Source organism: Trachurus japonicus, chromosome 7 (assembly GCF_045865225.1).
Source record: "Trachurus japonicus isolate A0001 chromosome 7, Traja_1.0".
NCBI classification, from domain to species: Eukaryota; Metazoa; Chordata; class Actinopteri; order Carangiformes; family Carangidae; genus Trachurus; species Trachurus japonicus.
Genome location: NC_140913.1, coordinates 32,906,232 through 32,977,656, shown reverse-complemented (window position 1 = coordinate 32,977,656; position 71,425 = coordinate 32,906,232). Strand labels below are relative to the sequence as shown.

Genomic DNA, 71,425 nt, shown 5'->3' with positions numbered 1-71,425 from the left:
GAAGAAAAGGGAAATAAAGTCTAAGTGAAGCGCTGGAGCGTTGGGTCCACACCGAGAGCCTCGAGGGCTATATCCTTCGTCTTGTGTTAGCTTTCTGCTACCATCTATGGTGTTCGGGTCAGTTTTCTCTTGGTTACATTACATTGTTAGGCTTCCTTATCCATGAAAATATTGGTTTCAATATTATATGTCATCAATTAAACCTTCCTTTTGTCAGCTTTCTGCTACCATCTACAGTGGTGTTAGAGTCGGTTCTGACCCGAGTCTTAAAGGGATAGTTCAACATTTTGGCAAATTGGCCCATTGCCATAATCGCTATAGTCATAGCAGTAGGTTCATTACCTTTAATTGTAGGTGTAAGCTATTTTCAGTATGGCGGAGCGCAGCAGCTGGCTGCTCAGAGCTACGCTATGGAGGCTAACGGAATTTCTTGGTTTCCCTCATTAAACTCATCAAATTCAACATCCCAAAACTCCACAGCGCTTTTGTAGACAAGTTGTGACCTGCACAACCACCACGCTATGAGATAATGACGGAACGATACGAAACGGAGCCGTTTTCGAGGTAAATTCATACAAAACCGCTGATGCGCGTTGCGTTCAGGGACAGTTTTTCAGCAAGCAGTCTCCGTATTTACCCTGTATTTACCTCGGAAACGGCTCCATTTCGTATCGTTCCGTCATTATCTCATAGCGTGGTGGTTGTGCAGGTCACAACTTGTCTACAAAAGCGCTGTGGAGTTTTGGGATGTTGAATTTGATGAGTTTAATGAGGGAAACCAAGAAATTCCGTTAGCCTCCATAGCGTAGCTCTGAGCAGCCAGCTGCTGCGCTCCGCCGTACTGAAAATATCTTACACCTACAATTAAAGGTAATGAACCTACTGCTATGACTATAGCGATTATGGCAATGGGCCAATTTGCCAAAATGTTGAACTATCCCTTTAAATCAGCTGTAAAACACACTGAAAACAATTATTTATCATCCTATTTGTTTCCTCTTGGTTACGTTGTTAAGTTTCCTTATTCATGAAGAGGTTGGTTTTGCACTTATGATTTCGGTTTTAACTCTCATTATTGTTCTTATCATTATAACCGGGTCAATATTGACCCTAACACCACAAATGTCATAATTTTAACCAGAGCATTTTAGATTTTTGTGAAAGTTTTTTTGGGGGTTTTTATTTTGTTTAAATAGAGGTTCAAAGTCAAAAAGCCTTGATGCTATAATCTATGTGGTACTTTTATGCATTTAAAACCTGAAAATGGGTCACTTCATGGTGACCCGAACACAAGAGAAGGGATATGCTGTGACGTGTATCCACTATTTCTCTCATTGGCTCGATGGCGTCCAATCTCTATCTTGGTGGCAGTTTTTCTACAAGTCCACGTTGTCACACGACCAACTTCACCTGCGCTCTGTCATTGGCTGAGGAGAAAACACACCGACTCTGCCCAGAAACGTCCCAACTACGCCAAAACATCAATATACAGTCACCACCACACACGAGTTTGAGTTTAAATTTCATAATTCAGGTTCAGGGTTTGATTTTGTAGTGTTTTTTGTGTGTTTGCACAGATTTATATATGGTTCTGTTTTCTGACACGTCTCTTACTCATGCTTTTTTTTTTTGGCTCGTCTTGAAACCTCCCTTTGGCATTGCCAGACTAAGTTATGTGGATTGCCTGTGAAGACGTGATATCTTGGAAGCACTCAGACTGACTGCCCCCAGAGAATTGGCCTGTAAACCATCATTAGCAGGCGGAGAAGTGTAAGTCTTTAAAAACGTTAGATCCAGTTGACGTGCCATATAACCCTTTTTATTCCCAGTGACAAACCAAACCGTCTAAAATCATGTATAATTATGGCGAGGTAAATCCAATTTACCCCTCTGAATGAATCTGAATGTAAGGTTTTCTTTAAAACATAAATTATATAGACACAGAAACATAAGGCAACTGCAGCCTCTCACACAAAAAAATACATACTGTATGTCTGGATGGATTTTCCCACTTTCAATCGCACTGATGACAAGCAAATAAAAGATTGAAATTCAAAGTGATTAATTGATTTATTTCCATGATTTTAGATGCGATGGATGACAGAGGAGTGGGATCAGTGCTGTGCGTCTGATCTTATGGACTTCAAAAAAAAAAAAAAAATGCAATGACTTCTGATGCAGTGATGGCAAGAAGGAATTTCATATTTAGCTTTGACATCTTGACAATTGGGGAGAGAGAGAGAGAGAGAGGGGCAACCTTCACAACTTTCAAGCGCACATAAAACTTAGATCAGTTGTATTTTTTAAAGGTGCAAAGGGAAGTCGCCCATACTCAACCGAATCAACATTTCAAAGTCTTCATGGAGCCCTTGACTTTTGTGGCAGATCACAGAGAAGTGGATTGGCAAGACTCATTTACATTGTTCAGAAATCTGCAGCTGGTCTTGTCTTGAAAAGAAAGAGAGACAGAGAGAGAGAGACAGAGAGGGAGAGATAACCCCTTTACAAGGCTTTAATATAACCTTTTGTTTCGCGCTTCCTCCGCCGAGGGAGAGAAAGTTAAAAAATACATCATCTGGAGGAGCTGATATAAAATAAATAAGCGACTTTGTTATACATACATGCATGTGTGCACTAGTGCGATGGAACAAGAGGAGCACAGATGCTGCTGTTAATGTTCTTTAATCTTTCCTCATTTTCATGTTGTAAAAAAAAAAAAAAAAAAAGCAGTGTTTGAGGGCTTAAAATAAAGAGAAGTTTGAGTGACTCCTTCAAGCGAGCCAGATCTGTGGACCTGTCAGTTGATTAGTCCTCTTGATTACCATTTATAAGAGGCCCCCGCGCTCTATTATTTGCATTCCTATTTAGCCATGATTTTGCAGAGGGCACACCGTGATTAAACTTGTCAAGAGGCTGATTGACAGGGTCAAATCTTCACATTCCTTTCTGCTGAAATGAGAGGAGGAGGAGGAGGAGGAGGAGGAAAGGAAGAAAAAACAGAAAGTAAAATAGACACTGGATGTGTCAGCTTCCCTTTCCTTTCCCTTTTCCTCTCTCTCTCTCTCTCCCAAGCTCAGCAGACTCCCTCCTCCCTCTTTCTCTCTTTCTCTCCCTCCCTCCCCTCTTCTTTCCCTCTTACAATCTCGGTCAGGAATGTTTTAATTTTAGGGATAGATTCTGCCTGTCAAGCGAGGAGGCTGGATGGCCCCGTAGTTCAGACGATGAGATGTGATGGGTGTAAAACAATAAAAAAAAAAAAAAAAGAGAGCAGGAGATGGGAGAGAACAAAGAGGAAAAGAGCTCACTTTATTGGACAGATTTAATTACACTGAATAGAGATTAAGGCAGGCAATCCACTGAGGTGTGAAATTAACCCTTGATTACTGATGAAGCTCTGAACACAGGCTGAAAACAGTTTAAAAAAAAAGATTGACCATGCACTCAGTCAGTGGTAGTGGTGGTAATTATTTCAGATATCAGTTATAAAAAAATAAAAAGAAAGAGGTAATGCATAAATGGACTAAGAGAGACTAAGGTAACTACATTATTAACTAGGCTGAAAAACGCTAACAGAGGAAGACTTGACATGATCTGAAATCCAGCAGCTTGCTTGCATCAGAGATTACGAACCTTTTCTGTTCGACTGGGCTCTTTCCCTGAAGGGGGGAACGAGGGCACAGAAGAAGGAGAAGACGGAAAAAGAAGAAGTAGAAGAAACAATTAAAAATGCAGAAATGAGTTGATGCAATCTGCTCAGGCTAAATGATGCTGCAGACTTGATTTTCATTAAGTCTGAAAATCCTGTTAGAAATCGGACAGTTAGTCGTGAACTGCAGATATAATGTAAGGCTACCGGAAAGACGAGATTTTTATGTTTTTAAAATCAATTTAGATCCTGAGAAAGCTTCTTCTTCTTTTTCTTCTGATAAATAATTTGGTGCAATTTAATTCACAGATAACAAACTTTATTCATACAAGGTTGCTTCACAAAAACATGAGTCGACTCGTCACATAAAAGAACAACAACCAGGAAAAGAATAAAACATACACAGAGGTTAAAGCTTGTTAAAAAAAAAAGATAAAAAGGTAATTTATGAATGAAAAGCCAGCGATGTTTATTCACCTTATCGTTCTCATCCAGTGGCAGTGGGACGGACCCGATGATGATGATGATGATGTTCCCGATGTTGGTGCAGACCCCGGCCCCTGCACCAACGAGGCTACGGCTGCTCGTATAATTAGCAGTAATTAATGAACAGGAAGCGAAGACTCGTTTGTATTTTTAAATGATCTTAAATGATCCCATTAGCACTTGTCATAGTCCTGTACACTAAACAGCGTGAGTTCAATTAGGAGGTTTTTTTTTGTCATTTTTAAGTGCTTTTTAAGATGCCACATTTGAAGTTTTTCTTTTTTTTTCTTTTAATTTCTATCATTTAATGTTTTTTTTTCTTTTAAGATGATCTCCAAGATGGCTGCTGCTACTGCTACTGCTGCTGCTGCTGCAAATCCTTCCTGTGATAGCCTATAATGTTTTTCCGGCCTGTGGAGCTCAAAGCACAGATATGGTGCTGGCTGTTTTCTCTTATGAGCAAAGTGTTTAGTGGAGTGTATTATATGGGCAGCTGGACTACACTATACCACCACCACCACCACCACTAGCACTGCCTCTTATACCTCTTATCCCTAACTGTGCGTGCATGACAGCGTGCATACAATAAAATATGTACCCTGTCTTGTACATTTCATTCCCCGGTGCTGAACGGACAAGGGAGGAGGAGGAGGAGGAGGAGGAGGACGGAGAGGAGAAATAAAGTGCCATAATGAATCTAAAAGGCATAATTCATTCTGATCAAACGCACTCAGGGATGAGTCATGCTCCGGTGAACCCTCCTGACCACTGATGGCTCTACAGCAGAGAGAGAAGAGAGAGAGAGAGAGCAGGATGAGGCGGGATTGACGAGCACACATAAATTCTAATTATTCCCAATATATGCGATCCTGCAAATGGCCGTCCTCACAGTGGTGGTGGTGGTGGTGGCCGATGACGGTTCTCTCTAACAAAGCCACCACCCTCCTCCTCCTCTCTTCTTCAAAATGTCCCCTCAGACTTTTTTTTATTTTTTATGAAGAGCTCTGGCTGTAAAAAACCTGGGACAGGAAAGAAAAGAAAACAAAACAAAAGGAAAGAAAGAAAGAAAGAAAAGAAAGCAGCGGATTGTGTAGTTAGTTGGTAACAGAGAGAAAGAGAGAGAGAGAAAACACAGCAGCTCCAGCTCTGGTGCTGCTGTGAAAAGGAAAAAAGGTACGATGATCAATTAATCCAGGCAGTAATTGGATGAGTGTGTGTATGTAATGCGGTAATGCCGTAATGAAAGTCATCCATTGTGCACATTCTCTCCCTGGCCGGTGAACCATCCCCCTCATCATCCTCTGGATCTCAGGTGCTTAGCCATGCAAATCTGTCTGACAGCCCAGTACATCTCTGTCTGCCTAATTGGACAGTATAGAGTTGTTTATGGATATTGCAGACATTTAGGACTCAGTTGGGGGCTGCTCAAAAATCATTAGCAAACGGCCCCTGTTACTGTGGACTGTCAACTTCACTTCACCGACGTCAAAGCGCCACGATAAAAAAAAGAAAAAGAAAAAAAGAGAAGAAATAAAAAATGTTTGTCTCTGTCAACAACAGTGGAACGGCTCCGCTTTAAAAAATGGAGCAGGATACTTGCTGAACATTCAAACATGTTATGAAATGAGAGTATGTGGACACAGGCAGCTTGTTATATCACCGCCGCCGCTAGTTTTTTTGATGTGTAAGCGAGGTGGTGTTTTTGTTAATTAGAAGAGCGCTCCATCTGTAGGAGTTACAGAGCTGCGTATTTACATGCACCGCAGATGAAAGGCAGAGAAAGAAGAATACACTGTACCACTGTTACTCCTACTGTTGGGTTTCACTGCTTATAATCATCGTTGTGGTCGTCTGAAGACTTAAAGCTGCTTTAATCAATATTTTTTTTGTTAAATATATCAACGGACTTAAATGGGAATTTCCGTTTTTTACAATCTGGACCTTATTATTTAGCATAAAATACAATAATTTCCTCACCCAGATAACTTTGGTGTCATTACAAGTCGTTCTGATGAAATGAGCTCCAGCCGAGAGCCGCGTATATCCGTATAATGGAGTCTACAGGGCAGCAGAATGCAGCCTCTAAATAACACATTATCTGCAGAGAAACTCCTTCATTTCACCAATATTTAGTTATGATAGGCTAGTGCTATTCCCCTCTGAGTCCGGGGTTAGCTGTTATCAACATCCGGGGTCTGTAGGTTGACCTACTGACCTCTGACCTGGATGATGTCATCTCTGAGCGCTGCCCGGCTCATTCTGATAATAATCATTCTGCTTCGGCATTCGGGTCCATTTTTATCTCAACTAACCGGAGCTTTAGTGAGTCCAGGTTGAGGAGAGGAAGCCTGTGGAAGCTGAACTTCATCCAGCTGCTCATTTTGTTCTGACAAGTCGGAAACACGCAGAAACGAACCGTAGCATTAGCGGTAGCAACAAGCCGCACCGCGCGGCGCTCAGAGATGACATCATCCAGGTCAAATTTTAATGTCAATGTTTTGACGCCAGTTTGTTTCTGCCGCCCCCGAGAGGTAAAAGAGTTTTAGTGCGTTTAAATAACTTTTATTTCGTGTATTTCATGTCAAGATCAGACATTTTATGGATTTAACTGATGAAAATGATGAGAGAAATTGACAAAGTGACAGTGACTGATTTGACAAAGTGACAGTGACGTGTGTGAGCTGTTCTATATTAAATAAACAATAACAAGTTGTAGGGGTTGAATAATTGGTGAATTGATCCCATAATAGATCAACTAATAATACATCATTTAAATCATTCATGAAGAATAATGCCAAGTATTTCTTGGTCCCAGCCAATTTTCGGTTTTATTTCATCATAAAGTGAACATTGGACTGAACAAAACAACACAAATGATGGTTTATTGATTTTCTGAAAAACTAATCAGCAGATTAATGGTCATTAAAATGATAATTATTAGTTTCAGCATCACATCACAGAACAAAGGTTACAGTACTAGCAGCTTTGTGAGGTGAACTTGAGCTACTAACAATGCTAACATAGACTTTTAAAATGCTATCATTTAATACCATTAAACATAATGAATAGTTAACGATGACAAGACTGTCGGGAACATATCAAATCTGAGCTGATGGAAGTTGCTACGGGAAATGCAGTTTATCCTCTGGGGACTGTGAATAAGAGAAGTAAAACAACCAATAGTTGTCAACGTATTTCACTCCAAACAAAAGTGACAACATCATTGTGTTGCCAGGTCGAAGGTCAGGGGATTATGATGCATAAATAATCATTAAGGCTGATCCTCTGGAGACCACAAATGTTTGTATTTATGATGATTTGTCCATCCAGTATCTGTTGAGGTTTTCCAGTCTGGACTGGAGAGATTGCCAGATTAGCCCCGAGTGTGAGTAAATGAAATAAACACATTCAGTAGGTAAACATGTTTTTTATTCAATTCTCATTTGGTTTCACTGCAAACAAAGAATTTCTCCACCTCACGCTTCACTCACTCACTCACTCACTGTCCTTCCACCGGTTTGTGGACGTTGCGATGCTGCATGTGACTGCTGCGACGGCTGCGAGCTCCCACCGGCTCCAAACACAGGCTGCAGGTTCGGCTTATGAATGTTCAAAATTGAAGGCACTCTGATTTGCATGGCTGAACATGGTGAGGCAGGGGAACAGGTCAGAGCGACTCCGGGCCGGAGCTTTTAGAGGGGATGAGGCCGTGCCAAGCTGCACGACGGAGGAGGAGGAGGAGGAGGAGGAGGAGGAGGAAGAGGAGGAGGTGATGTGTGCTCATTCTTTCTGATGTGACCTCGTGCACAGTGTGAACAGAAAAAGCTCTGCTCAGACTTACACCTCGCACACACACATACACACGTACAGACACACAGCTGGGGCGTTGTCTTGCCTACAGTATATACTGTAAACATTACAGAGATTATTAATCATCAAAGTTATTTATTAACGTTCATTATCAAAGACAAACCCCTGCAAAAAAAAAAAGAAAGAAAAAAAAGGCCGGGTCGGTGTCATCAAGCGGTCGTCTGAGTAGGAACTGTTTCATCATTGCACTTATGGCTGTCAGGATGCAAATGTAGCTGACGATTGATTGGAGGGAAGGGAGGAAGACTTTTCTCTTTTTTTTTTAACGCAATGCACAAAAAGCTGGTGATGAGACACAAGGGTAAATTCAAAAAGGTAGGCTATACCACTCTCTCTCTCTTTCTTTCTGTCTCCCCACTCTTTTCCCTCTTTAAACCATTTCATCTTTATAGCCGAGGCCAATCAATGGCAAACCAGTGTCTATTGTCTGTTCTGTGCTCAGGCCGCTGCCCCTCCTGCAGCAACCCCCCCATTACAGAAATGTTTCTTCCCATCAGTGCCTTTACTTATCACTTCCCGGGTGACATTGAACTTCCTATGCCCCGGCCGCCGAGACACATCTCTGAACTCACACAATTACTCTTCATCCCCACTAACAATTTAGTAATGAAGTATTGATTTCCAGATTCCTCTCTTATGGATGATATTAGATTTTGTTTGATAAACTGTGCCCGGGCCTCTAATCTGCACTGTCCCTTTTCCCACTGTCTGTAAAACAAAGTGCCACTGGAGAGATAATGACCAGAGAACATCGATGAACTCATTTCATCAATTTGTAACACTTGACAATGAAAAAGGGCAGGCATTTTTCAAGCAGCAATGTCAAAGTTTATTGCTCTGGGTACGGTCTTATTGGAAGCCAGACATCTTGAGCAGCGTTCAGCTCTAATTTATGGGCCCCAGTGTGCCAGTTACTTTTAAAGGAAATGTTTGGATACTGGGAGGATATTAGTGTTGCACCTGGGTTGTCTGATTTCCAGGGCCACCGGGGATTCATGTGTCATGTTAGAAAATACAAAAAACAGCAGAGGAGAGGCTGAGACCCTGGCTGTTTTACAATGCAAGAAAATGCTGCTCGGGGACATAAATCACAGCCGAGATGCTACATGAGAGTCACATGTGCTCAGATTCAAGAGTTAAATTCCAATGTCGTTGCTTAAACCGTGATCTCAGATTACTGAATGCATCATTACTAACAAAAACAAATAGGTTTAAGGTCAGAAGTTAATCTGTATTAATTTGTATTTTTTGCATTTTTCATTATCTCCACCCCCCTAAAAAAGAAGAAAAAAAAGAAAAAGTCATGTTTAAAACACAGTGAAATCCCTTTTTATGATTGAATAAATCTGTTTTGTGCTTGTGGTCTTTACGAAGTGGAGGTATAAATAACAGCAGTTAGCCTTCAGCTGAAATGTGCTCCAAAAAGGCCCGAGATTACCAGTTAAACCAGTTATTACCATACATCAGTAAATCAGGTTTATTTCCCCTGAAGCGCGTTAAAATAAGTCCGGGCTGAGTTACCATGGAAACGGCTCTCGGCTCAGACTGTCATGTGGTCTGGTCGGTGGGCGAAACAGGTCAGGAAGGCTTTCAACGCCACGGTCGCGTCATCAGCCCAACTTAAAATCTGAGCTCATACTGTATGTTTCTCCACAATATTTCAACCAAATTTATGTGTTTTTTAATGTATTTTCTATTAAAATAATCCAATAAACAACTTTGATATATGGCTTTAGTGTTAAAGAAAGTAAGAAATTCACTTTTTAGGACGTTCACCCCATGGGCTTTTTGTTAGTTACCAAAAAACAACCTGATATTGTGAATTAATGTTTGGAAAGCATTTAAAATTTGTTCTATTTTTCATTTAGCTTTACAAACGTTGCTCCACAGCGCCTTTAGTGGTCAAAACCTGCACAGACACAAACACCAATGTATTAAACAGAGCTTTTATATTGGGTCTGATTTGAACTTGTACATTTATTTTCAATATTTAGAAAGCTAACACAAGTAAAATTCATTACTCACACAGGGTTTTTGAATCCAATGTGACATCTTCAACAGTTCAGCTGCACTCACTTCATCTAAGTCGACATCGCGCTGCCAAAATCACCTGTTTACTTTGGTAATCGCTGCGTTTTTTTTGTTGTTTTTCTTTCATTTTCTTATTCTTTATGATATATATTTAATACGTGTTGCCTTTTTTGGCTGCAGTCGTGGCAGCTTGATTCATGCTCATTGTCTTGGCTCCGTGTTTCAGAGTCATGAACGATTGATCGCCCTGAGGTTTTCGTGCAGATATTCGTGGTCCCCGGAGGATGACATCACTTTTCATGTAGCTACAGCAACGTCATCAAGTCAAACTACACTTTATCTGATTGTCTGGCTCAGTCTCAGTTGTTCCTTGTGCTAATAAGCCAATGTTAGCTACTTGTTTATAATGTATTTGTATTATGCTTGATATTTGTTTTGTTTTTGTTTTACTGTAATTTTATCTGTGGGCCATGATGGGACTTTATTGGCTCCAGAGCTATATCTCGTGTATTTAACCTACAACAAATTATTTTGTATCTTCACATATGAGTCCCATTACAAATGAATGAATAAATGAAAATTTAAACCAACACTAAGGAACTTTTCAACCTTCATAAAATATTTTCATAACTTTTGTGATGATACATCGACTTACAACAAGTTGAATGACACCTCTGTCATGGCCTGAGGGGGTCTGTATCTCTTTCTCTGGCACTATAAGCAGCTTTGAGGAGCATGGTAGGAACCCTGCTCTCACTTAAGTTTCACTTTCACTTTTGCGAGTTACAACAAGGAGGGAACAGGCAAAACGGCACTTTAGCAATGGATTATGTTTGTGTTTTCACTTTGAAATGATCCACTGGAAACAGAAACTTAGTTTTGATGTCTTCTGTTAATTTTAATGCAGGATATTTACAGGGCTTCACGCTAGTGTTCATGGGAAATGGAGTCTTCCTTCAGGCAAAACACTACCGCTTTGGTCCACAGGCACCGCCAAACTCAACCAAAACTGAAAGTTCTTTAGTACTGCTTTAGAGCTCCAGAGAACTAGTAGAACTGGCTAACCATTGGTAACAACAGTTTTTTTTTTTATCAGTGGCCCTTCTTCCCCCCCATAAATGTGTTTGTTTTGTTTTTTTGTCAGTCAGATTATGTTGTTTTTTCTTTCATTTTGTTTTGTCTTTTGTACTCTCTAAAAGGACAATTCCAGGCAAATTCAACTCGGGGGTGTATTTTCCTAACCTTTTAGGTCTAAAAGAAGGAATCTGAAGATTTTCAGTTTAATTGCTCCTGTTTTGCGGTAGTTGTGTCTGTCCCATCTCACGCTGTCTGTAGAAAAGAAATGCGGCTTTGAGGGATGTAAACAGCCTAAGCAGTGGAACTTGCATCCACTCCCATTCATTGTTGCCGTGGCGATGCGGGGACAGACACAACTACCGCAAAACAGGAGCAATTAAACTGAAAATCTTCAGATTCCTTCTTTTAGATCTAAAATGTTAGGAAAATACAGCCCCGAGTTGAATTTACCCGGAATTGTCCTTTAAAGGTCCAGAGTGTAAAATAGCAGGAAAACCGTGCCATGACTTGGACGACTGGGAGTATTTCAGGAGCATCGAGCGACGAGGTGAAGATCTAAACCCCATCACGATATGTTACAGGTTATCTCTCTTTACGTTACTCAGGAAAGGAGCTCTGGCTGGCTGGATTGCCGTACAAACATGGCAAGATGGCGACACTCTCTAAAGCAAGACCATTGTTATCCTAAAAGAAGAATTATAAGGCTACAAAAACCAAATGAATTTTATTTTATAGCGATTATACACTTAAACAAATATATTAATGGGTAGTATTCAGATTTTGCCAATAAACCGTGACAAATATTAGCCTACACTCTGGACCTTTAATGTATGTCAGTTTCTAAAGTTGATGTAAAAATATCTCAGATTTGCTCAAGTTATATTATCCATACTGAACTGAAATTAAAAAGAATGTTAAAAAAAAAAAATAAACAACAACTTATATTGTACCCTAGGAGCATCAGTGTGTTAGCATCTTGCATGTAGCATTTAAGTCCTGTTGATAATCTTCAGAGAACTAGCTAACATGATTGTAGATCGCATCAAAGTGAAAACAAACTAGGTTCTGTTGCTTCTAGATTACAGTAGATGAGAACAACTTCACATGAATCATTCATCAATATTACAGATTTTTAAACATGGATTCTTGTATTAAATCTACATGTGTTGCCCATTTCTGTAGGTTCAATAACCCCAGTATTGTTTTTTGTTTGTTTTTGTTTTTTAACCTACTGTATTCCTACGGTGCAGAGTAGACGATCTATCTGGTGCAAAGTCAAATTATTTATTTCCCCTCATTCATCCTGATAAAATGAGAGACCTGAGGAACAACAGCCAATTTAGACCGAAAATCCCAGTTCAGCTCAGGGTAATCTGATTTCTCTGCTCCCCAGAAATCTACATGTATAGTGCTTATCAACTGGATTACTGGCAGGTAGGAAGAATAACCCAATTTGAGGTTACTTGTTTCTCTGTGTGTAGTATTCAGTGTCACATTGCATTAGAGGAGGGCGGCTATTGCTTTGCGGGATGGATGCGTAACTTCCTCGCTCCATCTTTCCCATAGATCTGGCTGCTCATTCATTCCCATGTTGTGTGTGCATGTTTTTTTTGTTTTTTTTTCCCTTCTCTTCCTTCTTTTGCATTGCACGACCACAGGGAATAACAAAATTATCAAATGTAAATGTTCTGCAATCAGATAATGGCTTTAAGTGATGCATTTAAAAGAAAAAAGAAAAAAAAAACACATGGGCCTGAGCATCTGCACTTCTTACTTTCTTAAGGTTTTTTTTAGGTTTAGGTTTATTTGTTTAGCACAAAAAAAATGCGTATAACGCTGCGCAAGGAGGGAACGAAGTCCTTGCGAACTTGTACAAGGTTCCATCTCTGTCAATAATACAAAACAAGAGACAAGCAGACAACATACATGAGCTAAACAAAAACAACAGACAAAAGATCAATAGCAGCAGGAATCAAGGTAGGACTTGAAGCAAATAACAGCAAAAAAAAAAAAAACGTGACAAAAGCAGAACAATGACAATAATATAGTTAAAGACCGAGTAGGGAAAGTAAATTAGGTTCCTGTGGAAAGTAAAAATTCCTTCAGATTCTTTTTAAAAATGCAATGGGAGGAGATGGACCCTTAATGATAAGTTTAATTCAGTCCAAAGCTTGGAGTTTCTATAAGTAATGTTTAATTGATGACTTGATGTTCGGGAAGACGGTAAAAATAAGCTGTTATTGCTAAGCCTCGTTTGATAGGAATGAATACCTGTGGTCGGAATAAAGACCTTTATTTTTCTTTCTTTGTGCAGGGCGACGCCGGGTGTTTGTCTTCCTCTTCACTATACCAAGCATGTGGTGGAAGTGACAGAGCTGAGATGGGTTTTCTGGAGTGGTCACGGGGGCTAGCGGCCAAGCAGCCAGGCGGCCACCTACTACTGTATGTGTGTTACTGCTATACGACAATGATAGGGGCTGCTCCCGGCGACCTCCCCCACCCTCCATTTGCAGACATTACCCGGGGTCGAGTATGGGGCTGTGGTAACGGATGATCGCCGTCCACGTAGCCTCATCACCGCAGAGGTCAATCCTACTTGAACAAGACCAGCGCTCCCTTCCTCGAGGTGATTATTGATAAAGGATGACACGGCGACGTAGACACGGGTAGAAATTATACTCTGGGGCCAATCAGCACTCCTCTCTTGTTTCTACAGAGGGGGAGACCTTGCCTAATGTATAAATACTGTGGTGGGACACTATTCCCCTACCTATTGAGTGACTATAAAAGAAACGGAGTGGAAACCATCAGGGATGCAGGGAGCCATGTCAGCTTCCTTTAGATACAGTCCTCCTAATATCTTTTAAAGGAAACAATCATCTTTCCTGATGAACCAAAATGTCCTGTAGCAGCCAAGGTCAAATACACCGAGTCCACCCACCCACCCACACACACACACACAGAGACAGATACAGTAAATGCATCATGTGTTCAACTGTGCATTGTGTCTCTCATTTCACCCTCTGGTCCAATACAGGGTACGCTGCCATCTCAAGGTGGCGAGAGGCAGACGCTTCAAACAGATAGAGATATATCACATTAACATATAATATTGCAAGGATGTTACGGAATAATAATGTTATATGGCATTCAGGCATTTCTATTTAAACCTGGAACCAGACTGTTTGTCCTTGTTATCATATAGATAGCAGCCTGTCTGGCCAATTCTCCATTCATTCAGAGTATATTAATGTTTTATAACACAGTGTAATGTAGCTGTAAACACATAAAAGGACATTTTAAGTGATTATTGATGCCTTTGTTATCAACTGTAACTCATTATGGGTGTTTTTATTTGATTTATAAACCCTCTTATCAGTGCAAATGTCAGACAACATATCAATATATGAAATATTAGAGGTTGATATAGCAAAACACAGAAAACAACGTAGAATACAATGTTAAATGATGACTTTAGGTAGGAACTACAACAGATGGGGCCAAAATTAAAGGCACAATTTCAGTCGTGACATAATGAATATACGAAAAGATGATAGTTTATATACTATAATCATATATCTTCAGTAGCTCTAAACACACTTACATAGGAGTTTCTGTTCTGCTGATATCACAACTTTAACATCTGATCAACAAGTTATTTATAGTGAAACATTTTATAGTTCATAATTCAGAGAGTCCCAGGTTTTTCTCAGCAAAGTTGCACAAACGCCCAGTGAACGTGCTGCATGGAGCCGGAGCCCTACTTCTCTGCTGCTGTAGGCTGCTGATCAGAGGGAAATACACACTGATGTTGTTGCATAAATAATCAATGTCCAACCACAGCACACTCTTGGAGAGTAATTCATAGTTACAGCATGTACAGCCGGTTTAAACTAAATGCACCACTGAGGATATTATATCATTATATATACGATTACAACTCTGCGATTTGCATCTATACTCCCTGAATCCCCAACACCAATTATGAATGTTACACAATTATCATAAGGCTTGATTTTTATAAATGCACAGACAGAGATGTAGATGATTTAATGAGATGTAAAACAAGAATTTTCTATAGATAATCTAATGAATACTGAAAACATTACTAAAGACACTGTAGTGCATAGCCTATATGATCAAAGCTGCAAAAAAAAATAAGAAAAAGTACGTATATCTCCGATGACATTGCATGCATATTTACAGCACCAGAGCCGGTTGATGAGAAGTGTAACATGGGGAAAACTCAGGAAAAAAACAGTTGCTTAGGAGGTGCCATGTCCTACCAATCACTCTCCCCTTCTAAAGGAGCTCCAATGGCACCTGAGGGGGAATCTCATGGCTGTCATCCCAGAAAGCCTGCTGCACCGATGCCTGCTTACCATCTGCTCCCCATATGAGCAAAAACAGGCAATTGTCTTGGAGAAGGCACCTCAATCACACTGTCATTGAACTAATACACTTTAACATGTTGTTTGTTTCCTTTTTGGTTCTCGCTTCGGACATACAGTAACATCTCTGTAGAAATCTGCAGCGTTCAAAGTCTCCGTTTTGGTGTTGTGTGGCGATAACGGTGAAATGATTGCACGCCGTGTAGGTCGAGCGCGTTTGAAATGTAGGCTATATCATCGCCTTGCCCCTGTCTCAGCATGGACTTGGCATCTGACAGTGAAAAAGGCAGAACAGTGGGACCCTGTCAGTGTTACACTTCCTGTAAATAACCCCTCCATGCCTTTGGTTTTATCATTCCCTGCAAATGATTCCAGGCCCCTCCAGAGTCGACAAGAAATAGCATTATTTTATGGCATGGAAAAAAAAGAGGAGATAAAAAGAGGAGCCAGGGAGAGAAAAAGGGAGATGGGGCTAAAAAAGGTCCTTCAGGGAACATGGTGTAAATGAAGTTCCAGGAATGACACAGGCGAGCAATGAGGCGTGGATGGAAAATATACGCTGCACATCATCGGATAGAGATGCCAGTGGAAATGGCTTCATTGAAGTGTCAGCCCTCATCCATCAATCAATCATCCGCAAGAAACAATAACGCTGCGGCGATGGGGCAGCTTTTATGGGGCTTACTCATGGGTATCGGAAACAGCACTTAAGTGTAGTTCTGACACTGGGAGAAAAACAGAGGTGAGCTGCTCGGCTTATTCCACATGCAGGTAGAAGAACAGATAGGGAGGTGGGGGGGGGGGGGGGACTAAGTACACTGACTGTGCCCCCCCTGGCAGAAGACGAGCTCTGGACAGAGGAGGTGTTATTTCCACCATCTTTTCTATCTCTCTTTTTCCTGGACACATAACGTTGATATTTTGGTTTTCCATTTATGCTGTGTTAATACAGTAGGCCTGTAATAGCCTACTGGTCAGTCTAATGGGTATACTGCTTTTTAGGTGGCTACACTGTTCATATCTGTATCACATAGACTATAGTTAGATAGTTTTGTTAGGTATACTGAAATATTAATGCATTTTCAGTGCGTATACATCACATAGACCACACCACTGGTGCTCTGAGTTCACCATTAATATCAACATGCGAACACAGGCTAACATAACAACATGATGGTGTTTAATTGTAATAATTATGCTCACTATTCTAGTTTTCTGTGTTCATATAGTGCATGCTCATATAGTTTAGTGCAAAACACAGAATGGAGGAGAGGCCTATGGGAATGCAATGCTACTAAAATCAACAGGCTCACAATAACAGTATGGTGCTTATTATGTTCACTTTACTAATTCACTGTGTTTTCATGCTGCTCACATTAGGGTGTGAACGGAGGAGAGGCCTAATGCCGAATTTAATGTTAATCATCATGTTCACTATCCCTGAGTGTTTGCTGTGTTAGCATGCTAACACAAAACAAAGTGGTTGTTGTATTACACAAACATAAATGCTAAAATAGCAAGTTAACATGCTCTCAATGATCAATATGCTGATGTTTAGCAGAAATTTTAAACATTTTAAGCAACTTAGTTCACTGTGGTTGCATTCTAACATTTGCTAATAAAAAAACAAAAGTAGAGTTGAGGTCAAAGGCCATGTCTTAAAGGGATAGTTCAACAATAGTTCGCAAATTAGCCCATTGCCATTATCCCTATAGGTTTGTTACCTTTAATTGTCGGTGCAAGCTGTTTTTAGAACGGCGGAGCAGAGCCGTGAGCTGCTCAGAGCTACGCTACGGAGGCTTTTCATGCAAAACTGCTGATGCACGTTCCCGTTGGGAGCAGTTTTTTGGCAAGCAGTCTCTGAATTTACCCCTAAAACAACTCTGTCTGGTAACGTTCTGTTATTATCTCATAGCGTGGTGAATGTGCAGGTCACAACTTGTCCACCAGAGCGTTATGGAGTTGTTGGATTGTGTATTTGATGAGTTTGATGAGGGAAACCAAGAAATCCCATTAGCCTCTGTAGCGTAGCTCTGAGCAGCTCACGGCTCTGCTCCGCCGTTCTAAAAACAGCTTGCACCGACAATTAAAGGTAACAAACCTACTGCTATGACTATAGGGATTATGGCAATGGGCCGATTTGCCAAAATGTTGAACTATCCCTTTAAGCTTTGGTGTCTGCAGTGTATGTAAACATAAATACTGACCTCAGCATGCTAACAAACTCTAATTCTGATGCTTAACATTTGATAATTTATATTAAAAGAAAGTGCAGTTGAGGCCTTGGTCACTGTATGCACTGTGCTAATACTCAGTCAGAGATAAATATTATCATGCTAACATGCTCTTGAGTTATATCGCCATCCCAGTTTGCTGTGTTAGCATTCTAATATTTGTGGAAAAACAAAGCAGAAACTTATGTAGGCTATTCAGAGGTCTGTAAATAAATGAGGTGAAGTTGTTGAGATGTTTTTCTCTGGGTCAAAGTTTTTAATCCACCAACATCTCATCCATAGTGTGCTGAAAACAGATTGAAACAGATATGAAACAGATTGGCATCGATTAGTAGAATACTATTTTTTCCCCCATACATTGAAATGTTATTTACTTTTTCCTTTATTGTAATAAAAAATCTCTTGAGTTTAAATAAACATGTCTTTGAGTCTGCTTAGTGAAGCAGCTGCTGTAACCACATAGTAACCAGAATCCTTTGTGTTTACTTAAACATAACCTCAATTGACCAAGGGCAGTGAAAACTACACATCCTTTAAGCATATATATATATACACACACACACACACTCATGCAGCACTCTCCCACCATAAAATACACTAACACACACAAAAAAAAATGCTAAATGGCCCAACAGTCGCTTTTGCTGTATGTGAGCCTTTTGATTTCCCCAAACCAAGTCTCTTGATGGCTTCTCGGCAACATGAAACATGACACGTCATCCATTATTCTGTACATGTGCCTTGCTATCTCAGCCTGCTCCATATGGCCCCTGTTGTCTCCAGACACCCAAATCCCTTTCCTTAGGCCAGGGGCTGTTTTTGTGGGAAACATTACATTGCTCCTCTTCCTCAGAGGAATGGGGTGATGATGATGAGCAATCACAGCCAGAGCAGCAGACTTTCTGCCTCGAATTCTGACAGGATATTCAACAATTGACCGTATCCGCTTTGTTGGCCCAATTGCTAATTCATGCAAGTTGACAATCTGGAGGCAACAATTATGACTGACGAAAAGGGCTGAAAATAAGAGGAGAGAGCACTTAAGGGGAAGGAGGAGGGAAAAAACACAAAGTTTACTGCACAATGAAGGAGGGAGGTGGGAGATTTGATATTCACACGACTAGAGACAAAGCGAGTGGAACAAACAAATCCTCATCTGCAGATCCACAACAAGTCTTAAGCAACATAACCTACATAACCACACATACACTGAACAGGTGAGTGGAGAGCAATGCATGCATGAAATAAACGCCGTCTGTGTATTGAATTGTGCACTAAGATGTCCATTGTATGAATCCTTATCAACACGCAAAACCTAATGTGATGAAAGAAACTTGATAAGGAAACAGTGTGAAGGCCTCAGGTGTTTTGTGGTGTTTTGAGAGTAAAAGAAATTCCCATGTGAATCTGCTGAATGAAACTGTGCGTAGATGGCAATGAAGCATGATGATGACGAGAGATGAGATGGAGGATGTGGTCAAATAAGATAAATAAATAAAGTTGTAATCATCAGATCAATGATGAAATCTGTTTTCTGTAAATTTTATAGGAGGGGAAATGGCATTACTGTATTAATCTGAGATCATTTTGTGCTTCCAGACCATATGAAGGCCCAGAGATGAAGCTTTAGTGAAGTGAAGGCCTGCAGTGCCATTCATCTGCAGGGTTTTTACAAATCTAAGTAAAAGATTTCTGTCAGAAATGCACAAATTACACCTAAAAACCACGCAGAACATGAAGTAAACAGGAAAATAAAACATCCAAAGTGTATCTTTGCCCATTAAAGGAGATTTTGACATGCAGACCCTGCAGCAGTCTGGACACGGGGATCGAGAGTATAACAGGACGCATGTCATAAGCTGTTGTCGGCTTTGCGCTCTCTGCCATGCGTTTGCACTAAGTTTGCCACAGTGTGGGGGGAATGTGAGGGTGATGCTAAGTGAAATGCTCATTTTGCGTTTGTGATTACCAAGGCCCATGGGCGATATGCACTAATGTGAGCTAATGCAATAGATTACACAGTGCTGGCCCAGGGGAACAGACAGCAAACAGATGTGGTATACTCAAAAAGGGAGGAGGGGAGAAGACAGAAAGGAGAAGAAAGGAAAAAAAAAAAAAAATCAAAGTTTAAAGTGTTCAATGTTGCTGAAGATTGTCTCTTGCAATTTATTGTTTACAGAATGCACAGCTGTGATAGGCTGCGTCAGTCTTCTCCTTTTATAGAGATGATGAACGTCAACAGCAGTGAGCTCATGTCTAGAGATGTAGGAGCGATAATAAAAAGCAAACTTCTCTCTCTACGTGTTCATAACTAACCCCCGCTGCTCGGCTCTGCTCGGTTGGAAACGCTCAGTCATGACGAGTGAGGTCACGGCAGGTGTGTCGGCTTTCACAGCTCGACAACAACACCTGTATGACATCAGCAATTAAGGAGGGGTCACCGGTGGAGCGTACTATTACTGACTTTAAAGGATCAGTGCAGTAATCCTGAGCTGGGAGTTTCTAAAACGTAGACATGTGTGTTTGTATTCTTAAGCTCTAATCACTATCCTGGTTAATAACCACTACTTTATCTATTACTTCATCTCAGTAATTCCAGTTTCAACCTGGACACAGCTAGTGCACAGTTTTATCAAAGCTCAGCAGCTCACTACACACTGTGCATCTGCTCCTCAGAGTTGAACCTAGTATAAAAGACAAGCTGTGATCTATTCTAGACTTTGTAAATACTGCCCTCTAGTGTTCAATATCACTCATTGACAGGACAGGAAGTACTGTGTGTGTGAATATATATTTATATATAGTATAGTATACCATACATTCTTCAGCCTAATGTCTAGTCACATGATCACTAATGACAAAAGTCTCCTGCTGCCAAACCCCGTTATTAAAACACTCGTCTTTCTTCTGTTCGTGGTGCGATGGAGATGATGGGATGTAAAGGTGAAAGACAACGATCTGGTTCTGAACGCGTCAAAGTCTCTGCTTGTAAATCTGTCACCAGTCATATTATTAGTTCCACTTTGAACCACTAATTCTTTCTCTCATCTTATAACCGACTCCAACTGACTTTAAACAGTGCTTTCTAGTTTAGACGGATCTTTTTCAGCCGTTAATCTTTCACCAATGAAAAATGGAATAAAGGTCCAATCTCAAAAAGTTTCAAACAACAGTTTGAGTATCTTGATTTGGTGAGTCTAGCTTTTTGGACCATGTAATAATCTCAGTTTTGTTTCAACCCAGCCTTTATGAAATTATTTCATTTTTGAGCTTGTTCTTTATAAATTTCTTTACTTTGACAAAGAATAATCCATATATCTTGTTCCATATAGTTTCCTATGTACTTGCCAGTTGCCATCTTTAAAAACAGATTAAAAACCTTTTTCTTTTTTTTTTAAATAGCATTCTGTTGAACTGTGTGTGCATGTGTGCATGTGTGGTTGTGTGGGTGCACATTTATGAGTTTAAGTGTGTATGTGGTGAAGATGGCATACATATGACTGTTTACTTGCACTCCTTCAATTGATTTCTAGTTGACTTTTATATAACTGTTTTTACTGTAACTATGTATACCTGTTGTGAAGCACATTGAGTCTGCCTTGTGCATGGAATGCGCTTTATAAATAAAGTTGAATTGAATTGAATACAGTGATACCTGGGAACATCAACAAGACATTTGATCTGCCAGGTGTGTGATTCACCTTATAATCCCTGAGTTGTTTGACGCCTCGGCTGCAGGTGTATGTGACCTATAGATGTTTAAATTACAGTCTGTCATATGAAAGTACAACAATCAGCCCTAAAGCTGCAGCTGAACCTGTTTTCTGTCTCTATAAACCTTTAGTCGTGCAGCATGTAGGTCACCGACTGGAAAACACACACACATCGCGCTTCGCATCTCACTTTATTATGTAAATGTGTCAAATACAAATCTCAAACAATATTTTCAATATTTTTACATAAGTACACATGTAATGTGAATATCAAACAAAAACAAATAACTTAACCAAAGCCTTTCAAAGTGGCAAAAATACTAAATTACACAATAGACTAAACTGCTTGTAAATATGAGTTAACCTGAGACTTTTTTTTTTTTGTTCACAGTGTTTAATTAATTGAGCCGTCAATCAACGTAGCTGCTTCTGTGTTGTTGTTGCTTTTTTCTTTTCTCTTTCTCGTGCCGCACAGTCATACGACATGTAAAAAAGGCCACTTGATGATCAGCTGGGACTGACTGCTGTCTCTTGAAACAAAACAACACTTTCAAGACTCTGCATAGTGAAAAGCAACAGCGACTTAATAATAATATTGTGCAGGCTGAAAAAGAAAAATACAGCATGACCATTTTAACACTCAAAAACAGACATCACTGAAATTTGGTACGTTTTTTTTTTTTTACTTTTACAGCCTGTGGATTTTTTTTTTTTAAGCACCACACTAAAGCAAGACAGTCGCCCCTTTCCAAAAAAAAAGGGATAAACATTAACCATCAGATCTGTTCTGTGTTTAAAACTCGGCTTGTAAACACCGAGCGTATCAGAAATAAATCCACAGCCCCAAAATATTGTTACAGTTAATCATGAGCCACGACGGGCGGACGACGCAGCCTCAGTAGTAGCTGCTCTTCGTCATCATCAGACGAGCTCCTGTTTTTTTTTGTTTTTGTTTTTTAACGTGGCGTTTTGACGAAAAACTCAGAAGCCCCCGCTCCGACAAACACAACACACGTCCATCTAGTTATATACTCAAAAAAAAACAAAAAAAAAACAAAACACAAACACGTCTCTAGTCGACTAGACAACTAGACAGAGTTTTCAGCTGACATGATAGCTACAGCAGCTTATCAAGAATAATGGCGTCTGGAGCACAACATGAGGTAGACCACTTCAACAAACACACGACTTGTTACTGTGGCCTGTTTGTAAACCACTGGGCCGAAGTCGAAGTTATTCGACAGAAAATCCCCAACACACACACACACACTCGCACACACACACACACACACTCACACAGACACACCCACCCTCCAGTGCTTTGGAAAAAGAAGGAAAATAACAGAACAGTGCTTAATTACCGCCCCGGACATCGACTTGTCTGTGAACAACAGCAGCAATTTCTCACACAAATTAATCTTCTTCTCTTTTTTCTTTTTTTTCTCTTTTTTACTTAATACAATTTTTATGTACTGAAAGTTTACAGATATATTTATGTTGTCCCACATACAAACATGTTTTTTACTGTTATGTCATAGACACTTACAGGTATTTGAGCGATTAGTGTGGGTCAAAAGTGGATCGAACGACAGTACTGAGTGGAAAATGTAATAATAATAATTAATAATAACATCACAGTGCACACCAGTGGAGTCATATCTACAGAGAGAGAGACACGCTGCACTCTTTCATTCAAAATAAGAAAAAAAAAAGGAAACGCCACTGAAAGCCTGAGCCCTGAAATGTCTACGCAACGTAAATGTTCCTCTATTGAAAACATATTAATTTAGGAGGCGATTGGGGGGGAAGGGGGAGTGGGGGCTGGACACTTTCTTTCTCTCTTCTTAAACCTGTACATTGAACACATTTTTCTCCAAAATAAGGTAGCAGCACAGTTCAATCCAGAGAGAGAGGGAGGGAGGAGGGGGGAGGAATGGGCTTTTCACATATGACTTCATTCATATATTTCATGGAAAAGGTCAAAGATTTTTGTCAGAGTTTGAAAAAAAAAAAAGGGAAGTCCTGCTTTTATCCATATCTAAACATCTGTCAACCTTTTTTTTTTTTCATTTAATTTTTTTACCTGGGTGCCACTCTAGGTAGTTTTGTCAGTAGCGCCGTAGCGGTGGTGGTGGTTAGGGAACGGGCCCGAGGCGTCTCGTCTCTGCAGGTTGGGCAGAGTGGGTAAGTGTTGGTACAGCACCGTTCTGCCACCTGAGGAGAAAACGACTTCATGTTAACGCTACAAACTCTGACAATATGCACATTATAGAGAGCTGAAGCAGAAGCAGGAAGTAACGGTCGCCATGGGTCCTCAATTCGGAAAAAAGTCTCCATGCAAGTGAATGGGAGTCAAAGTTTTATTTCGTGATCCGTGATCCTGTTTAAAACATCACGTTTCATGCCGAGAAATCAGCAGTTTGTTGTAAAACTTGATCTGTTTATTTTTGCTTTTTCTTATATTAATGTATATTTTTTGCACTTTTGTGCAATTGTTTACATTCAGATACAATATTGAATTATTTAGTCTACTGTTTTTAATATTTTTTGCCCTGTGCGCCTTATGTGCATATTGTTAATGTATGTAGAGGAGACTAATTTTTTCGTGAGGAGGTCGACTGACTGAAGAATGTTTCACACCTGTGGTAATCAGCCTGATGGTACTTATCTCTCACTTCAGTCACCTGTGATCTCACATTGAGAAAGACTGCGGCTGAAACGTCTGTGCTTGCCTGTCCTACAATAAAAATCATCAAAGGGATATTGAGAGTCGTGCTGGCTTTTTCTCCCCTCTCTTAAACAGGTAGAGGTCATATTTTTCGGATCACAAAATAAAATTTTGACTCCCGTTCACTACGCAGAGCCTTTTTCAGAACTGAGGTCCCATGGCGACTGTTACTTCCTGCTTCTGCTTAGGCTCTCCATAACAATAATGTATATGCATCTGTCCCAGCCTAACACATACCTGTTCTGGGGTTGGGCAGTCCTGCGTGGCCGGCGTTGGGCGGCGTGCTGTGATAGAGCGACGCCAGGTCGTTGGCCGTGTATCGGTGCAGCAGGTTCATCATGCTCCAGTCGCTGTCCAGACTTCCTCCCATCATCGCGCTGGGCGGCGGCACCGCCGTCGTTTTAAGCGGCTCGGGAACGGCGATGGCGGCGGCTGCGGACGGACCCGACGACGACGACCCCCCCTGTGACGTGGTCGTTTTCACGCTTCTTCCTGAGATGATCATCCTGGTGGAGCCGGGCTTCTCGCCAACGCCGACGCCGCCGTCGCCCCCGGCTTCCCGGACCGACGGCACCGTGAACTTCAGTCTCTTTCCAGAAGGTTCGCCGAAGTCCATCTGCGGGAGGCTGCCGAAGCGGCTGGACAGACAGAGCCGGGCGGCGTCCGAGTGCCAGATGACGCCGCTCCGCACCGGGTAGCTCCGCTCGCCGATGCCGACCCGTTCCGGCAGGGCGATGGCGGCGGCGGCTCGGTCCATTGCGAACTTGTTGTTGGCCGTGTTGGACTTCCTCATGAGCTCCGTGAACCGGGGCGATTCCTGACTGGGCTGCGAGTCACCGCTCTGCCTGAAGCGCGGCGGCGGCGGTGGAGGCTCCTGCGCGGCGGCGGTGGCGTCCTGCTGCGGTTGGGGTTGCGGCGTGTGAACAGGAGAGCGTTTGGGAGGAGGAGGCGGATTGGGATTCGCAGCCGGCTTCTCCTGCGGTTTGGCAGACTGCTGCTGCTGCTGCTGCTGCTGCTGCTGCTGCTGCAGTAGCGGTAGCGGCGGCGGGGATTTGGTCCTACGGGGGTGCCGGCGCCGGTCAACGGCGGGAAGCGGGCTGACGTCTTTCCCGTCGAGCGCGGGGGGGCAGCCCGTGAAGCGCTTCTGCTTCCAGCCGCCGCCAGCGAGTCCGTTCTTTTTGGCTCCGCCGCTCAGCGACTCCGACTTGTCTTTGTGCATCAGCTTCTTGTGCATCATCAGAACCTCGGGGTAAAAGGTTTTATACGCGCAGGACGAACAGGCGACTGGACTTAACGCGTTTCTGGGTTCTGCAGCGGCGGCGATGGACAGAGACACTTTTAAGGACAGATTTAACGGCGCCTCCGAGTTCTCCTCTTTTATCTCCTCCCGCTCCATCTTCAGGTTAACAGGCTTTATGAGCACATCATCATCATCCGTCGGAGAGTTGGTGATTAATTTCTCATATTCAGTGTTTGTGTGAGCGAGTGGTTTGCCAAGGTTGCTGCTACAAACGCCGTCCAACCTGACGGCCGGCGCTCCGTTGGCTCCGTTGGGTCTGGCTGCAGGAACCCAGAGTTTGGATCGATTCGGGTTGGCCCGGGTTTCGTCGTTCGTAGGAGAGGGCGCCGATGACGACGGCGACGGCGACGACCCGGGTCTGCTGGGGATCTCCACGTACGGTTTGTTCTTGTGGCGCCGATCCAGGTGGTATTTGAGCGACGTCTTCTGGGCCGCGGCGTAGTCGCAGTACGCACACTTGAACGGCTTTTCACCTGAGAGAAAACAGTGAAGAAGAGGCAGCGTGATTACAAACATCACTCGCAAACAATTAGATCTAATTTTATTGTATGAATGTCATTCCTGGTATGTTTGCCTCATGCACTATTCCATTGTTAACTGTAAAGTAGGAGAGTGCCAAAAAATCGATTCATACAAGAATCGCAATTCTCATTTAATACGATTCAGAATCAATATTAAATGTCCCAAAATCAATTTTATAAAATTAAAAAAATTAAACCTGCTGGCTGTCGGCCTCCATTTCCTTAGCATTTAAAATGTTTAACACACTATTGTTTTTAATAAAGAGGCACTTTTAATTTTGTTACTTAAGCAATATGTGATATTGCTTTTATGCAACAGTTTCAACAATTCCATCTAAGCATGGATAAATGTTTAAAACTCAATAAATGTGAAAAAGACACTTCAAGTCATTCTATCTTGCAAAGCAGACTGGAGTAGATCATGAGGATCCGTTGCACACCGATAGACTGAAGCAGAAAAATCTGAATCGAATCGAATTGTGAGATAGTAAAAATTACACCTAGATCTACACCTTAAAGAGATACTTCACCCAAAAATCGATAATTCAGCAATCATCTACTCACCGTCATGCCACAAAGGAAAGGTTTGGAGAACTTTCAGAGTCATCAAAACACTTTAGGAGTTCCAGGGGGGGTCCGGCTGGCAACGGGTTTTCATATAATGGCGGCGGATAGAGTTCACTTTTGAATCGTCCAAAACACACACACTATGAAACATCCAGATACCTCCATACTGCTCGTCCTACTGACCCCCCCTGGAACTCCAAAAGCGTTTTGATGACTCTGAAAGTTCTTCAAACCGTTCCTTGGCATGACGGTGAGTAGAAAATTGGTGAATTATCGATTTTGGGTGAAGTATCCCTTTAAATAAAGATTGATTGATTGATAATAGACACAATAAGTAAAGTTTCCAAACAGCAGTGTGTGTACCTGTGTGAGTCCTCAGGTGAACTGTGAGGTAGTAGCTCGACCGGAACGACTTGCCACAGTAGCTGCATTGTTTCGATCGGACTTTTGAACCATCTTCACCTTTAAAAAAAACACAAACACACGTCAATGCACTTTGTTTCTCCTCAGGATTTATATTTAAATATCTATTGTGTTGGCTTTTCTTTCTTTTCTTTTTTTAACATATTCGGGTTCATTATTTATTTGGGATTGTAACTTTATGACTATGAAATGCTGTGAATGCTCCAACGTTATCTCCTTGCTTTATAACAATGACAATAAACTATTGCACTGCAAAAACTCAAAATCTTACCAAGAATATTTGTCTTATTTCTAGTCAAAACAAATCTCATTATACTTAAAATGAGACTCATCACATTAAAAAGTAGCTTGTTTGTAGACACTTTTTACTTCTTTCAAGCATATTTTCACTTGAAATAAGTAGAAAAATCTGATAGTGGGGCAAGTTTTTCTTTCTTATTACAAGAACTTAAAACTTGCTTTCACTGGCAGGTTTTTCTACTTATTTTAAGTAAAAATGTGTTTGAAACAAGTGAAAATGATATAAACACAGCAAGTAAATTTTTAGGTGATGAGTCTCATTTTAAATGGAAAGAGATTAGTTTTGACTAGAAATTAGACATTTTGACAAGAACTAAGACAAATATTCTTGGAAAGATTTTGAGTTTTTGCAGTGTGAATTGAATTGAATGAGAAGGAAAAAGCACACATGATGCATTTTCACCCCTCCCCAGCAGAGGGAGCAACTTGGTAACAGAGTCTATTGTGTAAAACTATTCCCACGTCAGTATGAATGAATGAAGTGTGTGGGTGTAAATTAATACCTGGTCCGAGGTTTTCCGTCAGCGCTGCCTCCTCCAGTCCTTCCTCTGAGCCGTCCTCGGGCTGCTCCAGCGACCCGGCCCTCGACAGCTTCCCCTCCAGAGAGGAAGTTGGGCTCTCCTCGCCTCCCCTCTCGCGCTTGTGCACCCTGGAGTGAAGGACCAGCTGGTGGTACGTCCTGAAGGTCCTCCGACAGTCCTCGCAGGTGGTCGGCCGCTCTTTGTCCTTATCCTTCTGCATCAGAGACCTGCGCCGCGGTGCGGGGTTTTCTGCCGCCTGCTGAGACCGCTGCTCCCGCCCGAGGCCGTCTTTCTTGTCTCCTTGGCCTTCAGACCAGATGTTATTCAACTCCTCCTTATCGGAGTTGCAGTCCTCGTTGTCTGTGCTGGCTTCCTGGCCGATATCTTTAGTATTATTGGGGCCGACTGCTATCTTTCCTTTGGTGGCGAGCTGCCAGGCCTGATACGTGTTGAAGGGATCTAACTGAGGAATCCATCTGGATGATCTCTCGTGTTGCGAACCGTTGCCTTCCGAGCGAGGCGCGAGGTTCAGACCGTGGAGAAATGTTTCCTGTTTTGTTTCGAGGGACTCAGTAGTGGCGTCCACGTTCTCCCCGTCTCTACCTTTGCCCGGCGGCTCCGCCTCTCTGTTGTGTACTTTACTGTGTTCGGCCAAACTGTCGTGGTCGGGGAAGAAAAACCCGCACACCATGCACATTTTGTAAACGGTGACCACCGGCTCGGCGACGGGCTCCTGGACGACGCCGTTGACCGTGGCCGGCGTCTCCAGGTCCTGCTGCGCCTTGCTCTTCGCTCCCGGCTTCACGTGCATCTTCATGTGGTTCTTGAGGAACCACGGCTCTCTGAAGCGCCGTCCGCACACGTTGCAGCAGTACGTAAAGTAGTCCTTGTGCTTCCTCATGTGGGTCTCCAGCTCGCCGGCATCTTGCGATACCTGGCCGCACACGATGCAGCTGTGAACCTCCTCTTTCTCGACGGTGGGGAGGAGGCCGCCGCCGCTCGGTTTGGGTCGAGGTCTCTCTCCGGGGATCCTGAATTCTGCCTCGACTCGGAGCACCGCGGGTTCGAAGAAAGTGGTGGGGTGCTGCGATAACACGTGAGGTCCCAGCTCCTCCTGATGAGAAAAAGTCTCATCGCAGAACATACAAGATAGCGGTGCACTTCCTCCTCCTCCTCCTCCAGATTGCGACACAGCCTTCTCTGGGCTGGTGGCGGTGGCGGTGTGTGGCGTCATGCTGGAGCCGGGCCCTGGGATGCTTGCATTGTTACTAATCAGCATGTCTTGGGCAAGTCCATCTGGGCTCTCCACAAACGGCAGCAACGAGTGAGTTGGCATTGTCCTGTGAAGGTGGAGCAACAATACTGTATACAAAGCGTCCAGACTGTTGGGAACCTGGGAAAATAATGGGAAAAGTTTAGTCTTTAGTCACTTCTCAGTATCAAAATAAAAAAAACAGGTAACTAGTGCTACCTAACTGGAGATAAACATCTGTTTAAAATACACCAGTGAGAGAGAATTGCCTTCTCTCATACTGAAACAGGAAATGTATCTTTTTAGAAATCAACTGCTCAGACAAGTCATTTCCTCTATATGCAGGCCACTGATAAAACACATGAAAACAATGTTTTAGTATCTTTATGACCTTTATTATGTGAGCAGTCAGCTACAAACTTTAACAATCATACAACTTGATATCAATCTTGAAGTTTAGACACTGGCATTCCTGTTCATGAATACAAAGATTTTATAAAAGGAACTGCTTTAAACTGAGAGTAAATGGTGATCATTAGTAATATAAACTAATATATGAATCCATTTAAGTAATATAAAACGTGTTTTCCCCTGATACAAATAACATTGCTGTTTGTTTGTTGTCAGAGGCACACCCGAAATCCAAGTGTCATCAATGGACCTAGTTTGAGTGGAATTAACTAACCTTTTTAAAAAAACACACACTTGTGAAATCAAAAACCTTTCTTAATAATCCTCTTTATCAGTTCTGCTGACTCACACACACAGAGACATTTGTACACCTCATGAGTAAGATTTTCTCTTTTCCTTTTGTTTTGTGACCACACTGGGACCACTGACTTCCTGTAAAAGTCCCTCAGCAGGTATAATGCACCGCTTATGTATATATTTGTAGCCTTATATCTATATATAGGAAGATAAAATAAAAGATTACGAAATTCAAAAATCTCACTGTTACTCTGATTGACTGGAGGGTGGAATAACTGGACCTGCAAGTCTCATGCAAATTAAGACTGTGACAACAATAAAAGCACATAGTAGCAGCCAGTTTTACCATATAGATATAGATGTGTTTGTTTGTTTTTTGGAATTAGCCAATTGTCATTAGGGGAAACGTATCAATAACAGTGTGAAATGTAAACTGGTAATGCCTGTAACTGAGCCTTATCCTCCTCAAAGGCACAAGCGTTGTATGATACTAATCATATGGAGGCTGTTACTATACTCACCGGTGACCGATGGTGTAATCAAAACTTTTCTTTAAAAACAAAAAAAAAACACAATCCAGGTGATAATAATAAAAGGGAACTATCGATAATGACAGTGGTGTTTTATTAAAACACACACACTCACACACGCTTTGTGTTAGCCACCTTGTTATGCCATCGAGCTACACACACATTCACCTAACTCACCAGTCGATGAGGAGCAACAGTTTTTAAACTCACCGGAGTGTCGATGCTTTAAAGTTTAAACCGGAGGAGCAGTTATTATTACGTTACTAACGTTACCACGAGCACGAGGAACTGGGAAAGGGCGACGCGGATCAATAATATACCAATCATGTAGCTGATTGAAGAGAAGGGGTGAGGAGGAGGAGGAGGAGGTGAAGGGAGGGAGGGAGGAGGAGGAGGGGGGAAGCTTCAATTCATTAAAAAAAAAAGCTTGGTTTGAGCTAATGCTAACTTTATTAGCATCGAACGTTACGTTACTGTCATGGCAACAATAGTTCAAACCGAACCTTACTGTGCTCGTGCTCATTGATCTGTGGTTTTTAAAAACGACAACACCACCACCAACACAACCCCCCCTTTAAAAAACTTTTACATAATAATGATGATGAGGAGAAACTATCTGCACGCTATCTATCAAACTATCTCACCAACTAACTAACTAACTAAACTTCTGCACCTTCGTTAGTTAATGAGCTCGTACGCTTCGCTTTCTTTCTTTCTTTCTTTTCACCCCAACGACATTTTTTAACGTTAACGGCAGAAAGTGAGTGAGCGACGTGACGTGTTGTTTCTGCTGTTTCTGTTTCTGCCTCGACTGCTGCTTCTTGTTCTCCGACCGACTTGTAAGTTAGCTTTTTACTAGTAAAGAAACTCACCGAACAACAACAATACCTACCAACGGTGAATTTCCGGATTTAATAATGATGATACTACTGATGTGATAGCTACTACTTCAGATGAGAGAGAGAGAGAAGTGAGCCGAGCTTGCTTTAAACAAACAACAAAAACGAGTGCTCCTTCATGTGGTGCTGCTACTGCTGCTGCTGCTGCTGGAGGTGAAGGAGGAGGAGGAGGACAGCTCACCTAGTAGTCAATTGTCTGGATGTGAATCATATTTGTTCAACTTGGCGAGTTCAGTTCAGTTCAGTTCAGTTGACTCCTCACTGTGTGCAGCTGTTGAGTCCTCCAGGCGCGTTCCCGCATCCACACTCACTCTCTACTATTCTCATTCTCAGGCAAAGCGCGTTCACGACACAAGCACGACAGCCCCCAAAACCAAACCAAACCAAACCCAACAAAACCCACACACACATACATACATAGCCATTAGGGCGTCATTAGTTCATCACGTGGTCCTCTCGAGTAACAGAAAAGGATTAGTGCATGTATGGTGCAGAGGAAAAATATTCACGAGCAACACAAACTTAAAAAAAAAAACATGAACGTGCATCGGTGTGTGATGTACGGCAGGTAGCTACAGGTAGCCTATAATGTCACTCCTCGGCCATTTAAAAACAGTTGTCACGCTGCATTAGTGTTTTCTTTTTATATATATATATATATATAAAGGTCAGTATCTATCACCCAGGTTGCACTTCCATTTGTATCCAGTGATATTGAAATGATGTGTTCACTGACCCTGGGTTACCTACACCTCAATGGTTGCTGCAAACTGCACTAAAGTTGGTTAATACCGCTGTTTACAATAACAGCAGCATTGTTTTATATGTAATATAATATAATGCAACACTGAGCCTACCTACAAGTGTTGTCTCCCCCTCTTCTTCTCCTTCTTCTACTTCTTCTTCCACGTTCTCACGTCATGCATCAGCTACCATGTGGAGATGGGGGAGGGGTGCCTCTAACTTCACAGATACATGAGGTTTTTTTTGTTTTTTTTGCAGAAGCTGCTTGGTTGAGTCATATTAAATTTCAGGTTCTTCCTATTTCCTACAATACACAAAGAAGAAAGAATAAAAACAGAGTAGCCTATGCTATAATAGATCCATTTTATATCCAGCTGTTACTTTTTATATCAACTTTTATAGTTGAAGTTGATGCGTGTAAAAATGTGTATAGGCAGCTTTCTATAGAAAATAATAGTGAATGTACTGACAGAACAGGTAACAAAGTGAAGTCTCTATTGTTTTGTATAAAAAACAACATAAAACATAAAGCTACTTCACTTCTATAAGTTGTCACTTACAGTAGCAACCACATGTTAAAGTTAAATAACAGCTCCTCCTCCACTGCAGAGAAACACCAGGCAGTGTTGGTTACAAGCCATAGTGTACACAGATTATTGAGACACACACACATACACACACACACAACTCCCCCTGAATGCCAGCAATGTCTAAAAGAAAGAGAGAAAAAACACAACTTTATCAGTAACCACTCCCAGTTAGGGAACAGTGAACAAAGACTGGGGAGAGACTCCATTTGCCAAAAAACTATCTCTCACATTTTTAGGCTGGGCTGTTGTTGCCTGACCCCTCCCTCCCTCTCTCACTCTCTTTCTCTTCCTCTCTCTCTCTTTGTATAATTTGTGGTTATATTAAAAGTTGTTTTTTAATCATTCTCCTTGTTGTTGATGTTGTTGTTGTTACTGGGCAGGTCAGGCAAATGTAGCTGTTCATTGCATGTCATGGAAAACACAAGCAGATCTGCAGGTTTGGCAGGAAGACGTCATCTAAACGCAGTAATGCATTTGATTATTGGATCCATGCCAGATCACATTGCACTTATAATTGCACATATTCTATTCCTTAAAGCTTTTTCTTATATAGGCTATTGATCGTATACCAGATCCTGTAAAGCAGCAGGTAGGTATAGATAACTGTCTATGTGTGTTTTCCATTAGTATGACTCAGTCACTGTAGATTGAAACATTTTTTCTACCCCACCCTGTGATTCTCTGATTTAGTTTTTTTGGTATTCTCTCTCCTCACCCCGAGATCCTGTTACACAAACAAGTCTAGTATGTTAATCAAAGGCACCACATGTGACACATCGAGGCCTCCCGCTCATTTCCCATTGTTCTGTGGCCACAAAGGCTGTGTGAAGGGCTATCAATCTGGAGCAGCAGTGTGATGATGATGCCTCTGCATGGATGGATGATGAAACTGCCCAGAGATGTTCAGCTGCTGATGATGATGATGATATAAAAAAAATAAAAAAAATATGGATGCAAGGTGATGTTTAAATATTTCTCCAACTCGATGACAGTCCTATCACAGTTACATCATTAGCATTCATCATCTGCAAGAAGAAACAAGTGGGCAAACATTGTTTACTTTTGAACTGATTTAATTAACTTTGTCCTATTGTTTGACTTTATGCTAATGTAATTTTAAAAATCGTCCAAACTCATTGTCTGAGATTGTTTCTTCTTCACAAAACATATATGTCTGCATTCATCATTAAGAACCCAAAGCAAAGTAAATTCTAATTAAAGATAAAGCTTTTTTTTTTTCAAAAGGAAGAGGAGAAGAAGGAAAAAAAAAAAAAACAGATTCTTGAATGAATAATGGTGCATTCAGTTCAGACAGACAGGCTGATAGGAACTGGATCAACGGATGGGAAAAGGCTGTGCTGGCTTGTTTTTGTCTTGACGTGTCAGGAGCAGCTGACTGCATTGTTCTCCTCCAGATTCACAGCCCGGCTTCTTTCATAATCCTGGTGTCGCTCCTGAAAGACACTGATAATATATAATCTCCTCCTCTCTCTCACTCCCATTGCCATTGCAATGTTTATTCAATACAACCAGCTGTTGTTGTTGTTGGGTTGTGGCTGATCATCAGAGAAATTTGTATCAGTCACCAAAAGCATTCCTAGGTGCAGCCTCCTTCTGCACATGTTTCAAATAGTTTTGATTCTTTCCTGAGGATAAATTGAGAAAAAAACACAGAGGAGTCTCTTTGTTGTGCTGCTGCTGCTGCTGCTGCTGCTGCTGCTGGTGTCATGCTGTTTCTATGAGCTTTAAGTGAAACCTTTTATCTCCCCCACAACTCTTGAATGGGCAGCAACAAATACAGCCACCGATCAAAGAGTCAATAGATAATTTGCTTTTATTTCTTTTGTTCCTAATTTGATCCCTAAACTATTTTCCTGTTTGACTGAACTCTTTGTAAATAACTATACTCTTGAAATACTTCGGCACATAACTGTACATAATGTCTCTCTTTCTCTCTTTTGTTTTATATCGTTTTTATATTTGCATATTTTTCTACTCACAACCAAATTTCCCATGTGTGGAATGATGAATAAACTTTGTCTTATGTCTCGTGTTTATCTTGGAAAAACAGTTTTTGAGACGTATATGTTTTCCTTGATTGATTGTGTGCAGATTATCAGAGATTTGGCTCTGTACTCGGAGATAAATAAGTATTTTTTCAGAAACAATATCAGTCTTTAAAAAGGCCTCACAGCCTCAACGTGTCAGTCCTGAAGTTCCAGTCTGACGTTTAGATGAACCTCCTTTGTTAAGAATGTTTTTTTTTTGACTCATCTTTAGTTTCTGTAACAAACTAAACACTTGATATGATGATCTTATTACGGCCACAGATAATCTATCATACTCATTTTTTGACAATTCGGTCCAATTTGTAGAACTTGCAGCCAATCTTCAGGAGCCAAACCAAGCAAGTTTAACAATTGTTACCATTTGATTTGTGAGGGTGTTTTTCAGCACATAGCTGACCATGTTATTTCATCATTTTGCGGTCAAGCAGACGTTTGCATCCCACTTCACTGGTTCAGTCTTTCTAATGGTTCAATAGGTCTAGACTTGTTTTCTCTCAGGCAGGGTGTAAAATCACTACAGAGCATCTGCACTATAGGAGCTAACACACACACTAAAACATAAACATGCATGTATAGCACCTTGCAGGAACCCGACGGTTACAGCCGAGTTCCACCGCTGGTTGAAGCTGCTGAAGTGGATGAGACTCGGCCACATCATCTCTAGTATAATTTGTTATCGGATCAGAAGATGAGAATCGAGCAGAACAGACCTGTTACTAATGAGCGGTGCTGTGATGCACATTGGTCCTGACAGCAGGCCTCCTGTCAGGCCTCCCTGCCCACTGTTCCCTCTTGTTCCACCCCCTCCGAGCTTTAGTGCATTCACACAGTCACATGCATTGTCCTGGGATGAACCGCAGCAACACGGTGCTGCAACTGTGATCCGGTCGCTGCACAGTTAGTTGTTACAGTTAAATCGACACCCATAGGACAGACGGTGTTTCCCCAACTTTAAACTTTAAACAGTATACAGCCGGCCGGTTCTCAGGTTCGTTAATGTGCAGAAGGGGATCGTCAGATTTGGTTGTTTTTTTGTAATCATTTAAAGGGATAGTTCAACATTTAGTCAGATTCTCCTCTCACCATAATCCCTATAGTCGTAGCAGTACTTTTAATTATCGGTGCATGTTGTTTTGAGATCGGCGGGGCAGAGACGTGAACGGTACAGGTCCCTGTCCCTCATCAAACTCATCAAATACACAATCCAACAACTCCACAATGCTCTGGTGGACAAGTTGTGACCTGCACATTCACCACGCTATGAAATACTCATGTAACATTATGAGACAGAATTGTTTTAGAGGCAAATGCAGCCGGAACTACATTCCAGACACGGCTGCTGGGCAGAGGGATTTCAAAAGCGCAAATAGTAGTTAATAGAGTATTTGCTTCATGTGTCGTAACTTTCATGATTTTTGATGAGACGTTGTGGAGTTGTTGGATTGTGTATTTGATGAGTTTGATGAAGGACAGGGGACCTGCACCGTTCATCTCCATTGTGTTCACTGAGCAGCTCGCGGCTCTGCTCCGCCGTTCTAAAAATAGCTTGCACCGATAATTAAAGGTAATGAACCTACTGCTATGACTTTAGGGATTATGGTGATAGGTGAATTTGCCAAAATGTTGAACTATCCCTTTAAGCTCACAAGTACTGGCACAGTGCATGATGGGAGAAGCAGCAGGACATAAATGAGAATAAATGAGATATTTTTGAATGACAACGTAAGAAAGTGACGTCACCAGGAACTGATAGTGAGGTTCAGCTGGAGTTCAGTTCAGATTTCCATTTAAAGATAACGTAGATACATAGATCTGTGTCTGTAACACTTGTTCAACTATCGCTATGTTTACAGGACATTTCAATTAACTTGACAAGTGTAGAATTGTTTGTTTGTTTTTTTCACAAAAGCTCAACGCTGCTGTGACCCTTCAGTCTGTCAGTGTGTTTCTTTCCTCCACTCCCATCAGCTGCACCAGCTTGTATTTCATGTTTAGTCATGAACATGAGCTTTTTCACTCATAGCAGCAGCAGCAGCAGCAGCAGCAGCAGCACTCGAGGCCAAACCGATCCCATGCACTGCATCTTAATTTGAAACAATCCTGCAGGGAAGAAGAAGAAAACGAAGCCCAGACAATGGACCACATGCCTTTACTGTGCAAGCAGTACCTCACTTTTTCACCCTCGGTGCCACGGCAATTACTTAAATGCACAATTTAAAATGATCACACCTATTATAGAGGGTAATACAAGAAGAGTGTGCCTCATTGATAACAAAGGAGCAGTGTGAGTTATGCCTTGAGGGGGCTGCGACTCATCACTTAATGGCGGGTGAATGGTGGGTCTCAGACATTGCCATCTAAAACACATCCTTCCAGAGACTGCACACTGGGCCATCAATCACAGAAATTACACCATAAAAGCTGAAAGATTTGAGCTGCTGAAATATACAATTCCTTAGATCTTGTTTTACATCTTTTATCCGTAAGGCGTGCCTCATCGACTCTAAAAATGTAAATTAGTATTAAATATTGATGTCCAGCCCCGTCATCATCTCTCCGTCTGTCAGAGTTACACAGTCAATTTTCTTTTTTCTTTTTTTTTCTTTCTTTCTCTGTGTGTGTGTGTCTGTCAGATAACTGTCACCTGTCTGTCAGTGAACGCACCAGGTGAGTAAAGCCACAGCTATGAGCCCGTACACCCAACAACATAGCAAAGTGTGACTCACGTGTGTCACACCTCGGCAGCTCATGTGTTTAGTTCACTGCACTAATTTAAACACATTATATGTCACATTTACTGTTATTTTGCCAAACTTGCTGAGCCACATTTTTTTAAATTTCTTTACAGTCGCTGCGACGCCCCACTTCTTCTTACGCTGATGATGGACAAGAACCAAGGCCGTAATTACCATATACACTGGGGGGGACACACCCCCCCCCCCCAATATTCAGATATGCTAAAAAATTAAAATTAAAAAATTAAAAAGTATCCCATGCATGTGTTAGCGAATTTACCGTACTTTCCGGACTATAGAGCGCACCTGAATGTAAGCCGCACCAGCTAAATTTTAAAAAGAAAATACATATATCGGCCGCACTTCATGTTGTAACTTGAGACATTTACACAGAAAGACAGTAGGGAACTGTGCAAGTCTGCTTGCTTTTCCGCTGTTTTGGTTACGCTCCTCTTGCGCATGTGCATTTGTTTACAACGAAGCCGGCGAAAAATCAATAAATGGAGCGACCGGATAACGTTACATAACATATACGATGTTATGGTGCGTGTGTTTGTGTAACCGTCATAAACAAAAGATTGAGACGGGTTACGGAGCGCGTTTGTGTTGCAGTGTGCAGAGACGAGAGCTGGGACACCGGGGCGGGGAAAAAAGTAGCGGCTTATAGTCCAGAAAGTACGGTATATAGGCTATACAGTATATATATATAGAAACAGAGAGATTTGGTCCCCCCCAATGTTGACTCCATGGTTACGCCCTTGACAAGAACGGATTAATAAATGGTTGAACATATTTATTGTCTTCAAGATAACTGAAGTTACACAACAAGACACGCGTACACATAAGGCAAAACACAAGCAGGATATCAACTGCACACATGGCCAAAAAAAACAAAACAAAAAAACAATCAAAACGAAACAAAAGACTCTAAACACCATTAGACGTCAATTAAACGACTCGACACAAAGTGCTGCTGCTGTCAAATTAAAAGCTACGATGCACAGAAATGACACAGTGTGTGTTTTTTTGTTTCACCATCTCAGATGTATTTGTTAACATGAATACTTTACAATATAGAAGAGTACTAAAGATTGTGATTTCTTGTATGGCCCAATATAATATGACGTATACAGTATGTATAAGTTAAAAATCTGTAAGTGCAGTTTGAACGCGCTCCTCTACTTTTGTCAATGTTATTTCTGCATTCCTACAACTGCATGATGATTTTCCTGTAGAAAATAGAGACTATGTGACACTATGTGTGTGTGTTGGAAGATTTTTTTTTTTTTTTAATTAATTGCCCAAAGCAAAAAAAAGCGTGGTACTGTATGTTGCATAAGCCCAGCGGGGTTAGGATGCATGATTAGATTAGAGAGAAGTCACATCAAATGTCTGTAGAAAAGGTTCCACACTCACATTGTGACACTCGTCAAGACATTTATATGACCAGATTTATGTACAGTATATTTGTATATTATATTATATATATATAAATATGTGTGTGTATGTGTGTGTATCTCAACGACCTCACCATCACGTCGGCCATTTCTAATCACCTCCAGTTCATCATCTACTTGCTCGCTTCTCCTTCTCACTTGCTTTTACCATTTCATCCACTAACCTTTCCTCCTCATATTGTAACTTCTAAACAGTAACAAAAACAGAAAAATAAAGTGGTTAAAGTAATTCAAGGGTGTTGACATTGTGATAAAGACAGAGAGAGAGAAAGATAAAGACTGAGTAACAGAGAGAGAGATAGAGTCTGTACAAGGAGACTTCAGTGTTGTTTTTGGTTTCATTTGGCCTTCTCTGCTGCTGGAGCGACAACAACCGGCTCCGTCTGGACTCCGGCGTCTGTGGAGTGACGTTTCTGACCCTGAAATTAAAATAAAATCAAGATAATGGAGATCATGTTTTTATTATAATTTACAGTACTTTTTACTACTCTGCTGCTCTGACTCTGAACCTTTAAGAGCCGAAGTGAAATCTGATCGAAAACCCGTCCTTCGTGGTGGATTTTTAGTTTTAATTCTGACTTTACTTTACTTCTTTGTTTTGCCCCCTTTTTCTCATTTATAATGAATCTGTATTAATATTTAAACTTTATCACTTGCTGCACTGCGCATAATATGTGTGTGTGTGTGTGTGTGTGTGTCCTCTGAACGAGGCTGCACTTGGGACAAAGTCAAATTTATGTATAAGTTATTAAAATCAAACTATGCACAGTTAGTTGTCAGGAAGCGTAACATGATGAAGAGGCCTTTAACACCTTTTCTCTGCTCAGTGAGTTGCTGCTGCCATCTGGTGGACAGGAACGTGTATAACATATAGGATACAGCATGTGCAGCAGTTTTTAACCCTCCTGTTGTCTTTCTGGGTTCCCTTCCTCCATCCTTCCTTCTTTCCTTCCTTTCTCCCTCCCTTCTTTACCCAATCCTTTTTTCCTTACTTCCTTTCCTCCTTACTTATTCGTCCTTCCTCTTTTGATCCAATTGACCCTCCATCTTTCTTTCCTTCCTTTTCCCTCCCTTCTTTCCCTTTGTCCTTTCTTCCTTCCTTCCCTTTGTCCTTACTTCTTCTTCCTTCCTCCTTTGATCCAATTGACCCTCCATCTTTCTTTCCCTCCTTTTCCCTTCCTTCCTTCCTTCCTTCCTTCCTTCCTTCCTTCCCTTTGTCCTTACTTCTTCTTCCTTCCTCTTTTGATCCAATTGACCCTCCGTCTTTCTTTCCCTCCTTTCCCCTTCCTTCTTCCGTCCTTCTTCCTTCCTTGAACAAATCTGTTCCCTCCCTCCATCTATCTTTCCTTCCTTTTCCTCTTCCTTTCTTTCCTCCCATCTTTCCCTTTGTCCTTCCTTCCTTCCGTCCTTCCTACTTTTCCTTTGTCTTTCCTTCCTTCCTTCCTTCCTTCCTTCCTTCCTTCCTTCCTTCCTTCCTTCCCTCCTTCCTTCCTTCCTTCCTACCTTCCTTCCTTCCTACTTTTCCTTTGTCCTTCCTTCCTTCCTTCCTTCCTTCCCACTTTTCCTTTGTCTTTCCTTCCCTCCTCCTTCCTTCCTTCCTTCCTTCCTTCCTTCCCTCCCTCCTTCCTTCTTTCCTTCCTTCCTTCCTACTTTTCCTTTGTCTTTCCTTCCTGCCTTCCTGCCTTCCTTTCTTCCTTCCTTGGCCCAGGTGGACAACAGGAGGGTTAAAATAAACTTTGGGTGTTGTCTGAGTTTAAAGATGTAATCATTAACACTTGGGAGAGTGATGCTTTTACGCTTACCAGGTTTTTAAAGAACAGATGGATGGAGTTCCTCTTCTCCAGTTTTTTGGGAACATTAGCTGCATCGTCTCCGGCTTGAGAGGCCGCTGAAGCTTGTTTATTATCTACACCAGCAGCAGCCGCTGCTTTGGGCTCCTCCTTGGCCTCGGCTGCTCCTGACGCTCCTGCAGCTCCGGGGGCAGAGGTCGCCTTCTTGGGCTCAGCAGCCTGAGAGAAGAAGAAGCTAAATTACTCCGGTTCTTCCTGGAGCAACAACAGAGAATAACACCAGCTCTTGTGCTGCTGCAGACAAGTTCATTAGGTGCAGATGAGAGACTCTGGGATGACATTTGAATAGGCATTAAGATGTTCATCTGCTGTTAGCGCCCAGCCTGTCTTAGTGGTTGTCATAACATTATGAGAAGCATTGATATAAGTTGTTATGATTCTCACTAGGGGTGGGCAAAAATATCGATACGGCAATATATCGCGATATTTTGTATCGCGATACGATATCAATACATCGATATATCGATTTTTTTCAAATAATAAACCATGTTTCAGACGTAAATCCAGTACAACTTCTGCACCTCTGCTCCGCGAGGTGTCACTGTACTGCTGCCTCAGACAGTGTGTTGTTCATGCAAATATGTTGTTGTAACTTGCGCTTGTATAGTTACAATAAAATGGCATGGATAATTTGAATTACATTGTTTTGACTCAGTTTGTCCCATGAATTATCACTATCATCTATACAACTCGGATTTTAAGATGCATAATGCCTTTCACATTTTTCAGTGAACTATGTAGAATATCGCAATATATCGCAAAATTTGGATATCGCAATATCATATCGTATCGTGACTCAAGTATCGTGATGCGTATTGTATCGTGAGGTCCTTGGCAATGCCCACCCCTAGTTCTCACATATAAGAACAAACAGGTTTTAATACCAGGTGTAATTAATAGAATCACTCTGGTTAATGATGCAGCTTTTTTTTTCCAGAGGTAATTTGACTGTATTTACCAGACCAGTGGTTCTCCTGAGGAGCCGAACTCCACTTGTGGAGGCCGCCTGGACCTTTGTGGTCATGTGGTCTAACAGTTCCTCAAATTCACATCAATCTGTTACTTTTCTGTTTTTATTTACTTTTTTCTTTAAAAAGTAGTAATTCCAGCACAATTCATACTCTGAGATGTTTCAGATATTTTCAAAGGGTGCTTACTTTGGGCTTGAAGAGAGAGAGGAAGGATGATTTGGAGGCTGTTTTCTTCTCCTCCTGAGCAGGCGGCGGCGGCTCTGGCTTCGCCGCAGCCTCCAGGGTGCCAGCTTTTGAGGGATCCGCTTTCTTTTATCAAAATGGCAGGGAAGAGGGAAAAATACCATATCATGAGCTATTTACAAATTAAAGGCATGGCCATCATTGAAGCTGACAGATCTGCCACCTGCAAGTCAAAGAAGAGGTAAAAAGGGGGGAAAATATCCAAGATCACAGAGAGAGAGAGGAGGCAGAAAAAAAAGCAGATCCCCCGCACCATCAGCCACAGGAAAGGAGAAAAAAACAAAAAACAAGTTATTTTCTGTGAAAGAAAAAAGAGATTGTCTTTCTTTAAAGGAATAGTTTGACATTTGGGGGAATACTCATATTTGCTCTCCTTCAAAGAGTAAGATAAGAAGATTGGTACCACCCTCATATCTGCCCATTAAAAATGAAGCTACACAGCCAGGAGATGGTTAGCTTAGCTTAGCTTAGCTTAGCTTCACTTAGTTTAGCTTAGCATGAAGACGAAGAGGAAGCAAGGGGCAAACAAGCTGGCCTGGGTCTGGTAACAAAATCTTAACTTGCTATTTGTTCAGATCTGTATTTAAAGTGTAAAAAAAAATGCAAATAAGCATATTTCCCAAAAAATGTCAAACTCCTTTAATTTTTTTTTTTTACCTCGGCCTCCACCTGTAGCTGTGGAGCCCCATCGACTCCATCCATCTGCAGGGAGGGAAAAGTTATAATTTGCTTTCCCATCAGTTCAAACACTGACTCATCATCTGTCATGTTGGAAAAACAGTGGAGCTCAATGTGAAAGATTCAATTAATCAAACCAATTAAAAATAGCCTCATTTAATTATTTTTTTTTTACTGAAATGCATGAAAGATTGTTTCTGTTTCAGCGTAATATTTGGTACATCTGTAATGACATCATGTCAGAGTGAAGAGAAATGAAGACTTAATATTCCCCAGCACTTCTCTCTGATTTACCTGCTCTCCTACAACAGGCTGTGTCGCCTCCTCGGCTGTCTCCTGAGGTTCAACCTCATTTTCAGTCTGAGTGAATGCAAATGAATGAGAACACGTCAAAAAAATAAATAAATAGTCCTCCTGAATTTAGAACAGGGTGATGTGATGTAATCAGACGATGAGGTTATAATCTAACAACAACAAAAAACCCAATTGTTGACAACTCTGTTTTGATTTACCTGGAGTTGTACAACTGTGTCTGGTGCCTCCACTGGTGCCTCCTGCAGATTGATTATTCTGCTTGATTATTCTGAGCACATGCTAATTTAAATAAGCGAGCAAAAAAATGTTTGTAATCTTCCCCTACAAGCATTTGTCTGTTATAGCCTAACACAGATGCTTGGTAAATACACTTAATAATTCAGTTCAAAGCAGAAAAAAAAAATCAACTGCTCCAGTGAGACACCTGAAAGAAACCCCTGCAGGTTGATTTAAACACACACACACAAACACACAAACGCACACACACAGAGCAGAATTTATTATTACAACAGTCCCTGAATGCAGCTCGGCAGATGCTGGTTTACCTGCACTTTTACAGCTGGTGCGTCCTTGGTTGTCTGTGGGACAGGTGAACGAGTTCTTATTGTTAGCAAAAAATAAAAAAAGTCAACAAAGAAACGCAGTGTCGCAAATGCAAATGTCCCCAGAGCCTCAAAAAAATGCATAGAAAGCTTAATGGCAGTGAATGATAACGGACATGAGCTGGTTAAATGAACATGTTGACATTTTGGGAATCATTTGATGAGAAAATGAATGCCACTGTCATATCAACACCGATTAACGGAGCTTTTTGTTAGTTTTCTCTGCCACGACATGTGGTTTCTTTACGGTGTTTTTTTCTTAACAAGAGCTTTAGACTCAATAGGGGCGAGGTATCGCTACAAGTCTGGTGTCTCCTCCTCTGTGTCTCTAACCCTCCTCCTCCATGTGCATTTGTTTTCAAAGAAGCCGGTGAGAAATAAATCCATGGAGCGGTGGATAACGTTATTTATCATCTACCATGTTACCATTTTGTGTTGATTTTGGCGACCCCTGTGGACAAAAGTGGTAGTGTTTTGCCAGAATGAAGACTGCATGAGCTCTAGTGTGAAGGCTACTGTCATAAAGACGCTGATCTGGCTCACGTGCCATCTCCAGTCTGAGTGCTGTTTCGTCTGGTGGAGAACAGGAATGAGAGACTTTTGCATATCCAGTTAAAAGTTCTTTGTAGTTGCTTTAACGAAAAAAAGAAAAATCCTGCATAGTTCTTCTTTAAATCCCATGTTTCCATTATGTGGTACCTGCCCATCATTTATGATGATTACAGGAGAAGCTGGTTGTCATAGTGACGCTGACAGTGCAAAAAACTAAATGCGTTTTCACTACGTAGTTTTCTCTGAACAGCTTGGAGCTACAGTCAGAAAGTAACAAGATGGGCTGATGCTAGCTGGTTAGCATGCAAGCAGGTAGGCTAAAGTAAGAGACAAGAGATAACATTAGCATTAGCATTACTTTCTATCGCTATGGGTGAGTAAATAAAATCTGGTTCTGAACTCGCAACTTAGACTGGTAATTATTCTGCTCATGCTAACATTAGCTACGTAGCAGAACTTCAACTATTGAAATGTTTTGTCCTGTTTCCAGTCTCTTGTCTATAGCAAGAGATGTTTGGTCCTGTTTCCAGTCTTTATACCAAGAGATAAGATGATAAGATAAGATAAGATAAGCAAAGCTAAGTTGAGCTAAGCTAAGATATTCAGCTCCTAGCGCAAGCTCAAAAACATTACACAGGCATGACAGTGGCATCAATCTTCTCATCTGTGGGCAAAAAAATTTATTTTCCCAAATGTCAAGCTATTATCATTTCATTAAATGAAACACTGGTTTGCATATTTCATAGAAAATGGACTGTGGTAGAAACAGCGGTGCTAATATCTGACTCTTCCTGCACTGAAAAGCTTCTGACCGAAGTCACTATAACTGAACTGCACGTCTGACTGACTGAGGAGTCACATTTGTGTGACAGCTTAATATTCAGTTTCTGCCACTTCCAGACAAAACAGCGTTTGTTCAGTTAGTACCAGGATGAGCCGTGGTCAGTTTGAGGACATGATAATCTACTGTACCGCTGCTGACGTCTTGCTGGGGGCACTGGCTCCAGCCTTTCCTTTGGATGCCTTCAAACCTAGCAATACCTCAAATTCACATACAGTATAGTTCACTCTCTGTTATAATCTGACACCCTGTGAAACAAACACTCACTGACAAGTCTACTACATAAATAAACACCTTGTACAGTAAAGATCTTTGCCATTTCCCATTACAAGTGCTTATTTACCTTTGGGCGGAAGAATTTGCTCAGAGTATCTTTGGCTGATGTTGCCTTTGAGGGCTCGGGTTGCTTTGCAGCAGCTTTTGGTTCTTCCTTTGGCGTTGGTTTCACAGGTTTGGCAGCTGGTTCTGCTTTGACTTCCATTTTTGGAGGCTCTGGAGGAGGCGGCGGTGGGATAGACATTCCTTTGGGTGCTGCAGGAGGCTCAGATACTTGTGCAGCCTATTCAAGAGGCACAGAGGAAAGTGGTGAAATAGTGATTTGCTGAGGAACCCCATAGGAAACTATTCGCACTGTCACTTTTAACAATAGATATATTTTGTGTAATGGTAATTTTAGATGACGTTGTGCACGCAATCATACTTTCCTCCAACTCAAATTGTTAGAATTCTAATTAGTATGCAAAATGCAATTAAAAATACAATTAAAATTAGCAAATAAAATGTCATTTCTACAATTAATGGCTCAACTGAACCCAGCCATGTCTCAGAAATATACGCCTTTTTGAATTCTAGGATCTGTTATACAAATGAAAACACTTCATGGGTTATATGCTCACAGTAGTGGTAGGCGCTGCTGGTTGAGTCTCCGTCTGGGACTATTTGGCAACAGAAAAAGGAAGCAGTTAGAGAAATAAAGCAAAACCAAAGCAAACAAAGATGTGCAAAAAGCTTTGTGTACATGTCCTGTAAATGATGGTCCCTTAGAAATAAAATGTTCTCTCTCTTTTTTTTCCGAAAAGCTGGCGTATTCATAAACAGAACAGGAACAGAAATGAATGGAAATGGTTGCTTGTTACAGCAAATCACACTTACATTTCCCAAATAATATTGAATAGCTAAATATTTTAATGTAGTGTAAATACTTCCTGAAAACCAGTTCACCTGCTCTTTTGTGGCATCAGGAGTAGCTGTTTCCTTTTTGGATGTTTTAGTGGGAGACACCTGTGCAACAAGGAAAAGGAACATCAACTGTCTCCAAGAATTTCTTTTTGCATCTACCACACAGAAAAGAAAAATGCCTGACCATCAAATGCTAAAAGTGAAAGCATCATGGATGTTATGTTACATAATGCAGCTGCAGGGTTAAAATGTTCAAACACAGAGGATCTTGTTGATGTGACAGGAACAGAAAAATAATTATATAGATAAAACAGAAGCCTTTCATGGATGCAGACATAGGCCTTTATGGTAAGCTTACTAAGGCACACAGAGTGCACTCTGAGGTCCCTGGCAGAGCACATACAGTACATGCGCTGTCATTGTGACAGCTATTGTGCTCCGGAGATGGCGTAGGCCTGCCCGCGCTCTATCTTCACGAATCTCAACTTCCAACCGCACAGGCCTCCCTTGTGAGCTCACACTATGGGTTGAACAATAGGCCACCACATTCCCGCATGTTCAAAGACTCGATTAGCATGAGGCTAGGGCAATGGTAACTCTTTAAAACGGCATGAATCCAAAAGACAGCATGATGAAGAGGAAATACAATAGCTGCTTGTTGGGCTTTTCCATAAGGCACAGTCATGTTGGCAGAATTTGGTATGGATACTTTTAAAACCCACCGTTTCACATACCTCAACATCAGTCAAAGGAATTTGTAACAAACTACTGAAAACTAAACATCACTGTTTGATTTTCTGTTTTGTTTTTTTCAATCACTGATTTCCTCTTTATTCAGCAAATTACCAAATGTCTTGGCTTCAGTGGCTTTAGATAGCCTAATAAATAAAACACACTGTAACTTCATTTTTGTTGTTTAAACAACTTTTTGTCTTCGTTTTTCATTTTGATTACAGCAATTCAATGCATCATTTATTTATTTATTTATTTACATTTAGTTATCTAAAACAACAACTTGTACAAACTCCCCAAGCAGTCTAATTTAATATACTAAGAAACATCAAGAGCATATAAACCACACTGAATTTGAGTCACTTACTAGTGATTTGAAGAAGTTCATAACTGGATTCTCGTCAGGGTCTCTGTCCTCTTGGTTTTCCACTGGCTGTTTGTCTTTGCCGTCAGTTTCCGGAGCTTTTTCCTCCTCTGGACCAGGGTTTACAGACACACTCTCTGGCTCCTTTAGTGACTCTGATTCTTGCTTTATGTTAGCTGTCTCCTATACACCATCACAAAGAATTAGCCTTTGAGATTTATGTTAGAGCAGCGGTGCTGATATGCAAGCAGTGAGTGTCTTAATCGCAGCATTGAGATGGGAGCACAATTCCAACCATGCCTCTGCCTACTCGGGGCATTGTCAACAATCACCCTTTTATTAATGTGTGTGTCCCACCCCTCACTCATTGATATTCAACAATGTGTGAGAGTTATGCCTTGAGAAATGTCAGAAAACTCAAATACCTTGCTGTGTCCTTATGGTGCTTATCTTTAAAACATAGAATGACCTTGATCCTGATTAGATTTATATTTTTGAGTCACATATACCTATTAATTCATTGTTTTTTTTGGCTTGATGGAAATATAATTTTGGTATACCATTTGTCATTAAATACAAAATAATGCAAATAAATTAGGAACAGAAACATGAATGAAGAAAAGCTTTCATTTTTCATTTTATTGGAAAATGTGTGAGTACTTTACAATGTGAACTTTGTGTTGATCATATATACAAATGGAGGCAGCCACTTTTGCATTGAAGATAATAACGCATATAATTTACAATCCAGTCACAATTACTATCATATACCACAAAGCACATGTATATGGTATTGTAATGAGGTAGATCAATCTTTTTCAAGAGAAAGTCAACATTCAGCTAATTTCTTCAACATTTTATTGCTGGTCTGACTTTGGACCCACATGAATGGTAACAGTAATGGTGTATCCCACTGAGGATATCTCTAAACCACCAAGGCCGTACACTGATTCTTCAACAACGGATGTACATGCTGACTGCAACTTATCAATCAAAGCTCCCAGGGCAGTGATGCTGACTGAGGTACCTTCAGCACTGTGTGAGTCCGGTGGTGAATCTGTTGTGGTCACACTTGATTCATTCTTCTCTTCAATCTTTTCAGTCTCTTCTTCGGCATTGATGTCCAGTCCTGGCTCCTCTGAGGTCACAAGGATGCACTCGGCTTCTTCTGCAATGGTGTCTTCCACAATAGTTTCAAGAACGCCCTCAAGACTCTCTGCCACCAGTTGATCGAAAATATCCGTTTCAGAGTTCCCATCAACCACGGATAGAATATTTGCATGCACAATCTCTTCTGTCGCTTCATCTTCAGTTGCCTCTGGGATTATTTCCAGCTCTTCAGGTTGTGGTTGTTGCTCACTCTCCTCCACAGGCTCTTCAGGATCAACGGGGTTGGTAGAAGCTGGTTCAGCCGATTCCAAAACTTCTACTTCAACCACAGGTGGAGCATCTTTATCAGGATCTTCCACCAGAGCTTCAGCCGGGGCAATGTTCTCCTCTTCTTGGGCTGAAACACCAGGCTCAGATTCGTCCGTGGTCTCCATTGGTGGCACATCTACTTGTGCATCTGCAGGTTCCTCAGCTATGTTTTCAATGACTCCGAGCCCCTCTAAAATAACTTCAACGACTGATTCTAGTGTCATCTCCAACACCTCGGTGGTCACATCTTCTTCACAAGGGTTTGGGCTTTCTTCTGCAGGTTCCTCTGAGATCAAAGGAGTTTGTTCAGAGCTTTCAGTTTGTTCCAAAACATCTTCAGATACTTCAGTTTTCTCCTCTGCCATGTCACTGTCCTCAGTAGGTACTTCAGAAATGATTACCTCTGGGACCTCTGCTTCAGTGGATGATTCAGGTTCCTCAGAGATGAAAATAATTTGTTCAGGTGTTTCAGTATTTTCAGTGTGCACCAAAACAACCTCAATGACTTCCTCTGTGACTTCTTCAGTGGATGTTTCTTGGACAGCAGCATCTTCCTCAGACACTGTTTCAAATTCTTTGGATAAAGTCTCAACAGCCTCCTCATTCATCTCTTCTGCAGCTATCTCATCTTTGACTTCTACTTCAGTCGCTGATTCAGGTTCCTCAGAGATTAGAGCATCTTCGGGTACTTCAGTTTTCTCTGTTTCCTCAGTGTCCTCTACAGGTTCTTCAGAAATGACGGCCTCTATGACTTCTACTTCAGCAGATGGTTCAGGCTCCTCTGCGATGAGAGTAATTTCTTCTGGCATTTCAGTATTTTCAGTTTGTGTCAAAACATCCTCAGATACTTCAGCTTTTTCCTCTGTCATAACAGTGTCCTCTGCAGGTTCTTCAGCAATTACTTCCTCTGTGACTTCTTCAGTGGATGTTTCTTGGACAGCAGCATCTTCCTCAACACTTTCAGGCACTGTTTCAAATTCTTTTGATAAAGTTTCAATGGTCTCCTCCTCATTCATCTCTTCTGCAGCTGTCTCATCTTTGACTTCTACTTCAGTGGATGATTCAGGTTCCTCAGAGATTAGAGTAATTTGTTCAGGGATTTCAATGCTGTCAGTTTGTGTCAAAGCATCTTCGGGTACTTCAGTTTTCTCCTCTGCCATGTCACTGCCCTCTACAGGTTCTTCAGAAATGACTGCCTCTGTGACTTCTACTTCAGCAGATGGCTCAGGCTCCTCTGCAATGAGAGTAATTTGTTCAGGAATTTCAGTTTGTGTCAAAACATCCTCAGATACTTCAGCTTTTTCCTCTGTCATGCCAGTGTCCTCTACAGGTTCTTCAGCATTTACTTCCTCTGTGACTTCTTCAGTGGATGTTTCTTGGACAGCAGCGTCTTCCTCAACACTTTCAGGCACTGTTTCAAATTCTTTGGGTAAAGTCTCAATAGCCTCCTCCTCATTCATCTCTTCAACAACTGTCTCATCTTTGGTGTCGGTCTCTTCCACTGGCTCGTCAGGAATGGTGAAGCTGATTCCCTGCTCTCCTGAGAGTGGCACAAAAATTGTTGCAGCAATAACCTCTTCTACCAGAGGGCTGCCGACATCTGCTGCAGGCTCCTCGGGAATGGTAGCACCGAGTTCGAATTCTTGAGAGAGGACATTGATTGCTGCCTCTGGTATCACCTCATCACCTTCAATGACAACGGCAGGACTTGCATCTGATTCTTCAGCTGTTTCTGGTCCCTCGTCAGATGTCAAATCTTCACCAGTCGCTGCAGTCTCATCTGTAGTGGTGGTATCTTCAGGAATTGGCTCAGGCTCCACTTCAGGAGAATCTTCAGGTGATTTCTCAATGACGATTTTTTCCTCACACTTCTCTGAGGGCTCATCATCATCAGCCACAGGGATGAGTTCATCTTGTTGGCTTATTTCTGGTACATCGTCAGTTGCGGTGACCTCTTCATGAGCAGATGCCTCCGGTATCAGAATCTCTGTCTCGATTAAGGCAGGGGGTTCCTCAACAGCTGTGTCTTGGTTTGCAGGTGTAGGATTGGGCTCCTCGACCGTTTGAATCACCGCCGTCGCTGACTCTTCATCTATGCATGGAACACCATTTTCTTCCCCAGCCTCTGGAGTGAAATCATTAGACTCGGATTCAGAGGTTTCAGTCAGCTTTACATCTGCTGATACATCTTCAGCTCCACCACTAATGTCTTCAATAATCACTTCATCAACTGTTGGCTCTGATGAGAAAACCGCCTCAACACAATCTGCCACTACTTTAGGAAGGCTGGAAGAGACCTCCAAAGGCTCATTGCTGGCATTTTCCTCCTCGACCGTTTCACCTTCTGGTTCTGTCGGGATTTCCGGGTCAGTTTCTTCAGTACCATTGAGACTCTCTTCCTCAAGACTGCAGCGGTGGATCTCAAAGTAATCAGTAACTTCCACCCGCTCCGTTCTGAACAGTGTGTTCTCTGTGGCGACCACGTCTTCATTGATGATCCAGCCGGTCTGATTGTCTGAGCGTTCCTTATTTGCCATCTGTTCAGCAGCCTCCTCGGTTATGACAACAACAGATTCATTCAGTGCATCTTCTTCAGTATTTGCTGACTCTATGATGACAATCTCCTCGTCTGTGACCTCAGAAATTATAGTTGTGTCGCCTTCGTGACCAGTTTGCGTTGAAATATCGGCTTCAGATTTTGTGTCCGTTTGTGTTGAACTTTCAGCTTTTTGATGTGGATGTTCAAACTCCTCTTGGTGTTGAGCGATGACCATGATGAAACCCTCTTCTTCATTTAAGATCAACTCCTTTATCACGAAAATCAATAGAAATTAATGTTTAGATAAAATACATTTAGTTTTGCTTCTGGGACACATACCAACAATGTTCTTGATTATATTATGTATATACTTCACCAGAAAAATAAGGACCGCTCTACACAGAATGGTTAGTTGTTGGAGAGATGGTGATTAAACACATTGACACTTTGAGTATAATTCTTAACACCACAACATTTAGTCAAGATAATAATCAATGCAATTGTGTATTTTTGTGGTCTCTCAGTAATGTAAGTGGTTTGAGATTACACAATCATCTCATTATCCCATTATTATGATCTAATTTTCCTTCTGCAAAACACTTTTGGAATGATTTATGTGTGGTTAAAAGTGGAATTATTGAAAAAACTCGGAAGTGATTTCAAGTGGTTTGGCAGGCAGATTATTTTAGAGATTAGTGTAAAACATTAAAAGGCAAGAACAGTATTCTTCTTTTAATCAACAAATCCTACAAAAAGACCATAGCCATCTATTTCTTAGCATTCCAGGACTATAAACGCCCCAAATGTCATTGTTAAATTGTAATTGACAAAGTCATTGTTAAAAAATGTAACACAAATATAAAAGTTTTATTGATAAAAGCTAAATAATTTCACAAAAACTCTTTACTTTAGCAAGGGTTACTGAAATTGGTGGAAACTGTGTATTTCAGGTCAGTTTTTCAGACAGCAGAATGATTCAAAATAGACTACAGTGTCAATGCTCATCGTAATAAAGAAGAGTATGTCCTCCACTGTGTTGATTTGGCCCATTGATATGTATTAAATTGACGACAGTGGAGCTCTGTGGTAAAGAGGAAGATGATATACTGTATCAGGCTTTACTTGTTCGCTGAATAAGTTCCTTGTTGGTTTTGGTCTTTTCATGGGACTTGTTAACAGAAGAGAAACAGAGATTATCACTGGACTTATCCTTAAGAAATTCACACAAAAGGTCGACTCACCAGCTGTGGATCAGAGGCCGGAGGACTTCCATCCGTTTGATCTTCATTTGACGTCTCCTTTTCTTGAACATTCTCAACGTTTGTCGGTGGTTCCTTCTTTTTGAACATTTTGCCAAAGAGACGACCTTTTTCCTCTTTGCTTTTCTTGATCTCTTCCATCTGGACTGTGGGTTCAGGAATTTCCGAAATAACTTGGGCCTCGACGGGTTTACAGTCAGCCTCGACTACCACGAAAACAGGCTCTTTTGATTCTATGGCAGACTTTACGGAGAAGGCATCGCCGTTTTGGTGGACTATGGTCTCACCGTTACCTGCAAAAGAAAAAAAAGTCATCAAAATAAAGAAAAGGTTTGTTTCATGCGCCAAATTTCAAAGTAGATCATTGATAACTCAATGCACAACTAGTTAATGTTTGTTCAGTCTGTGCTGCATCAATTAAGCTTATTCAATAGTAACATGTGATATCTGTGTACTGACTAGTGCTTGTTATTGAAATTGGATGAGAACTCTTTGTTTGCAACATTAAACCCATGATATCTACTTGTGCATTGCTCCATGAAGTAAATATGGGCTAGCCAACTGAAGAAGGTCACATTATCTTCAGCGTCAACATGAGCTCTTAGACAAACTCTGGCACCGCTGGGGATCTCACAGTATTATTGTCACTGCTGGAACACAAACCACATCATGACAGGTCAAACACTTGTTCCCTGTCAATGTCTGAGACTACGCCTAGAGTTGACATTGGACAACTCAGTCTCTCAGGGAGTCACTGTGTTTGCACAGTATTAAAGGAGTCCAAAGGACTAATCCAGCATGGCCATGGAAAGATCAGCTGATTTTATTTGTCACAAACCGATGTACCGTGCAGTCTGTAATGTGCAGAAAGATAAGGTACAATTGATCAGAAGAAAGGAGAGTGAAACCACTCTCTCATGCAGACAAACCCCTTTATCGGTGTCTGGATTAAAATGTTACCACTGTGTTATTTTACAGATAGGTCAGTGACATTTATTACTTTCCTGTTATTTATATTGATAAGTTAAAGAAAAAAAAAACACTCACCAGCAACGTCCACTCCATTAGATGTGATGTTTGCAGTGATGCCGTTCACTGATCCATTTTCATGCTTGTCATGAATTTTCCCATTCTATGATGAAAATGATAAAGCAAAAATAATGCATTGTCCATTAGGGTTGTTGATTTCAGGAGATGCTTTGGTTTTGTAAAGAGACATTTGAATGATCCGGTAATTTAAAAAACATTTACTTTTTCTGTCTGTGTCATGCCGCAGTGCTATAGATAATACAGTAATAGCAGTACAGGTTTGCTGTATAAGTTGCATCACGTTACCTTGGTTGTCTCTTTGCTCTTGGAGTGCTCGTTCCCCATATTTTTCCCAGGTCGGACCAAAAAGCTTTCAGCTCAAAATTCAACTGAAACAAAATAAAACTGAGAAAAACAGAAAGCCAGGCTTGTTGTGTTGCACTGACAAGCAAAGATTTACAACAACTAACAACTAACTCCTCTGACCTCTTACTCTTCGTACTCTGGTTCTGTCTTCACATGTCGGTCATGTCTTACCTTGTTGCACCTCTGAAAGTAAAGCAGATGATAGGCTATCCTCCTCAAGACCAAAAAAAAAAAAAAAAAAGAAAGAAAAAAACCCAGCCAAACAAAACAAACTCTGGAGAGCGTCTGTCTCTCTGCCGGAAAGATGTAGTCACCGATCCTGCCCAACTGTGTACATAGGCTGTTGTTAACAGGCTATTTTATGTGCCTTAAAATGGGTGGGACTGTTTTTAAGTAATCAATTGGATTTCCTCCAGTGAAAAGCCCGCCGTCCGCCCAACAGGCTGCAGGTAGGAGCACATGATTAGCTCACACTAATCTCTCTGTGGATTCTCTGAAATTAACCTGATAACCATAATGAAGTTACAGTCCAATCAAGGATACTTTGATAAAGTGGTGCATCGCAGCTTTGTTGACAAGTGTATAGCCAGGAAGTAACAGGATGTGTATTAAGGATATTGATCTGACATGTTTCTCACACATTCAAAACAAAAATAAATTAATGTGTGAACTTCTAACCGTGCTCCTTTAATTTGGTCATTGTCGGTTTGAAGAGAAAAACTTTTAAGCTTTTTGTCACTTAACATGTCATTTCATTCAAAGATGTTTCAAGATTCAGTTTTAGGCTTTGTTTGATATGAAGCCAAAAGAAAAAGAAAACAAAATGACATGTGTCTGAAAATATCCACTGAATTAGATAGTTTTGAGTCAAGGGGTAAGTATCTGCTTCATTATCACAGCTAATCAAGACAGACAGAGAGCTTTGTAATGAAATTATCTCTCTTCAAATGCCTCCACGTGGTCACATTTAAATGCCTTTGAAGGCCTGTCAATGCATCAATGTATCAATAGACACAGATCGGAGCCATCTGAGACATTCAGCCATCAAAGACAAACTGACAGTAGTAGTTCATCATTTGATTTATTCCCTCTGTTATTATTCTCATCGTTATATTGTTGTGTGAGTAAATGTGCAGTGATCAAAGCTCCTTAACACTGTTTCTTTTGTTTATTTGTTTCACTACTGACAACCGGAAAAGAATCCGAGCCTGTTTATGCCAAATCCAACAAACCACAAAGTAGTAAGACTATCTGTGTTTTACCCCCTGCTGTGTTTATTGAATGTATTATGACAAGGCCTAGATTCCTTGAACACAATGTCCCGATTGTATCCTATAGCTATGCACATCGAGGTGGGAGTTGGATTCCCCTGTTTGGACTCTGCACTTCTGACTTCATGCGAGGCCTTGCAGCAGCTGAGAGACCTCAAGCAAACTCTTCATGGCGTACCAACGCAGAGCAACAGCCTACCAGTTTTATTAGTGGCACGACCCCTCACAAAAAGGCCATTGATTTTTGTATCACTTGTAGGAAGAGTCCACATATCAGCTTCAGGTCAAAACAGCATGATTCCTCATCATCATGCTGCCCAGCTGCAGATACTGTACTGTGTTACAGCACTTACCTATCTTTGATGATGTATTCAGTAAATATTTGAAATTGGGTGCAGTTCTGTTTGCTGTTGAAATATTTACAGAGCTGCAGTTCCGGTTGATATAATAACTAGTCTGACATACCCTCAGCAAGGTTGCACACTTTTTTTTTAATATGATTAATTAGTCAAATTGTAAACCACACCAGTTGAACTGTCCCTTGTGGTTTTAATGACCTACATTTTCTTACCTTGGTGAGTAAGTGGGCAGATTCACGCTACATTAAGTCTCATTTGTTTGAAAAGTAGCTGTGTCATCGAGTGCCAACAATAATATCTCATTAAATTGAGAAAAGTGTCGAAATTAAAGGGATAGTTCAACATTTTGGCAAATTCACCTATTGCCATAATCCCTATAGTCATAGGGGTAGGTTCATTAAATAGTAATGTAACGAGAGAAATTGAAAAAGACTGTCTAAATTAAAGGGATAGTTCAATGCAAGTAGTTCCGTGTGTTTGCTTCATGTGTTGTAATGTTACATAATTATACATGATTATCTCATAGCGTGGTGAATGTGCAGGTCACAGCTTCTCCACCAGAGCGTTGTGGAGTTGTCGGATTGTGTATTATTTTGATGAGTTTGATGAGCGACAGGGGGATCTGTACCGTTCACCTCCATTGTGTTCCCTGAGCAGCTCACGTCTCTGCCCCGAGGATCTCAAAACAACATGCACTGATAATTAAAGGAAATTAACCTATTGCTATGATTATGGTTTCAAAATAATCCACATACCCTTCTAAAGTCTTCTTTTCACAACGTTTTAAAAATGTCACAGATACAAGTTGCTCTTTTTGTTTGTGATGCCCTGAAGATGTCTTTCATTTGTTTTGGTCTTGCCCTTTTTCTACCAGTTTCTGGGTAGACATCTGTAATTTGATTTCCATTTCTATTGAGCCAGATTTTTCCCTTTGTTCCTACTGTTTGGCTTCACTGTCTTTCCATTTACCAAAATTAGACAGTACTACATCATTAATCTTATTATCCTTTTATCCAAATGGCACATTCATAAATGTAAATACACAAATCAAAATCCTTTTTTTCTTACATTTAAGAACGAACAAAAGCTATCAAGACCCGACCCTATGGTGGTAGGAGAATTTGCCTACCTTTAAAGGGGACATATTATGCAAAACTCACTTTTTCATTGTTTTAGTATGTGTATTTGTGTATCCGGAGTGCCTCCTCACCCCTTAAACGTCAGTTTTGACAATTACGTCAATATTTTGTAAACTGCCATAGTAAGAAAATGTGTCTCTTAACAAGCCGTTTTAATTTCACCCGCCTTATTATATCACAAGCCAGGTGATGTGAATATTCAAGCCCTCGCTCCCATGGTTACCTCAGCGTTTAGAGCAGGGCTGTGAAACTGGTGTGTAGAGAACCCAGCTGTGCTCAATATTTTGGTTTTTCTGTCCAAAGCTACTACAGTAACATTACTTTTAGACATCAAGGTACCATGTCAAGAAGCAGAAATGAGCATAATATGTCCCCTTTAAATCATTTTCATTGTTTGAAAATAAGTTGTGTCATCGAATGCCAACAATAATATCTCATTAAATGAATAAAAGTGTCGAAATTATGCATTTTACTGTCATATTTTTACAAAAACACTACAGATTTATTTTTGCATGTACCGCTGGATGGCGCTGCAGCCGCACTGTGGTGTTCAGCGCTGCCGTCTTTGAGCACACGAAGAGGCCAAGATGGCAGCCGTGAAGGGACCTGTAGTAAGTTAAAACTATATATTTTAAATAAAACTCCTCTTGTGTTTGAGGTGTTCCGTCGTTTACAGGTCTGTGGTTTCAGAAACAGACGGATACAACTGCATGTGTTAAAAAACAAAACAAAAACAAAACAAACAGCCTCAGTCGCCGGTGTTAGGGATATTTATAGTCCCAGTCACACCCTCGTGCAGCTACCGTTAGGTGTTAGCTCCACGGCTAATGCGCTAGCTAGATTTACACTGCTACTAGTTCATTGTTGAGTGTTTAACCAAGCTGAGAGTTCACCATCCTAATCATAATGATATGTAAACTGATAACGGTAATCGTAATGAATGGTAACAGGCTAAATGAGTTGCTGTGACTCCCGATAACAGTGACAGTGACAGGACAACACCGGTATGCTAACGTTAGCTTCAGCTAGCAGCACTAGTGTCCACTCATGTGTCCTGTTCATCTGGATAAAACGGGCTTAAACTGTAGATTTAGGTTATTTCCCTCAGTGGAAATGCAAACATTATATTTATTCAAACAGTTGACTTCAACATTACACTGTCTGGTCAATAATTTGAATTTCATTGCACGTAATATTTCTATTTTTTCCCCTTAAAGAGGAATATGTTTTCCTCTTTACTGCACAAATATATCTGCTAACATAGCAACATGACCAGTTGCTTTCCATCAACATTTCTCACACACAACATGTGAAATGCAGTTTGTTGTTACAGATTAAACTACCAAACACAATATGCATTAGCACATAGTTGAATAAATAGTAAAGCCATAGATAAATATAAGGTATTTTGTATTAGGTAGCATTATTTTATGTATTTTGCCCTCTATTTCTGCAAACATAAACAGTATGAGGTGGACAGAATATTATGAAAATATTTCCGTGTGATGCTGCACAATGCAAAAACTATAAAAGCATCAAAACACACAACAGAATTGAGTGTAGATACTAGGCTACTCTTTGTGTGTTTTGCTGGGTAGGTGTATTATAGTGTGTGATATCCCACTGATGTGTGTTTGGGATGATACATTCATGTTATCCTCCTTGTTGGAAATGCTTTGACCTCAACTTAACTCTGTGAAATTTCCATGACACTTACTATTTATATTCTTTCCCTTTAAGAGGAATATATTGTCCTCTTTACTGCACTACATAACTTTACTAACTTACATGACCAGTTGCTTTTAATCATACATTTAAAACATGTGAAATACAGTCATTAGTGATATCACAGATAAATATGTGATTTTGTATTGGGTTGCATTTTTTATACTGTATGCTTTTGTCATTTATTCATTCATTTTTATGTATAAGGTGAACATATGTGGAAATCTCTCAATGCAATGGGAAATTATCAAAGCAGAATTCAGTGTAGATAACTACTCTGTGTTTATTGCTGGGCAAGTGAATTACAATTACATTTAGTTATTCTTCTAATATGTGTTAGAGATGCTTCATGTTATGCTAAAAATGAAGTTATTAAAATGATCTGAATCAGATTTTAAACAAACATGATATATTGTTTTCACTTCAACGAATAGTATGCATTTAAACTCCACAATTTTGTTTAATAGCTACAGTTTTAACAGATTACAGATTATAAAATTACAGATTACAGATTATAAAATATAATCCATTATTTTACAACAAATGGGGAAAATTAGCTTCACTTGATTCTTCACCTGCATCTACAGCAAAGTTTGTGAATGTGCAGGACTTTTAGTGTGAATGGAGTATTTTGACATTTTGTGCTATTAGCTCCTGATACTTCCTCAACCACTGCTAATTTTCTTTCTTTTCTCTCTCTTTTTTCTTTTTTTAGGCTGTAGAAGATGTTAACGTCACCTTTGAGGACCAGCAGAAGATCAATAAATTTGCCAGGAACACGAATCGGATGACAGAACTTAAAAGTGAAATAGATGCAAAGAAGGTAAATGTGATCGAGAGTTCACAGAGTGAGAGAGAGAGAATTATAATGTGTTTTTTTGGTATAATAATAACATTTAATTCTCCTGTGACAGATCGATACTGGATATTGGATTAGTTTTGTAGTTTATTTCTTCTTTAGTCTTACTTTACTTTCAGGAGGGTTATAACGTTCACTGGTTGTTGAAACTGTTTTTTTTTAAAGAGGTATTAATTCAACTAAATGGTTATTTTGGGGTCTTTTGTTTTTGTGTAATTGTCCTTCTGTTAAACGTAATTGCACCACTGGAAGTTTTTTTTTTTCTTTTCCTATCTTCAGTCTGTTCTCATGGATATAAATTGTCAGCACAAAACATTGGAAACACCTCAGAGTCAAACAATATATTTTATTACCAGTGTAAACTGCCGCCTCCACCGTGACCATAAGGTTGAATCAACACTTGGTCATTTTCTTTGGCAGTTTGTTCAGATGAGTCACAGTGAAGTGAGTTGTTTTCTCATCGTGTGTTCGTTTAACGACCTTCAGACTCAGACTCTGTAACGCTCTGTTTTTGTGATCAATTTTTTATTTTGTTTTATTTCATTACAGTTCCATTTATCCATTCCCCTTGACCCCACCCTTGTCCCGGGGGTAACATTAGGTTAGAGTGATTACAGGGAAAAACAAAAACAACAAACAAACGAAAATAAATCAATAGTTATCAATAATTATCAACAGTACATAGCAGACATATTCATGAAACAGAGAAAAAAAAAAACACACAAGCCCATCAAAACAACGCTTTGACATTCTCAGCTGCCGTTTCTAGGTTATGTATAGCTTCTACCTTTGCCTTTTGGGCACGGGCACTGGAAATTTCTAGTGACAAAATTTCATAAAATGATAATTTCCACAGATACACATTTAAAACATGTGGTGGTTTCCATCTCTTTATCAACATCTTTTTAGCAGCAGTTAAACCTGCAAACAGTACTCTCTTATTAAGAAATGATAAATTCGGGGTGTCATCATTCAAAAGCAATATATGTGGTAAACAAGGTATATTTGTCTGGATTAAACGTGAAAGAAGATTTGAAATACTGAGCCAAAAGGAATAGACCCCAGGGCATTCCCACATCATGTGCATGTATGTGCCCAACACTTGGTGAGGACATAGTTGGCATAGTGGGCTCTGGGTAATATGGATCTGGCAGCATCGTCTTGGGGATAGAAAGAATCTTTGTATTAACTTATAATGAATTAACTGATGATTGTGATTACGGGATGATATGGAAATATTACTCCAGACTCTCTGCCAGTTGATGCTAAACCCGTAGTCTTTAGTATCCATATTCCAGACAAGAACATTGCCTGCGGGTCCAGTTAATCTTCCTTGTAGCTCATTATATACTATATAAGACACAAAACCTTTCTTTTTTTTTTTATCTTTGCAGTGTACAAAAGATGCATTAGGGGATGAATTAATAGTGTTTGATTCCATGGGACACCATGTACGCATTGCTGTGCGCAGCTGTAAATAAAAAAAGAAAGAGGTGCCAGGAAAGTTATAGGTTTGTCTAAGTTCATGAAATGATCTAAGACAGTCTTCATTATACATATCGGACAGAGTAACTCTGTAACGCTCTGTTGTTGATGTGTCCACGCAGAAGTCGCTGCAGGACCTGCAGGACGCCGGCGACGACCTGATGATGCTCGACGACGACGCTCTACTCATCCCTTATCAGATCGGTGACGTGTTTATCAGTCACACCCAGGAAGAGACGCAGGAGATGCTGGAGGCCGCGAAGGTGAGGAGTTCATCAGTGTTTCCCCTGTGATCACCAGTTAAAAGCCTCATTAAGACAAGCTCATCAGGTTAAAGACGTAACGCGTTGTTGTGACTGATACAGAAACCGGTCTGATGATGACAGGTCGGGGTTTCGTCCACATCTTGTGTTTGTCTGTTTGTGACTGAGCTTGTTTTGATCTGGGTCATCTTTTATCTCACTGCTCTAAGGCCAAATGAGATCATGACCCAGTAAAACTCATTCTCAATACAACACATTGAACCCTTCTTTGAATATTTGCTGCTACCACAAACACAGAGACTGGACGTTGTCAAGCCAACAGGAGAAATGGTGGAAACACACCAACTCCACCCAGAAACGTCCTGACTGCACCAAAACATCTGCAGACTCAGAGCCCGTCCACACTGATACGGTTACTGTGAATCCACATAAGTTTTTAATTGTTTCAGCGTTTCGTCAGTTTATTTTATTCTGTATGAGAGTTTAGCCAAAGAAAATCAGCTGACGTAGGAGGAAAAGAGCATCAACAGGCTGTATGCTGTAAAGCTCCTTTATTTCCTGTCTTACATTATTGGACAAACTGATTCATCCAGGTGTGTCTGACTCTGACCTCAGTAGTCACAACAATGGTCAGACACACCTGGATGAATCAGTTTGTCCAATAGTGTAAGACAGGAAATAAAGGAGCTTGTTTAAGTTCAGGAAGTAGTGGAGCTGTGCATAAAGCCTTTAGAAATGTAGTGGAGTAAAAAAAAGTACAATATTTGTCCATCAAATGTGGTGGAGCAAAAGAAATAAGTATCTCTCCACTCAAAAAATGTACTGAAGATACAGGTTCCAATGAATCCACATAAGTTTTATTCTTAATACAAAGTCGTAAGTTGTGACTTGAAGCTGTAATTTACGATTTCAAAAGCCTGCCTGGAACGCAGCATTAGCGAAAACGACCGGACCACTTACTTCTGCTTTAATTATTTTATTGTTTCGGCGTTTCGTCCAGATGGAAACAGCGTTTTGGGGGAACGAAAACAGTATTTTTTGGGAACAGGTCCCAGAGTGGGAAAATCTCAAAACGCCGGCCCAGCCTTTTCGTGTAGACGCCCAAAACATATCTTGTATATTTACCTGTATACAGGTTTACAGTCTATGGACATAACAACAACAACAGCTGAATCTCTCCTGTTAAATCATCATCATCATCGTCATATTTGCTCTGACACGACTCCCAGTCAACATTTAAAATCCACTTCTAATGTTTGAATCCAGCGGGGAAGCTTTCTGTCTTCCTCTCTGTTTCTGCTGTTGATGTGTGGCAGACGTACTACAGCTTTTAGGCAAGGCAAGGCAAGGCGTTAGAGTTGTGGACACCGATATTTCTGGAAACGATGCCGTCTTTATGGAGATCTTTGTTAAATGAACAAGAAAAAGATCTTTTTGGGTGAAGCAGGATTTCTGTTAAGTTGTTAAGTCTGTATTTTATTTCTTAAGACTCTACCTTTTAAGTTACATCGAGGTCATTCTGCGTTTGTTCCCGACCCGATGTTGTGTATTTTACGGTTTTAAATCACCGAGCAGCTGCAGATTACTCACAGCACACCAAGGTCTTCTGGGTTGTGGAGAGAATCACACAGGTGGGAGGAGTGGAGCCTCAAGTGTTTTCGTGTCATTTTTTTCGTGTCATTTTTTTTTTATTTCTCACAGGGGAAATATTTTTGAAGTGAATGTGAAAAACTGGAACTGCAAAAAAGAAAAGAGTCACAGTCAGTCACGTGTTGGTTGAAGGACATCGCTGCCACAAAAGCCCCACGGAAAAAAAGAAAAGGAGGTTTCACATGCTTCATGCGTCCGTTCACACACACTGTATTAAAATGTATTTTTCCCTGAGCTCGTCCACTCGTGCACAGAAAGAGAGAGAGAGAGAGCTGTCATCGTCCGCCTGAGGAAATTCAATAAGATAATTCAGATCTGCACTAAATTCAAAACTTCTGCACTGAACAAATGTAGCTGATAATTAAAGCAGATATCATCGGCACGGCCGTTTCGGCTAATGCTGTGTTCAAGGCAGGCTTTTGAAACCGTAAGTTACAGCTTCAAGTCACAACTACGACTTGGTAGCGTTCCAGGTAACCCGTAGCTCGTGTTTTTACCGTCCTGTTGTCTGTGAAAGTTCCCTATAACGGCCACTCGTAACTTCCGACCCGTGAACTCGTACCAGATCGAACTGGTATGACTTCACAGGAAGGAAAAACACAAAGTACGAGTTTCCTTGAACGCACCATGAGTTAGCAGCCCCCGCCCTTGTCAGGCATCAATTGGTCCTCGTGCTACGTCACCACATTCACGCGCATCCCTTGGCTGCACACACAGCCCTTCATGCCGTTCTCTCCCCTCATTGGATAACACTTGTATCCCACAAGGAAAATTTTCTCCTCGGGTTACAGCAGAGCAGAGTGACGGAGAGACTCGTGTTTAGGCTGAAATACTTCATGTAAGTGATTGCTGACGGAAAATAGGACTATTTAGGACTTATATTAACAAAAACATTCCACTGATATCTGCTTTAATTTAATTGCCTCTTAACGCTCATTTATTTACTTATTTATTTATATACTGTGCAGGAAAATGATTTAGTATCTGTCGGATTAAAAAGTGTAACACATTATCCAAACTTGTATTTAACGTCGTAGGTTTTAATTACTGTGAGAAACGCATCCGTGCAATCACAAGTGTTAATTAAAAAATATATATATTTCCATTTGCAGTTTGCTGTGTAGACCAATAAATACCTATTGTTTGAGTATTTATTAGAATAAATTAACAGCTTTTATTAAATATAGTTTAAACCCATGTTACAAATATATAAATTGAAGGGAGAACATTTTACTATATTCAAATACTTTTATTGGGTGAAGCAGCGAATGAACTAAAATAACAGGTAGGTGGGTAATCAGCAACGCGTCATAAAATCACCAGTAAATCATGATTTGAAAAAAAAATCCTCTCATTTTCTTTCCTCCATCGTTATAAACCGTGAAGTTATTATGAATAAAACTTTGTAGCGCCCCCTACTGGATAAATAACAGCACAAGGACATGAAACAAAGTCATATTCCTGCACTTTATTAGTGAAAATATAAGTGTTATCATCGGTGTCTATCGGCCAACTTTTGAAGAAGAATACTTAATAGTACTTTATTAATCCTTTACAGGAAATGGTGATAATATATGGTGGCAATAGGACAAAATAAAAACAAATAAAGATCAAATAACTAAGAGGAAATACAATAACTTAGGCTAGCATTAGTATAACAGAAAAAAAGAAGGAGAAGAAAAGAAATATGTATCAAATTAAAAAGGAAGAACAATTGTACAATGTGATATACAAATCTTCAATAATTATTATTTTTCTCTAAAGGGCTATAATTGATCGATTAATCAGCCGGGCCCTCGATATACTGTATTTACCTGCCTAGAAGTAGTTAATGTACATATTATATATATAAATATGTTTAAAGCTTCAACATTTAGTAAAAAAACTCCTCATTTGCTTTCGGACACATCACACGGTATCCAGACTCCAGATGTGAGCGGTGACAAATCTTTTTAACGAGTGAGTGTTTGACTAAACGAGGCGTCCTTCAGGTGGACGAGCAGGTGAGACGAAGCACAACAACAGAGCCAGACGCTGCAGGCGTGCGTGTGTGTGTTTATCCAGATGGTCGTTCGTTTCCACAGAGGACGTTTTCAGATCCTCCTCAGTGCAGCTGTGTCAGAGTCGGTGTCGGTGCTCCAGATGCTCCAGATGTTGAGGCGCAGACACAGAGAACTTAGTGAAGCTGTAGCTCAGATCAGTCAGAGTCTCCGTCGGTTCCGGTGTTTACACCTTCATCTGCGCTCAGGTCTGCGCTGGTTGACGAGGACTCGCAGTGAATGACAAACGTGTTGAGAACATCTCACTCATTACATCTGCTGAAGATTGTCACACACACACACACACACACGTACGTACACATATAGACATAGATATATATATAGACATGTCTATGTCTATATAGTCGCCTAACGTTTTCTTATCTCCTCACTAAAGTTTCCTCCTGGTTGTAGAAAATGTTTTCTGATGAAGCGGCGACTTAACACTGAGACAATAGCAAAGTAAATTTACTTACAGTAAAGTACATTTTTGGAGCATCTGTGCTTTTATTTTGGAGGGATACCTATTATGTTTGCTTGTAGTTTTTACTTCACTACATTTCTATTGATGCTCTCGTCACTTGCTACTTTTTCTTTCGTCAACATGATGTAGTGGAATCTGCATTATTTTATTCTTAATTGCACTAAAAATGATGTTTGAGATTTTTAAGCTTTTTTTTTTTTGTCAAATACTTTAGGCAAGGCAGCTTTATTTATATAGCGCATTTCAGACCAAGCGGCAACTCAATGTGCTTTACAACATCTTTATAACTTATAAATGTTTTGTTTACATTTAAAGCAGAAGTAAGCGATCCGGTCGTTTTGGCTAATGCTGCGTTCCAGGCAGGCTTTTGAAACCGTAAGTTACAGCTTCAAGTCACGACTTACGACTTTGTAGCGTTCCAGGCAACCCACTCGTGTTTTTCCGACTTGTTGCCTGTGAAAGTCACTATAACGGCCAATCGTAACTTCCGACCCGTGAACTCGCACCAGATCGAACTGGTAGGACTTCACATGTCGGAAAAACACGAGTTACGGGTTGCTTGAACGCACCATAACGTCTTGTCAGCCGATGGAGTTAGCAGCCCCCGCCCTCGTCATGGATCTATTGGTCCTCGTCCCTACGTCACCACATTCAGGCGCATCCCTTGGCTGCACACACAGCCCTGCATGCCGTTCTCTCTCCTCATTGGATAAAACTTGTAGGATACAAGGGAAGTTTTCTCCTCGGCTCAGAGCAGAGCAGAGTGACTGACAGACCCGTGTTTCGGTCCAAACACTCTATGTAAGTGATTGCTGTCGGAAGATAGAACTATTTAAGACTTATATTAACACAAAAATATCGCTTACTTCTGCTTTAACAGTAAGAATTAGAAACGAAAATTTAAATAAAACATAAAATAGTAAAAACTAAAGAAAAAGGAAACATTAAAAGCAAGAAGAAAAGAATAAAATAAAGTAAAGGGAAAGGATAGAGGAAAAAAAATATACACTACAGTATATAATAAAATACAAAACAGAGCATAAAATGAGTTTGCAGCATCAAATATTTATTTGTATTAAAACAATTAATAGGATTTACAGTGCAAATCCAAGATTAAGATTTAAAATTCTCAGCCATAAGCACAAGAGAAGAGAAATGTTTTTAGTAGCTTTAGTAGCTTCACTTTTAATATTTCGACTAAGCTACTTTGACTAGTATTGGAGTAATACTATATCTGATAAGGAGTTTACGTCTGTACTTTTACTCAAGTAAATAACTCGTTGTGACTTTGTCCCCCTCAGGAGACGCTGGAGCGGGAGGTCAAAGGTCTGGAGGAGCAGGTGTCGGCCATTCAGCAGGTTCTGGGGGATCTGAAGGTCCAGCTCTACGCCAAGTTCGGAAACAATATAAACCTGGAGGCCGACGAAAGCTGAGCAGTGACACGCAGTGACTTCCCCGACACAGACGGACTTTCTTTTCTTTTCTTTTTTCAACGCCGCTCTCGCTTCACAGCCACAGGAAACACTTTTTGCCAAACGAAGCGTCGACACGAGGAGCTTCGGTTCGTAACGCATCGTATCGTAGCGTCTGACGTCTTTTTACATGTGTTAAAATCTGGCAAACAAAATCCACAGAGACAAAACAAATCAAAAAGCTGATTAAATAAATGCACATAGTTGTTAATTGTATCGTAATTGGCTCGTTATTTAATGTTGACACTGGTTCTGTTTTGTTTTCGGGTTTTGTTTTGTTTGTTTTTTTTACTCGGTTGGTGAAGCTGAAGTAAAAACATGAGGAACTGAACAGAAGTGTTGAGTTTTAACTGAAGTCGTCCTGTTTGAGTGTGTGTGAATATTTCAGATTAAAAGCACTCGCAAATACCCCGACCTGCTCCATCTTGTTAAATATTTTGTGGTGGTGTTGAGACCACAGATCAGGTTAAAGCTGATTAAACCAGAACCCTCTGCTGCTGCTGCTGCTGCCGCTGTTGTAATTTATTTAGATAAAGGCTAAACATGTTTCAACCAATTAATAGTGAAGTCACAGCTGGAGCGAACACACACACACACACATTCACACTCACACATACACATTTATTAGATTAGATTTATCTCGTCTTCAACTGCGAACACAGAATTTTTTAATTAGTCAAGAATTAGCAAGTGAAGTAGACGAGATCCAAGTTTGTTTGTTTTTTTAAAGGGACATTGTGTAACTTCTCCTGTTATCTATTCAGGTAAATCGATTATTTGGTTCAAAAGTCTATTTTTCATTAACCAGTAATCCCCCCATCAACAAAGTGAAGTGTTCCTTTCAGCTCTGAATTAGCCGTTCATATCATTCATATCTACATGGAGCGGGTAAGCTCGGTGCTGGCTGCCATGTGGTGTTGCCATGTTTTTACGTTCAGTGGCAGCGTGACGGTAGGAAACCATGGAAACTCAGCGGAGACACCGGAGCTGTCGGCTCAGGTCGAGGTGGCGTCTGTGAAAAGTCACCGCGGTAACGCAGTGAGGAGGAATGGAGCGTTACACTGACGCTGCATTCACCTGCAGTCGGGCAGACGGCCGTCGCTAACAAACCAGATGTCATTTTAGTCACAGAAGTCGAGAGAAAGCCGGTAAAACAATGCCACATCGCCATGACAACATATTGTCACGTGTGTTGTTTTGCCTCGTGCTGACGGACCACTTGTTTACATAGAGGCTTGTTTATGCCGTTACGTGCAGTGGCTGTCGTCCGTCTGCCATCTAACCGATTTCACGTGAATGCAGCATGAAAAATACGATTGAGTTGCTTGTGATATACAACCGCAACGCTAGATGGGAGGAATTCCTACACAATGTACCTTTTAATCTCAAATTGCACAGAGTTTCTACAGCTTGTTACTGATGCTGCTAAAGGGTGAGACAGAAGTGTGTGTGTGTGTGTGTGTGTGTGTGTGTGTGTGTGTGTGTGTGTGTGCGTTTGGTTTGTGGTGGCCAGTCTTTGTAGAGGGACAACAGTCCGTGCTCTCTCTCTCTGAAATCTGCTACAGCTCAGTGATCACAAGCAGCTCATGCAAAACCACCTGATGACAGGCAGAGAGCAGGAGGCCACGCCGAGCTGCTCCCAGCCCAGGAAAAGTAGAACAAAAAAAAGCTGAGTTGTTCTGGAGTTGGAGAACTCAGTGACGCATCATCAACACGGTAACTTTTGTTTATCAGAGGAAAAACAACAGTGAATTTGACTGTGTGAAACTTCATTCAAGATAAAACAGATGTTGAACTGAGGAGATTAACAGATCGTTTCCTGTCCCTCGCTACTCAAACACTTCATCACTCCATCGTCACACGGCTTCAGATAAAGTCCTGAGTTTAGAGATTAAATCAGTGTTTCTCAAACAGCGGCACTCGGACCCCCAGTGGGACTTGGTGTAATTGCATTGGGTACTTAAAACAATAAAATATAATTTTATTGCATGACCTTTACGGACATTTTTACTAAAATAGTGACCGGAGCCATAATTATTGCCCAAACTGCAGAAGTTAAACTAAGCTAATTGGCTTTTTTGTCCCAATTTTAATGGGAAATTGGTCACATTTTAATAAGAAACCACATTTTGATGGTTGTGATTGACTCTTGCTTGTCTTTTTTTAAATTACTGCATTACACCGTTAATACAAACTCAACACTTCTTGTGTTTCAGTGGACAGTCTCCATTCATTTCTTTTTTTGTAAAATATCGCACAGGAAAATTGTGTAAAACTCATTAATGTCCAAATGTTCAGTGCACAGCTGACTTTTGAAATCTGAATATTTTGCCTTCACAACCATTAGTAAATATGCAATGATGCAATTAAAAAGACTAAGGCTTTCACAGCTGCTTTAATCAACAGGACATATTAATTGGCAGGTAATTTGATAATCGGTTGATCTTTTTCTTTTCTTTTTTTGGGCACTTTAAAAAAGGAAAACATCAAAGTTTCCCACATTTCATCATAAAAAATATCAATATTTCCTGTGTTTGTTGATCTGTGACAGTAAATTATTATTATTTTTCTTCCAATTTTTATCATTAGAATAAACTTTTGGCTGGTGCAGCAGCCAACAGAAAAATAAACTGATTTTTCTCCTTAGTAGAGACGATATACTCGACCCACTGAGTCAAAGTCTTAGAAGAAGAAACATTTAATTTTCAACATTTGTGTGAAAATATGATAATGTCACCGTTATCAGGCAGAAACACACACCTCTAATGAGAAACGGGTTTATCTGAGTGAGAAACTGATGTTGCAGCAAATCAGTGACCTCACAGCTCCTGTCATGAATGAAAGATTAATAATGGATTTTGGGGGAAGAAAAAAAAAACTGATTGTGGTGGATTATCTTGTAAATCTTGTAAATCTGTTCTCCGTTGAAAAAGTTACAAATATGAACAAACTGCTGCGTCTTGTTCAGATTGAAAACATCGTTCAGACACTCACAGTCGGGTTGGAAACTGTGTTAATGAACAAAAACCTCAAACAAGAGTGAGGATTAATTCAAAATTTACACAAGTTTTCCTTTTTATTTAGTTTTTCCAGTTTGTTTCTTTTTTATTTTAGTTTAGTTTCAGTTAGTTCAATAAGTCATTAAAAGTTTTTCAGGTATCAGGAGAAAAGACTTGATTTGTAAAAGCTTCTCTGTGAGAGCTTCAAATCTGTGGGATTTTTCCATTTTAGTTGCTGCATCCCCACAAATGTTCCCAATCCCATCAATCCTCATCACCATATATTTACTTTTATCTACCTGTACTGGGGGGTCGTACTAGAAACAGTCAAATTATTGAGCTGTGGCGTTTTCTTTCTACAACTTTAACCATTTCTACGAAAACGAAGCTCATTTCATCTGCAGTTCAGTGTTCAAGTTCACTGTAGTTTTTATTTAGTTTCTTTTTTTATTTAACAGTTATTATTATTTAATTAACTATAATAACCCTGGTCTGAGCTGAAGTGTCCAAATTTTAAACACGCTCTGTGTGTTTGTTTAGGGCCACATGATCATAAAAGATCCCAACCAGGGTTCAATTCGATTCAATGAACACATACTTTTCCTTACGAAAGTGAATTCAAACTTTTCAGTAGCCCATAATAGTAACGTAGGATATTAAGTTCAATTTCATTTAATTTCATAGAACTGTGGTTACATAACCATAACGCAGCGCAGTGATGTGCACCGTTTTGCTGCTGCAGAAACCAAAAGCTAGTCACTAAAGCAATAACTAATGCAGCAGTAAATCTAATAGTTTAGTGGTTAATTTATACGTCTATCTCTTTTTATATATGTGTGTGTTCATCCGTTTGTAAGCAGTGTGTGTGATTTGGTGTTTTTTTTAGCTTGTTTTCTGTTTTTTTGGGGGGGCCACAAACAAAACCTTGTTCAGGGCCACCAAAATCCTGGGGCCGGCCCTGATCGTGCAGGTTTGATCTGAAACTCTTGTTTGAGGTTCAACTAGATGTTTAAAGGTGTCTAGAAATGGCCGTTTGTCCTGTTTGTCGCATCTCCTTCCACAAGTTTTCACAAGTTACCGCACAAGTTTAGGAAAATGAATTTGATTGGTCGTTATCGAGCGGGCGGGGTATTCAATGTTTGGGGTGAGACCGAGCTCCGTGTGTGTGTGTGTGTATCTCAGACGTTTGATTGACAGATGACGGATCCAATATCAGTGGCTGATGAATCGTGAGCAACGTGACGCATAATTTGTGCGCCTGCATTATCCAATGCGGAAAAAAACTACAACACTTTCATCCCGGATTTACTCGAAAATAGAATTTTGCACAAAGTTTGGGCTCCATCGTCTGATAGATGAGTGATTACACTAATGTTAAGACCCACAGTGGAATCAAAATCAATTTCCTTTTCTGAACACCTTTAATCCAAAGATTCACCAGCAGTGTGTATGAAAAAAAAGACACAAAAGGCTTAAAACTGTTTGTGTGACATCAGTTCAGGGACACTGTGTCTGTTTTTTATAGTTTACACAAGGATTAAATCACATTTCTTTGGACCAGTCAAAGCAGAAATCAGGTCGTTTTAACGGGTTCATGTAGTTTTTTTTCCTTGTCGCCGACTTTGTGTTGCTGCTGCTGCTGCTGCTGCACAGCTGCTGTATCACCAACACAACACAAATATCAACAATGCACACAAACCTCATTAAACCGTGCCCTCGAGTGTGGCCTGCACGCACGGCTAATAAAACATCTGAAAGCAAAGAAGAAAAATAAAAAATAAAAAGAAATGGAGAGCTTGAAGTTTAAAGCAGACACCTCTGGAGGATCAAGATCTCAATTAACAAGTTTTTCCTCCCGGTGGATTTTTTCCTGCTGAACATTCAGAGCGATGATTAAGAGGAGCTCCGCCCACACACACACACACACACTCGTCTTTATGCACAGCTTG

The 71,425-nt window shown here is 40.6% G+C and overlaps 3 protein-coding genes across 18 annotated transcripts; 1 reads left to right on the top strand and 2 right to left on the bottom strand.

Moving 5' to 3' along the window:
• Window positions 1-21,622: 21,622 nt before the first annotated feature.
• Window positions 21,623-31,540, bottom strand: znf217 (zinc finger protein 217). Of its 3 annotated transcripts, none has more exons than XM_085782923.1 (6): window positions 31,379-31,540; window positions 27,791-29,201; window positions 26,928-27,026; window positions 24,414-25,949; window positions 23,532-23,662; window positions 21,623-22,006 (listed from the first exon to the last, which is right to left on the bottom strand). In XM_085782923.1, the coding sequence occupies exons 2-5, from the start codon at window positions 29,142-29,144 to the stop codon at window positions 23,544-23,546; spliced, it is 3,108 nt and encodes a 1,035-aa protein (XP_085639049.1). In that variant the 5' UTR covers window positions 29,145-29,201; window positions 31,379-31,540; the 3' UTR covers window positions 21,623-22,006; window positions 23,532-23,543. The 3 variants fall into 3 exon arrangements, with proteins under 3 accessions (XP_085639049.1, XP_085639050.1, XP_085639051.1); XM_085782924.1 differs by having other exon boundaries at window positions 21,623-21,978; XM_085782925.1 differs by lacking the exons at window positions 21,623-22,006; window positions 31,379-31,540 and adding an exon at window positions 31,191-31,262 and having other exon boundaries at window positions 22,362-23,662.
• A 6,977-nt stretch (window positions 31,541-38,517) lies between these two features.
• Window positions 38,518-54,055, bottom strand: bcas1 (brain enriched myelin associated protein 1). 14 transcript variants are annotated; one of them, XM_085782909.1, is made up of 15 exons: window positions 53,903-54,053; window positions 53,672-53,754; window positions 53,384-53,468; window positions 52,319-52,629; window positions 47,123-47,302; window positions 46,066-46,125; window positions 45,741-45,779; window positions 45,188-45,403; window positions 43,047-43,088; window positions 42,829-42,894; window positions 42,514-42,558; window positions 41,800-41,922; window positions 41,601-41,681; window positions 40,595-40,801; window positions 38,518-39,211 (listed from the first exon to the last, which is right to left on the bottom strand). In XM_085782909.1, exons 2-15 carry the CDS (start codon window positions 53,708-53,710, stop codon window positions 39,131-39,133), a joined length of 1,575 nt encoding a protein of 524 aa, XP_085639035.1. In that variant the 5' UTR covers window positions 53,711-53,754; window positions 53,903-54,053; the 3' UTR covers window positions 38,518-39,130. The 14 variants fall into 14 exon arrangements, with proteins under 14 accessions (XP_085639035.1, XP_085639037.1, XP_085639036.1 ...); XM_085782911.1 differs by lacking the exon at window positions 43,047-43,088 and adding an exon at window positions 43,395-43,427 and having other exon boundaries at window positions 53,903-54,052; XM_085782910.1 differs by lacking the exon at window positions 45,741-45,779 and adding an exon at window positions 43,395-43,427 and having other exon boundaries at window positions 53,903-54,049.
• Window positions 54,056-57,005: 2,950 nt separating this feature from the next.
• pfdn4 (prefoldin subunit 4) lies at window positions 57,006-66,688 on the top strand. Its single transcript, XM_085783172.1, has 4 exons — window positions 57,006-57,111; window positions 58,941-59,048; window positions 60,692-60,832; window positions 66,307-66,688. The coding sequence occupies exons 1-4, from the start codon at window positions 57,088-57,090 to the stop codon at window positions 66,436-66,438; spliced, it is 405 nt and encodes a 134-aa protein (XP_085639298.1). The 5' UTR covers window positions 57,006-57,087; the 3' UTR covers window positions 66,439-66,688.
• Window positions 66,689-71,425: the final 4,737 nt, after the last annotated feature.

What these genes read in the sequence shown, in the direction of transcription:
- znf217 (XM_085782923.1), bottom strand. Translation starts at nt 29,144, where the DNA reads ATGCCAACTCACTCGTTGCTGCCGTTTGTGGAGAGCCCAGATGGACTT. An exon ending in GACGGAAAACCTCGGACCAG is followed by an intron (nt 27,027 to 27,790) that starts GTATTAATTTAC and finishes TTTTTTTTAAAG; the next exon opens with GTGAAGATGGTTCAAAAGTC. An exon ending in TCACCTGAGGACTCACACAG is followed by an intron (nt 25,950 to 26,927) that starts GTACACACACTG and finishes GTTTTCTCTCAG; the next exon opens with GTGAAAAGCCGTTCAAGTGT.
- bcas1 (XM_085782908.1), bottom strand. Translation starts at nt 53,710, where the DNA reads ATGGGGAACGAGCACTCCAAGAGCAAAGAGACAACCAAG. An exon ending in AGCTACAGGTGGAGGCCGAG is followed by an intron (nt 41,923 to 42,513) that starts GTAAAAAAAAAA and finishes TTTTGATAAAAG; the next exon opens with AAAGCGGATCCCTCAAAAGC. An exon ending in TCAGGAGAACCACTGGTCTG is followed by an intron (nt 40,802 to 41,600) that starts GTAAATACAGTC and finishes TTCTTCTCTCAG; the next exon opens with GCTGCTGAGCCCAAGAAGGC.
- pfdn4 (XM_085783172.1), top strand. Translation starts at nt 57,088, where the DNA reads ATGGCAGCCGTGAAGGGACCTGTA. An exon ending in GTGAAATAGATGCAAAGAAG is followed by an intron (nt 59,049 to 60,691) that starts GTAAATGTGATC and finishes GTGTCCACGCAG; the next exon opens with AAGTCGCTGCAGGACCTGCA. An exon ending in AGATGCTGGAGGCCGCGAAG is followed by an intron (nt 60,833 to 66,306) that starts GTGAGGAGTTCA and finishes TGTCCCCCTCAG; the next exon opens with GAGACGCTGGAGCGGGAGGT.